The sequence below is a fragment of the Lactuca sativa genome, chromosome 9 (genome assembly GCF_002870075.4).
Source record: "Lactuca sativa cultivar Salinas chromosome 9, Lsat_Salinas_v11, whole genome shotgun sequence".
NCBI classification, from domain to species: domain Eukaryota; kingdom Viridiplantae; phylum Streptophyta; class Magnoliopsida; order Asterales; family Asteraceae; genus Lactuca; species Lactuca sativa.
The window spans coordinates 104,685,397-104,757,485 of NC_056631.2; the positions used below are offsets into that span (position 1 = coordinate 104,685,397).

General features: G+C 35.2%; 2 protein-coding genes and 2 long non-coding RNA genes across 4 annotated transcripts; 2 read left to right on the plus strand and 2 right to left on the minus strand.

Annotated features, from left to right (window-relative positions):
• Positions 1-36,660: 36,660 nt before the first annotated feature.
• LOC111905576 (cyclin-dependent protein kinase inhibitor SMR1) lies at positions 36,661-37,638 on the minus strand. Its single transcript, XM_023901268.3, has one exon. The coding sequence runs from the start codon at positions 37,544-37,546 to the stop codon at positions 37,172-37,174; it is 375 nt and encodes a 124-aa protein (XP_023757036.1). The 5' UTR covers positions 37,547-37,638; the 3' UTR covers positions 36,661-37,171.
• A 1,031-nt stretch (positions 37,639-38,669) lies between these two features.
• On the plus strand, positions 38,670-39,563 carry LOC111905603 (probable aquaporin PIP1-4). Its single transcript, XM_023901299.2, has 2 exons — positions 38,670-39,324; positions 39,426-39,563. The coding sequence occupies exons 1-2, from the start codon at positions 38,752-38,754 to the stop codon at positions 39,561-39,563; spliced, it is 711 nt and encodes a 236-aa protein (XP_023757067.1). The 5' UTR covers positions 38,670-38,751.
• Positions 39,564-65,219: 25,656 nt separating this feature from the next.
• On the minus strand, positions 65,220-67,046 carry LOC122196207 (uncharacterized). The gene is made up of 2 exons (XR_006187555.2): positions 66,915-67,046; positions 65,220-66,649 (listed from the first exon to the last, which is right to left on the minus strand). It is a non-coding gene; the product is annotated as an uncharacterized LOC122196207 (long non-coding RNA).
• LOC111905575 (uncharacterized) lies at positions 66,553-67,938 on the plus strand. The gene is made up of 3 exons (XR_002854944.3): positions 66,553-66,692; positions 66,905-67,150; positions 67,381-67,938. It is a non-coding gene; the product is annotated as an uncharacterized LOC111905575 (long non-coding RNA).
• Positions 67,939-72,089: the final 4,151 nt, after the last annotated feature.

Consider the following 72,089-nt stretch of genomic DNA (forward strand, 5'->3'; position numbering starts at 1 on the left):
ATCCATAAAGTTGATGACTTTAAGCCTTTGCATGGCTGAACAAGTCACCAACTCCCACAATGATCCAACCTTTAACTCTAGAAGGCTTAATACACATGCATGACTTCAAACTAACATCCAAGATGGAAAACTTTATGGCTCTAAATCACCAATACCACTGAAAATGGACAGATCTCGGACCATGGAGCACTTTACACTCATAAAGTCTCCACCTTTGGGGTTTTTAGCCCTAAAAAGGGCACATATAACAACAACAACCAAAAGAAGAGGAAAGTTTTGAACTTTATACCTCCAAGTGTAGCCCTTTTCTCTGTATATATCTCAGATCCAAAATGGCACCTCAAGCTTTAGCTTCTAAGAACTCCCTTCCTTCTTCTTCACTAAGTCACTAAAGCACCAAAAAGCTCAAATCAACACTCTCACACACTAAGGACGATGGGGCTCTCTTTTCGGGTTTCACTCACTGATATGGAGGCTGAGAAATGAGCCATAACACCCTTTAAATAGTGCACAAGATGGATTAGGGTTTTTTTGCACTTGGGCCGGGTACGCCCAGCGTAACTCTAGGAACGCCCAACGTACCTTGGCGACTCCGCATCCAAATTAAGCGCATGAGTACGTGCAGCGTACCCCTCTGGTACGCCCAACGTACTCACTTGCTACAATCCCACCACTCAAGGACTAAACATGACCAATCAACAAAGAACAAGGATGAAACAAATGTACCTGAATCTCGGGGTGTTACAAGTTAGCTGACATTAGTAGGAGTTCTTCAGCAGCTGATGGCAAGGGGAGGTCGGAACCTACAAGAGCCTAAGAAGTGTTTTAGCGGGTTTGATTGCCTTGTTTAGTGAGTACATGACTCTTGAGGAAAGTATGGATATATGTGGAAGGTAGTATTGGGCCCGTACTATTGAAAGCATAGGATCCATACTCGAATCGAGGGGATTCACGAAGAATCTAGGAAGCCTATGGATGAGGATTTTTGGGTATGTTTTGATTATTGTATGGTCACTTTTCAAAATGGTGATGAGCACACGTGGAGAAGGTTCAAGTTCTGGTTCAGGATTAGGTTCAAGTACTGAGTCGATTGATGAGTAGATGCGGGAGTTCATCTCTTTGGAGATCACCCATGGTATTTTGGAGCAGACTCCTATGATCTTTGGAACGACCAATGAGGGTATTATGGAGATTTTGGTTGAGCGTCTGGGCGCATTCCACACTGCGATTATGGCTATTATGAGAGCTTGCACTATTTCCTTCCACGAGTTTCGGGCTTGTGGAGCTCCTGAGTTCTTTGGGGAGAACGATCCCATTTATAGTAAGAGGTGGTTAGCGGATATGGTGAGTGCTTTCCGGATGAGTTTCTGCCCAAAGGGTCGAAGTTTAGATTTGCTTTCTGTCTTTTGAAAGATAGAGCTCGAGATTGGTAGGAGGAGGTAGATTTCGCTTTGGGAGGTGAAGCCATTGAAACGATAACTTGGGATGAGTTTGTGACCCGGTTTAGGGTGGAGTTTAAACCAACTATTGAGGTGTAGCAGTTTGCGAGGGAGTTTAGGAGAAGGCTCTTTTGGTCCCACAATATGTTGTAGACGAGGAGATGAAGAAGACAAGGTACCATGATATGCTGCAAGATGATACCCGAGAGTTTGTTAGCTTTTCAGCTTGTCGGACTTTAGTGGACATGATAGCTAGAGTCCGAGAGCAAGAGATTGATTTGGAGCACATCATGAAGAGGAATCCAAAGCAGATTCAGATCGTAGTGGGCCAAGCGAAGAGGCCCAAAACTCAGGATTCACATTTGGGAGGCCATCAGGGTTGGGGCCATTATGCCAAGTATGGGAGGACCCATGAGGGTAGTTGTTGGGAGAAAGGAATGGGGTGTTTCAGTTGTGGTCTGATGGGTCATTTTAGTAGGGATTACCACCGTAGATCAGTTTCGATGTGTTTTCATTGCAACTACGTGGGCCACAAGAAGGCTGATTGTTTGAGGTTGATGGGATGGTGCAGTGAGTCCACCTGCTCCAGTTACTTTGAGGATCACTAATAGTCATGTGGGCAGGACGAAAGCCCTAGCAGCGATGAGTCGAACATTGCAGCTTTGGTAGGGGAGGCTTGAGTTTTATTAGTCGCTATCACGGGTATGTTATCTTTTGTTCTCTTCAATTTATATTCTTTTGAATCATGTGATTGAATGCGTGAGGCATTATCTTTGGACTACTTCTCTGTTATTTCCTGGTTGATATTATCAAGGATTCTTATATGCCATTTTTGCATGACAAGAGTTATGAGTGGGATACGTCTTGTTGAGCTAGATTTAAATGGTCAGGTAGTTTGTTGTGGGCCATTGGTGGAAAAATCAGGGGTATCATTTGGAAGATCAGTATTCGGATTAGCATGATTATTTCAACAATGAAGTCAGAGTTCAGAAGTGTTGCGTCTCTCAGTGGGGATGACGATTGTTTATGGAAGGACTTTTGGGTCTGCTTGCTACCGTTACTAGGGAAGGAGCGGTAGCAAGAGGAAGATGATGGCGGTCGCATGATTTTGTTCAGGCATTGGAACTGTCAAAGAGATTTCGAAATTGTATCAGTTGAAGACGGTTAAGATTACATAGATTTGGTAAGTGTGATGTTGGTTTGGTGATCAATCAGTTCCGGCAAGGGAAGTTATTATTCACTGTTTTTAGTAAGTTTGGCAAGGTGTAGTTTTATCCAAGTGTGGGAAAACCATTTGGATTTCCGGGAATAAAATCAGGTGCGGAAGCAAAGAGAGTTCCACATCCTAGTCGAGAAGGAAACTAGTTCAAGTGGGAGGTCGCACAAGGTTAAGGATTAGAAACTTTCAACGATAGGTGGGCACATTCGTAGTAACTCACGGAATACATGTGATTGGATCCAAGTTAAGGGTTGTGTTAGAGCCTCTATTGTAACGCCCGCAGATCCGGACAAGTCAATTTAGAGATAATAGGGGTCGAAAACGACTTTTCGACAAAAGATTATTTTGAATAAATAATCTTAACCAAGTTGTAGAATATGTCTCAAGGGTTCCATACATATAAAGAACGCCAAAATCTGAGTTATAACGAAGAAGTTATGACCCGTCGAAGTTTCGAGACAAAACCGGCACGACACCGGGAAACGTTAATAGTGAATTTACGATAGAGCGATATTCAACCTTAGCGATCTAAACTAAAGTCGTAGAATACGTTAAACCAAGAGCGTCCATAAAAAGAAATCTCAAATCTGACTTCGTATGAGGAAGTTATGATTTTTTGAAGTTTTGGATTAACATTGTACAACCTGGAATTCGAATATTACATCGAGCGGTTTTCAGCTGACACAACCTAAACGAAAACCGAAGATCTCGTTAATAGTAGCGTAACGATAAAAAGACAGACGAAAACGGACGTCGGATGAAGAAGTTATGAGATTTTAACGGACCAATCCTGTCCCGGCCTATTAAATAATATAACTTTTAAAATAGATTCAAAATTAGCCAACGTATTCTAAACGAAAGTTGTAGAGTACGTTCCCGCCTACGCGTGGAAATAACGAACGTCGAAAACGGAGCTTGTATGAGGAAGATACGAATTTTTGAATTTTGGACTCGGATTTGCAAAGCCTGATGCGATGATGATGACGTGGCCGATTTCCAGCCGTTCGATGCTGATGACAGAACTCGCTTTGGATGGAGACACGTAGCCCTCGCTACGCCCAACGTCCGAACTCGGAACACACCGCATATGAGAAGCTCTTCTCCGGCCCAGCTTCTCCCACGTTGCACCTCCGAGACCTTGCCACGTGTCTTGCCAGCTGCTGATCTTATCCAACGAATGCCCCGCGTAGCGAGGCCTCTCGGCGTATAAAAGGGAACCGAGGGCAGCCTCATTCTTCACCCATTTTCACTTCTATCTCTGAATACTTTCTCTCTGTAAGTGCCCTAACCCCCCCCCCCCCCTAAACCCTAGGGAATCCCCCTAGCACTCAAAGGAAGCCCCGAGATTCCCAGAGTCCCGAAAAAAAAAGGTCTTTCGGTTCGGAAACGCTGCTCCAAACGAAGCCCGGTTTTCTGTAAAACCTGTTGTAAGTGAGCTACGCCTACGCTATTTTTAATATAGCTTTTATTTAATTATAGTAACATTATTAGGACCTTAAAATAATTATTTGGGCTATTATTATGAGTTATATAGTGTTATTTAATGCTTATATAAAAATAATAATAGCTAGACTATTAAATTAGTCTCGGTGAATATTGAACTAAACCCTAGTGGTAATGATACTAGGTTTTGTCGAGGGAAATTGTTTTAAGAGTAACGAATTGCTGTCCGAGTGCCGAGTCACCACCTTAACAAGTGAGTGCATAGTTACTTTCATCTTACACATAGATATGAAGTATTTTATATAAATTACATGCTATGTGTGCATATTATCTAAGTACTTGCTGTCTATGCTGGATGAACGATTTTATACATGTTTTAAATGATTTAAACTATATATGTATTTTATATCTATGATAATGTTGGGGTAAAATGGGTAGATGTAATAGATGGAATATGAGTTGTGAGGTGTTATAGACCACGAGGTGAGGGTGAGAGGTGGACGATGTAAGAAGCCTTTCCCCAAATGATGGCCCCGTCATTCAGTAGAGTATGGATGACAACTCCAGACTATTCTAGACAGTCCAGTGGAACACTAGCAGACTCGCAACCTGTAGGTGTGGTGAACGATGTGTTCACCCAGTGTACTCTAAACCCTGGTGATCATGCAAACTTGATGCCTAAACCTTGGGGATCATGCAAACTTGATGCCTAAACCTTGGGGATCATGCAGACTTGATGCCTAAACCCTAGCGACTATGCAGACTTAGTGCCCGTTGTGTAAACCGTGGCAACGATGCACTTCGTGCCGATTCCTTAGGATGATCCTTAGGAATGAATGAACAAGAAATAGCTGATTCTTAGGGTAGATCCTTAAGAATAAAGAAGATAATGGGGATGGGTAATTGGCTTGATTGCTTGATTGTTTAAACATAATAATTATATTATTATGGGTTGAAAACCCTATGTACTCACCAGGTTTCCCAACCTGACCCACTCAGTTTATTTATATCACGGGTGTTGATATGAAGTCACATTACACTGAGAGATTAAGGAGATATAAATCAGTAGTGATAATAAATGTAAGTTCTGTTTATGCTTATGTTTCTGTATTGACGATGACATCCCAATGTTTTAAAAAGAATAAAATACATTTCTTCGGAAATGCTTTGATAACGTATTTATCGTATTTTTCTGGGAACAAATTCCGCAACATTTTTATTAAAAGAGGTACTCTGATTTTCAAACAAGCATAAACAAAAATTGGTCTTTTCTGGCCATGAAAATGGGGATGTCACATCTATGCCTATTCTTGTCTGATGAAGGGTTTAGTGTTTGAACTATGACCCGAACACCTGATTGGGGTATAGTCGGATGCGGGTTTAACTCATGATGGTCATGGTTTGATCGGTAGTTAGACAGTAAAACCATGGGGTGGGTCCATGGCACCATGGAAGTGTTGTAAGACTACGGGAAGGATATATCATTTACAAGGTTGATAGGAAATTGTGGGAGTGTTGTAATACTATAGGTTAGCCGTAGCATTCACATGGAGGATAGGCTATTGGGAAGTATTGTAAGTCTGCAATGTAGTCATAACATTCACTAGAATGAGGTAGGCCATTGTAGGAGTGACCGTTAAACTGAAAGAGGATCAACACATGCCTGGGTAGAGGCAGATAATATTGTTGGGGGATTAGTCTTTAATTAGGATGCGGATCATTGGATCCAAGGCGAGGCAAGGACTGTACAAAACTCGATTGGGTGAGACCCATAGACGAGGCCAGTTTGATAGTGCAGGCTGGGTGCGACCCGTGGGCGAGGCCCGTTTGGTTATGATAGATTAGGTGAGACCCAATGGAAATCGGCTTGAGTAAGGTTTTGGATCATGTTTAGAGTGGGAAGACTCTATGGTCAATGGTTAGTCCCCATGTGATAGTTAGGCTAGGGTAGCCCTTATTAATTAGACTTCTAATCAAAGCCTTGTGGTGGGACTAGGTGTGAGACTGTCAGTCTCCGCAATTGATTGTGGAGTTTTCATCTTAGTTTAGTGGAAGGTCACCATGGGTACAGGAGGTTTCGGATAGATCAAATTTGCGAAATTTTGTCGGTTATCAGGATATGATCTTTTAGATATGTCTGGAATTTAGGCATGAGCTTTGCGTTGGAGTCCCCTCTTGATCTCAATTGAAGGATTCAACAGTGATGAATGGTTGATTATGTTATTCTTAGTTGGACCTAATCAAACAACAACAAGTGGTTATTGATGACAGAGAAACGATGGCAACAATGAGGAAGCCTCCCTTAAGGTGGAGATCGATGACAGGAGATAGATGATCCCGTCACAAGTCCGACAACCAATTTTTTAAAAACTGGTTTGAACTGGTCGGTCGAACCGGTTCGACCGGAAACTAGGGAAGGGACCGGTTCAACTAGCATAGATTTTTACATCAATTTATAAACCGGAACGAGCCGGCCGGTTTTTACAAAAAACCGGTTGAACCGGTTAAACTAAATAAAAATACATGAAAATGAAGCATTTTACATAATAAACTTTGGTGATCTTTTTCACGTTTTTTTATATTTCTCTGAATAAAAATACATGGTGAATTTTATGAAGTTTTTTAATGTGTTTGTATTCATTTAAAACTATGTTTTGTTTCAGTATTATACTTTTTTTAATGTATGTGAATTTATATAAAATTTATGGTTATTTGTTTTTTAATGTATTCAAATTGATCTATAACTTCTTTTTATGTGTTTTTAATGTTTGACTTGTGGACATCAAATTCTTGATTTATATATGTGTGTGTGTGTGTGTGTGTGTGTGTGTGTGTGTGTGTGTGTGTGTATATATATATATATATATATATATATATATATATATATATATATATATATATATATATAGGAAAATCTGAAAAATGATTGAAAATTTTTGAAACTAGTTACCCGAACCAGTTGAACCGCAAATCGGTTACCATACCGGTTCAACTAAAATCGTTTTTAAAACATTGCCGACAGTAGCAGGTAGTCAACTAAGATAGAAGGCGACGATTGGAATGGAACGTAAAAAAAACGATGCTAGATGGTTGGGGAAAAAATACGATTGGGAAAAAAAGATATTCTAGCTCGATACCATGTTGAATTATGAAAGTACATATTATGGTTTGCAAGGTCGGATCTTTCATAGGGCTAGAGGGGCCTCTGGCCCCCCCTGATTTTTTTGGCATAAATAGTCTTTATGCTTTAACTTTATACATATTTAGCCCAAAAATATAAAATTTTGGTTATGACCCTCCTGTTCACCAATGTTTATACAAATTATATTTTCGGCACTCCAAATGAAATATTGAAGCTCCGCCACTGATGGTTTGACATGTATTTTATTGTTTTAAATAGTACAAAAATATAATGTATTTACATAAAGAATCCTATACTATAAACTGTATATATAAAAGCCTACAATATACAAAAATATAATTTACAATTTTATATATATTAAATTACATATCAATTATTATATCTAGTTATATAAGAATGCATATCTCAGATTGTAATAACGAATATGTGAAAAATAAATTTTGACATTTTCTACATTTTTACATGCACAAAAATAATATAAAAAAAAATTGTAGTAAAAGATATATTATTAAAAACAAAATAAATAAAATAAAATAAAAAAACTCTTTAAAAACAAATATATAAAGGAAGATGTTAAATAAAGAAAAACATTAATAAAAACCAAAGCGTAAAACAAGCAGTAAAAATGTAATTTTGAAAAAAAAATCATAAAGCGCATGATTATAAAAAGATGTAAAAATATTTCTAAAAAGACTAAGTTTTAAATAACATAAATACAAGACAAATTTGCAAAAATGGTCTTTGTAGTTCTCAAAAATCTGGAACTTTGGTCCAAAAAAATTTGGTGGTGCATTAGTGGTCTAATTTTGGATACTTTGTGTGCTTTTGGTCTCTATGGTTGTATTTTTTGTGGTTTAGTCCATATCCTACTTTAAATGACGAAAATACCCTCAAATATATATTTTTTAAATATCTTTTATTTAGTTTATTATTATTTAATTAAAAAACCAAAAAAACCACTTACCCACCCCACCCCTCCTAATTTCTTTTTAATACTTGGAACCACTATCCGGTCACCACCACCGTCGAACCGCCGACCTCTTCACTGGAACACCGTCATTCTCCTTCAACATCTATTATATCACCTTCATTGGAACCTCCATAAACCACCACAAACAACCACCGACATCACATCAAGATCCAAAAATCAAAAATGGTTCTATAAATCAAATTATCCGTCGAAATTGAAGGAAGGGATAAATAGGGAGGGAATAGAGGTGGGTTAATCGGTGTTTGGATGAACATGATTGGTTCCAGTGGTAGGTTTATTTCGAATGGAGAACCGAATGAGCGGTGGTGGTTTTTCATAGCAATGGTGGTGGTGGTGGTTGATGAGATTCGTCGCCCCTAAAATCCACATCACATTAACCCTAAAATCCACGATTGCACCACCATCATCAACCTTGCTCCACCATTTGATCAGTCGAGATCCAACACCAACATGATTATCCACCATCTTCACACATCATCATCATCTCCTTCAGATAACAACACAACTGGCAATGAAGGGTAGATCGATTTCCTCATAAACTGGAACCTAAGGCTTGGGCAGAAGAGTACTCGAAAATTGTGGACTGAAATTCGAGTTTGGAGGCGCTGATGATGGTCACAAGGTACTCTAACTTGACCACCAGTTCTGCGGTTTAGGGTTTGCAAACCCTAGCTCCATCGACAACAAAATCTATGGCAAATGTGATCGGGGCGAAGCACATGAGAGATAGAATAAGGTGAAAGATCAAATAGCGATGATGGCAATTGTTTCTTGATGAGATATGCGGCTGTCGGCTGTTGTTCCAGACAGAGGGTTCGCCGGAGGGTGGAGATTGATGAATGGCTTCTCTGTTCCTGATAAAAATGAAAACGGGAAGGGGGAAGTGGCTTCTCTGTTCCTCATCATATATAATTAAAAATGATTTAAACCACCACCGTTAACCACCACACATCACCACCAGGAACCACCACCTGTCACTCTTATTTCTCTCCCACTACCACACACCATCCACCTCTAGCCACAAGCCACCTCCAGTACCTCTACCTATCACCACTAATACCTCATGAACAATCGTCAACCGACTACCACCAGAAACGACCATCTACTGCCACTTAACCAAACCAAACCAAACCTTAAACCCTAGGCGACGATGTTAAAGAACCCTCAGATAAGAACCTAGAGACGGTGAAGGTGGCGACGTTTCAACCCTGAGACGATGAAGGTTCGAGGAAACTCACCTCCAAGACAAAAATGGTGCAAATCGTCCTCCAAATCTGTGAACTTTTACGAACTACCACCTTCGTTTCTCGATTTGCGAGTCCATTGAGCCACCCCCTTCGAGATCTACAAGCTTCAACGAACAGATGGTGATGAAGATGAAGGCTTTCAGGCGAACAATGTGACAACCCGATATTTCGAATCAATGTAATGACCTAAAAAGTCAAGAATTGTAATCTCTTTTGATATAATGAAATTAGCGTAAAAAGTAAAATGTTCAAAAGTCCCTATTGGGTTGCCTAAAATGATAGTTATCATGTCAAGGTTTTCAGAAATATAAAGAACACTAAAATCCGAGTTATAACGAAGAAGTTATGACCAACCTAAGATTCACAACAAAACCGTCAATATGATTAAACGTAAAACGCGAAGTTTTAATAAAATACTTTTTAACCTTGAGTATCTAAATGAAAGTCTTAGATATCATTAAACCATAAACATACATAAAAAGAAGCCCAAATCTGACTTCGTATGAGGAAGTTACGATTTTTCGAAGTTTCGGATATAGCAGTAGACAGCTAAAAACTCGAAATAGAGATCGAGGGATTTTTGACCAAAACAATTTTAATGAGAATCGAAGATCTCAACAATAGTAGCGCAACGGTAAAAAGTCTGACGAAAATGGACGTCGGATGAAGAAGTTATGGCTTTATGACGGAGTTTTCATGTCCCGGCCTGTTAAAAATAATTAATTAAAAATAAAGTCAAAATTAGCTGACGAAATCTAAACGAGAGTTGTAGAGCATATTCTCACCTACGCGTGCATATATAGAACGTCGAAAACGGAGCTCGTACGCGGAAGTTACAGACTTTACAAGTTCGAGACACAAAATCCGAGGCTGTCAGGGTGGCCATGACATGACACAGATGGCCACGACGTGGGGCCCTAATTGATGGGTTTCAGGCTTGGCAGCAGATGTCTCATCCATGGAAGTGGATAGGATTGACTCCACGACGTTGTCAACCCTTTTGCCACGACGTGGAACCCAAAAATTGGGCTATAAATAGAGCTCAAGGGGTTCCGGGTTTCATTGCTCAATTCTCTTCTTTCTCGTGTCGAAGCTCTGCGTTTTAACCCCCTAAGCCATCCCGAAGCCCCAGTCTTCGCATCCAAGTTCCGAAGGAAGGTCTTACACTCTCCAAAATTCCCGAGAATCCTAAGAAATCCGCTTTCTCCTGTCGAAGTTCTACTCGGTTTTCATCTCACCATCTTCACTCTATCAAGTGAGTTCATACCCCTGTAATTACGTTTTCAAATGCTTTGTAAATGCTTTTATACACTTCTAAGGGGGGGGGATACAAGTAAACACACGATTATTCTCGTGTGATTAACATCAACCTTTTGTTATAATCAATCATATGTGATTATAACTATCATACGAAAACGTTCTCATACAACATATCATGATAACACTTTGTCTTTTTGGAGTGAAACATGTTGTTATATAGATATCAAACACCTTATTTATATTTTGAGTATCAATGTTCAATAATGTTATACTTTACATACAAAGTCGACACTACACTAGGGTTACCATACAAATGAAACACACTTTTGGAAAAACTATAATAGGTATAGTTTACTAGATATTCATGAGATTTTACATACTAAGTACTATATCAAGGAAATACTTTCATGTACAAGAACTAATGGACTTTTCATACGTAAATCTATTTGATACTAAGTTTTGTGAGACATTCAACTTCACGTACTTTCAAGTATACAGTTAAAGTCCTGTATTATATACCATAATCTCTTGTAGATCTATACGGGATTGACAATCCCGCACCTAAACTGTTAACTACAATTAGACCGGCAAGTATGGGGTGACAATCGTCATAACAATTCTAACGTCTGAAGAACGTTGTTATAGGCGGTCTGGGTCAATAGCATGGTTATAAAACTCACATGGAGTATTAAAAAAAACGTTGATTTACGGGTTATCAAATGACTTAGTGATTTTATACATACATAAATCTACTATTCTAGACATGAAAACACTTTTGCATTTCAGTTTTGGAACTTTTAAACTACCACACATTTATGGAAAAACATTGGATTTCTAGAAGCAAACATTCAAAACAGTCGGGTCTTGGTAGAAGACTACTTTTATACTAGTAGGAAATATGAGATTTTCTAGGAGTTTTCAAACATCTACAAACAATTTCATTTAGATTTATACAAACATTAACATTAAATACTTATGAACTCACCATCTTAAATGCTGATCTACTCTTTCAAATCTACTTGTATTTCTCAGGGATTCGGTAATACCGGTAAACTTCAGCTTTTGGAGAAGTGCCGCTAAGGCGTCAGTTTCAAACTCATTTTGTCATCATATTGTAATTTGTTTTGAAACAAGTATCATTCAACATTGTAACTTTTAAATTATATATAAGATGGTTGTTTTACTTTCTTTACTATGTATTCAACTGTTACGATACTACCTGAAGTCATCCGCCCTCGAACGATTCCGCCATTCTGGTTTGGGGGTGTGACAAACAAGTAGTGACGAAGAATGTGTAGATCTGAGATGGTGTAAATCTGAGACAAATAAGGCTTTCAGTAAAGAGAGAGTCACGGAGATGAAGGCGATGGCGACGAAGATGACGATGGTGTAGATCTGATGAAGAGGTCACCTTCTCCGGCGAAGCGGCAATCACGACAACGTGACAGTTCCAAAGAAGGTGAGGCGTTTGTGAACAATTAAGCTGTTGATGGTGGTGGAGACAGAGATTCAGGTGGTTTGTTAGACTTCTAGACAAGGATGTGAGATGGTGGTAAGTGACGGCAACACACCAGAGATGGAGATTCTGGTGGTGGTTCAGATATACGACGGTGGTGGTGAATATTTCCGGTGTTGGTATCTAGAGAGAGAGTGATAAAAAAAATATCAAATTAAGATTTCTAAAAAGGTGGGGTAGGTGGGGCCATTTTCATTTTTTTTAAAGAATAATAATAAAATAATAATGAATTAATTGGAAAAGAAATAGACAAAGGGCATTATAGTCATTTTAGATCTTTCATGGACTACATTCGCAACAAAAACACATATCAGGGACAAATAGTGCAAGTTTTAAGCAAACGAGGGCGGTCCGAGTTAATTTTGAAAATAGGGACTAAACGTGCGTTTTGGAACATGCATGAGGGACTATAGGTGTAATTTACCCCTTTTTTGTCAATCGAAAAAAAGTTTTACATAGGCACCACATAAGTTTTTATAAATTTTGTCACACTATACCTATGAAAAGGATGAGATGGTTTTTTTCTACCAATGGTGTATATATATATATATATATATATATATATATATATATATATATATATATATATATATATATATGTGTATATATATATATATATATATATATATATATATATATAGTGGTATTTATGTTGAAAATAAAAAAGAAAAAAAGAAAAGAAAATTGCAACTACCAATCAGGAAATAAGAAAATGTTTACCATTTAAATTTGTCAACGATAGCAGCTTACTTTTGTGATTTAGCAGTAGCAAAAAAAAACAAAAAAAAAACAAAACAAAAAAGGTTAGAATATTGTGTTCACCACCGATAAAAGTGTCACGTAGGCTTTTTACCATAGGTAAAAGCCTCCCACACCGTATAGCATTATGCATGACAAAGTTATTCTCAGACATAAGGTAATCCGTAATACTCATCAATACCTATTATAATGATGGGTGTCACCTCACTACCACACACATCACTAAAAGGTTATTATACCAACCATTATATCCCTTTTATTTTCTAATTTTTAATATATATATATATATATATATATATATATATATATATATATATATATATATATATATATAGAAGGGTTATACAGAAAACAAAAAAAAAAACAATAAAAAAAACTCAAAAAATCATAAAAATGCATAAAAAAAATTGTAACATCCGGATTTTCAGGTACATTATTTTTGTGTTTCAATTTTGAGGTTTAAGGAGAGACTCGCCGAGTCGAAGGTCTGACTCGTCGATTCGTGTTGAGTTGCCACATGGATTTAAATGAGTGAACTCGACGAGTCAGAGGACTGACTCGACGAGTAGGTCTTAGGTAGAGAAAACCCTAAGTTCCGGGGTTGGGGCCTATTTAAGGGAACTTATAACCTAAGAGGCGCCTCACCAGCTGCCCATACCTCCTGTGAGAAACCCTAGATCGCCATTGGAGCAATGAGAGAGTTTTTGTGATGAAATCAAGTATTTAGTGGGTCTTTTGGAAGGAGAAGAGTATGATTCAAGCAAGAAACGAGATGGGGGTTGTGGATCTGGCACTTCTTCACGTGGGGTTGTTGTAGAAGGTATAAGCTTGCATCATTTTTATCTATTTTGTTTAGATCTCATGATTTTGGGAGTTTTTAGGGTTTCACTCCCTTTCTTTTGTACCTATGAGCTATTTGAGACATGATCTGAGGTAGGAAACCTCAGGTCTGGACCTTGTGAGGTCCTTGAAGACTAGAGACCCCAACTTTAATTGTCCAAATGAGGGTTGATTAGCTAAATCCTTCATGAAGGGCATGTAATGGCGTTTTGGAGCAATAGAATCATCCATGAATGTAAAGATCGAAGCTTTACGTGATTATTGAGCCTTGAGATGATAGATCTATAGTTTAGAGTGGTAGATCTGGTTGAAATCTTCTGAATGAGAATGAGTCTGGATAGACTCGCCGAGTCAATGAGCCGACTCCACGAGTCGGTTAGGGTTTTCCCGATCAAGCTGAATCGCGTGCTAACTCGACGAGTTGAGCTGAATCTTCGCGAAACTTCGAAGAAAGTGGGTGGACTCGACGAGTCACAAGGGTGCACTCGCCGAGTCGGGTCAAATCTGGACTATGGACTCGAGTTGACTTCGGTTGACTTTAGGGTTGGGTCAACCATGTGTAATGGAGACCATGGAGGGGTAAAATGATCTTTTATCCACTTCAAGAGTTAAGCAGTGAGAGAGAGTGGCCCTAGGAGTATTTGAGTATGATTAAAGTATTATTTAGGAATGTGTAACCTATGTGTTAGGAGAAGGCTAGTTCGAGATGTCCTGGTACGAGATTTTTACTGGCAAGCTTATGAGGTGAGTCTTCTCACTATACTTTACCTGGAATGGTAACGTGATCGGAAGGTCGTATGTATTTGTATGAGTTATGTAACTTATGTGATATGTTTATGCTGCATGAATTGGGCCGGAAGGCAAACAGATTTGGGGCGGAAGGCAAGTCATGGTAGGGTCGGAAGCTCTACCAGAGCTATGGGACCGGAAGGTGCCACTGAGACACATTGACCGGAAGGTCATACAATGCTATAGCCTCGAGAGGCTAATATATGTATGTGGTATTTTGGGGAACTCACTAAGCTGCGTGCTTACCGTGTTATGTGATATGTGTTTTAGGTTTTCTCAGGATCGCGGGAAGGAACCGGCTTGATTGTACACACCAGTGAAAGAGTTATGTTTGAGGATCCTGGATTTGAATCAAATAATTGCGGAGTTGCGATTTATAAATTTAATAAATGAGATTTTCCTAAAATGTGTTATGGGAATTGTGCAATTTTAAATGAAAATTTTATTTGAAAATTTATGGTGTTACAAGTTAGTATCAGAGCCTTGCTTTGAGGGATTCGGATGCGCCTTAGGGTAAATTTGGACTCAAACTGAGGATTTGAGAAAAAATTTCAAAGAAATGATTTTTATAAAGCGAACAAGAGTTTCTAAGAGAAAACGAGAAGGAGAAGTGTGTACAATCAGCCAGAGCCCGAACGGTGATTTGCCAAAATACCATTTATTTTATGTTATGAGATGTCTATGAGATATCATGCATGCTAGAGATAGGCTAGATATCCCATATTTTAGGACTAGAGTGACCTGATTTGTGATGCCTTAGCCTAGGAGTTGATGCTATCTATGATGTGCTTTCGAGTATGTGCTGAGTAAGAGTATCCAACAGGAATATTTTAGACATAGAGCTTCGAGTAGAGGAGTAGTCTAGGAGAGATACCTAGATAATCCTTGAAGGATGCCTACTGAGAGAGTAGTTATATGCCCGTGTGGGGTAGAGTGCTTGAGTTCGGTGACACCTGTTGTGTGTGAATAGAGCAAGTGGAGTTGTAACCTAGAGTGATTTGCGTATTAGTGGAGATTATTCGATGCCCAAATGTTGCTTGCTTTATGCTTTGTGGAACTCTCGATGATGGGAGTCAGCTACTAAGTGAATATGACGATATTCAGGAGGTAGATGGTTGGCATCATTAGGAGTTCTTCAGCAGCTGATGGCAAAGAAGTGTGAGCACCTAGGAAGAGCCTAGTGGGTAACCGTGGTCAGATGAGTGCGCGGATAGGGTAGAGCATTTCGCTGGGAGTGAACACGTGTAACAGGATGGACGAATGAGAAGGTTGCGCAACTACTTAGGAAATTTGGGATGGTCCGTGTGGAAAGTATGGGTAGATGTGGCAGGTAGTATGGGCCCGTACTAATGAAAACAGAGGACCCATACTTGATGCAGGGAGTATTCTGGAGATTCTAAGTAATAGATTGATTGGTGATGTCGTGGTTCGAGTACCATGCTTTGTAGCGGACTGAGAAGAGAGAACATGGTTCGAGTAGCATGGTCCGTAGCAGATTAAGAGGAGATAATATGGATCGAGTACCATGGTTTATAGCAAATCTAGAGGTGGCCACATGGTTTGAGTACCATGACCCGTGGCGGTTAGTGTACTGGTTCTACCAGTTATTCCGTAGTAATTGGTTAGACCGAGATCGAATGCGGGAACAAGTTCCAGCGGCATCCCTTGTGAGGGAAGTCGAGATGATTCCAAGGTACTTTTGGTGAGATGTCAGGTGAAGTCGCAAGACTCAACGATGAGTAGAGATGGAGTTTATGGAGGATTGTGGCCTGAGTTGAGCAATCAACCGATAGTGGAGATGTCATCTTCTGTGACCTGAGTGGTGCTATTTCTGTTTCTTATGAGAAAACATAAGAGGTGTTGAGATTTCGGTTTCTGAGCTTGAGGGTAAACCCTGAGGGATAGCATTGATGGTGATCTTCCACCAAAGTATTTGGGCAGTATGTCTGCCGCGAGGTAACGATATAGCGTGAGCAGGTTGTTAGTGGGGACTGAGATAGTCAAGAGCAAGGATGCACTCTATTGAGTTTAGTAGGGCATGCATTATCTGCAGCGTTAGACGATCAAGAGGACTATATCAGGGCGGTGGATCTTATTGTGTAACACCCGAAAAATTCAATCCAATTTAAACTTTTAAAAACATTTCAAATCCATTAACTATTACAAACTTGTTTTCAAAATGTATCATATCAGAGTATCCCAGAAACAAAGTCATAAAAAGTGAGGAGTTGTACGATCACGCCTTTGCCTTGTCACGATCCCCTGAAGTACCTGAAACAATAAACTGAAACTGTAAGCCTGAAAGCTTAGTGAGTTACCCCTAAAATACCGATACACATACAGTCCACATAACGATATCAACAATATCATAACATTACAAACTAAACAGAACAACACGTAACGGGTTCACATCTTTACAGACTGGAATACCCCTGGGCCCACAGTGTGAGTCTGGAATGCCTACCGAGCCCTCAGCTCACATCTAGATTGCCACCGAGCCCTCAATACGAGTCTGGAATGCCTACTAGGCCCTCAGCTCGTATTTGGATTGCCACCGAGCCCTCAGTACGAGTCTGGAATGCCTACTAGGCCCTCAGCTCGTATTTGGATTGCCACCGAGCCCTCAGTACGAGTCTGGAATGCCTATCGGGCCCTCAGCTCGTATCTGGATTGCTCCTGAGTCCTCAGTATGAGTCTGGAATGCCTATCGGGCCCTCAGCTTTTATCTGGAATACTCTAGGGTTTGTTGGCTACCGCACAGAGCAGTACAACCTCAACCCATCCCACATAACATATAACATAACTACTAAGCATGCAATAATCATATAACATCACAGGTAGTCCTACAGGTCTACCTAACTGGCATAACTACTAGCATGCAACACTAACTCATACTCAACATTTAACACTACTAGGATAACATATCCAATGGGCTGGCCTTGGTGCCTTAGACCCCTTAGTATAGTGAGGATAACTCACCTGGCATTGCTGAAGTCCCGCAGATAAAACTCCAGCTGCTGGTTGATAGGTTCCCGAACTGTCAGCATCAAACAGTACCCAATTAATAATTGGGTTCTAAGCCTAAGGTCCAACTCACACTATAAAAGCCTAAAAGTCAATAATGGGCCAAAGCCCAACTTTCCAAATTAGGCCCAGACCTCTATATGGTCTTTCCTTAAGGCCCATCCAATTATTCCAATCCAATTTCCATGGCCCAATATCACATAATCATAAGGGCCCAATTATGGCCCAATTTTCCAAATTGGGCCCAAGTCCTCACATGGGCCTTATCCTAAAGCCCATATAATTACTTTGGTCCATTAACTTGTTCTTGGATGGCCCACCAATAGTCCAATCGTCAAAGCCCAATAGGAAGGCCCAATTCAAGGCCTGAGTGAGATTAGGGCTTTCACATGAAATGATGATTAGAGTTAAGTGTTTCTTACTTAACCCATTAAGGACTTAATTCATTAAGTCCATTATTGCCTTAAAAAAATTACCAATGATTATTATTTAATATTTCAAGTTTATTAAATAATTCCCGCTTGTGTGTCCCGACCAATTTCCCTCAAAATAAGGGTTTTATGCCATTAGGGTTTTCCAAACCCAAATTAGGGTTTCCTACCCAATACTAGCCCATTAGTCAACCAGTTGGGCTTTTAGGTCACTTTAGGCCCCATTGGGCTCATTAAGATTTTATTAAGTCAATTAGGGCTTTATTGGGCCCCAATAAGCCCACTAGAGTTTCATTAAGCCCATTACGGTTTCAAGCATCCCAACGAATCAATACCATAACGCAAAGCACACCGCCACCCGACACGGCGGCCGGTGGTGGCAGCCACCACCCTATGGTGGTGGTTTTGACTTTCTTTCCATTATCCCATTTGTTACAATTACAATACCATCCAAAAACACACACACATACTAATAACACACACACACCTAAAATACACAAAAACACACGCAACCACCTTAAGGTGGCCGGCGGTGGCAGATGGTGGCAGCCACCACCCTACAGTGGTGGTTGTGGTGGTTTCTTCGGATCTCCAGCGGCCTCATCCTATCACAGTACACGGACACCCATATCATACCCGGAAAGTAATCTAACACCCACTGAGGTGGGTGGCAAAGGCAGCAGCACAAGAAAGCTAGCAGCGGTGCTTAAAGGCGACGCTGAAACTGTGAGGGTGGAGAGAAGTCGGGATCCCACGCAAGCAACATAAATCTTCTCCGACTGCATCAACGACGACATGCGGCGGACCACAACGAAATAGAGGAAGAAGAGTGGGCGGCTCTCACCAAAACAACAACAACGGCGGAAAAAGGCGTCGTTTGGTCCCATTGACAGCATCCGACAGCGAGGTTGGACGCGAGATGGTCGTCTGGCGGCGATGTAACAGTGGAGGAGATAGCGATGACGAAGGGAGAGCAGTCAACTAGCGAGCAACCGGCGGAAACACAAGCACTCGCTTCTTGGTGGTCCTCGTCGCCGGTAGCAGGAGCTCCAACGGTGGTTTACGACTTGGTGTTGGTAGGTAACAGCGGCGGTAACGTACTCGACGGAGGGGGATAGAGAGGATGAGATGATGATGGCCAGAGGGGAAAAGAGAGTGGGGTTTCGGCTGATACCTTCACTAGGGTTAGGGTTTCAGAACTCTATATAACCGCTACTTCCAAAGTTGAATCCATAATGACACTCTTAGTCCCTCCTTGTCACATTTCTTCAAAGTAGATCCATATTTTACCCTTTACACCCTTCCTCTGAAAATCCTTCACAATTAAGTCCCTGAATTAACCAATCAGCCCCTAAGCCTTCAAATCTTTTCAATTTAAGCCCAACTTTTACCAAACAACCCCTGTCTTCAAAATGCTTTGCAAAATAAATCCTAAAATTACACTTTAACCTCCTAGAGATTCAAATCTTATCATTTGGCTTCCCGAAACCTACTCCCAGCTAATTATTATTTCATTTCAGGCTATAATAACACATAATAATAATAATACCAATTGCTAGCTCCTCGGGTTCTAAGTTTATTATTTAATTATCATGTTTAAAATTGGATGTTACATATTGTCTATGATGAGTATCGAGAGTGGTAATGAGGTTTCCACTCTTATTACAATCCACGTGATGGAATGTTGGTTGAGGAGTCGAGAATGAGGAGTATGATAGTTCATTATTTTCATATTAAGAGTCAGAGTTACTACTGGACAGTTGAGGTGTCCGGTAATGGGATGGTATGAGATTTTGTATGATTAGAGGCAATCATGATGAGAAGTTCCTGAGGATTTTATCTGAGATTCGAGATATTTGGAGTTGTGGGGCTTCTATCGGGGAGACCATCGAGCATTGCGTAGTACCTTCCAAGAGTAAGTGTGATGTTCCTGGTGGAAACAGTCTGTGGAATAGATTATTGGTGCGCCAATTGGTGATGGTTCGAACCCTGAGCGGGGGAGAACCGGGTATTTATTGAGAGGATCAGAGATTTGTTCTAGAGCAGTTAGGGAGCTGGATAGGGACATGCAGCATGAGACCAGGGTTATTGGTGGTGAAGGTGAGTTGCCGAGGGAGGTAATCTATGTTGTACGCGTTCACAAAGGGATGAGTGTCTGCACGACAGGTGGCCGTTAGTCAGAGGCCTTGTGGTAGATGAGAATTTTTCGAGGTGGTTGGTTCGTAAGGATACTTCGGCAGTTGGAAAATTTCGGTTCGATGAATGGATTATTCTATGCTCTTTGGAAAGGGTAAGAGACGATCGGACAGCCAATTTCCGGGGCGGCATGCGTAATCTCGCTTGGTTTTGAGCAATAGAGGAAAGAGTTTCGGAGGGTCATCTTCGTGTTCTGATTCATTGGCGATTTCTCTGTGTTTCAAATTGGGAGATGGAGTATTCCAGGGGTACAAGTAGCACGAGAGGAAGATCGCTTGCGAGATTCTGAGGAAGCAATGCAATACTTGAGTATCATGCCATTAGTAAGAGATCAATGGTGGAGTCAAGACACTGTGAGGCGATGTGATAGTGTATCGGGGTATCCGAGTTTAATGTCCTAAATCTCGGATTATTTTGAGTTTTGAGTTTGAGATGGAAAGTGGTGTATCAAGTATCTACGGTTCCAGTAGGAGCCCTTCGGCCAATTGAAATCAAGCAATCTTATTCGAGAATGTGGATTGCAGCAGGGAAGGGTGTTTTGTTATGGTGGATGTCGTCAGAAATAGTAGTGCATGATTTGGGTAAGTGTGTATACCTACCCATGGTTGGTACGCATGGCATGAGTTAATGATCGCAGTGTGGCGTCGACCTGAGGATGAGATTTTGAAGTGGTAAAAGCAAGGGTTGTAGGACTGCGGGGAGCTGTAGTACTCACTATTCAGTGAGAGGTTGCAGTGATGCTACGGGGAGCCATAGTACTCACTATTCAGTGAGAGGTTACAGTGATGCTACGGGGAGCCGTAGTACTCACTATTCAGTAAGAGGTTGCAATGATGCTACGGGGAGTCGCAGAACTCACTAATCAGTGGCAAGTTGTTGTGATGTTGCGGGGAGCCGTAGTACTCGTTAGTCAGTGAGAGGTTGATGTGATACTGCGGGGAGCCGTAGTACTCACTAGTCAGCAAGAGTGAAACGACCCAAAATACGACCCAAAAATTTTGTTTAATCATTACTAAAATCTTTAGATCAATACCATAAAATAAAAACCCATACGTCAATATCTCAAAACCATATCAAGGTATCACAAGAAAACTGTATCAAGAATGTATCAAATCATATCTATGAAAAGCTAAATCAACTCCCAGGACAAAAACTGAAGTTGTGGTATGTGCGATGCCATCATCCAGAGGTCTTCCCTTTACTTGCGGAAGTACCTGAAACCAAAACTGAAACTGTAAGCATGAAGCTTAGTGAGCTCCCCCAAACTACCACATACCATAAAATAACATATAAACAAATACTGGGCCTTGCCCACTGCATTGGACCGAAGTCTGAAACTAACCAGGGCCTTGCCCTTTGCATCGGACCAAACTCCGGAAACTGCATCAAACCGAAGTCCGGAACTGACTGGGACCTTGTCCCCTGCATCGGACCGTAGTCCAAAACTAATTGCATCGGACCGAAGTCCGGAACTGACTAGGACCTTGTCCCCTGCATCGGACCGAAGTCCGGAACTGACTGAACATAGCATAGCATAAACTCATATCAACTAGCATAAACACATATACTGCATACTGCATCGGACTGAAGTCCGGAACACATAACACATACACATGCTTGAATCACAAAGACGTCAAGCACCCTGAACTACTGCATCGGACCGAAGTCCGGAACCGACTGCTAACTAAACGAGCCAGCATTGTGGCCGTAGACCCGTTCCTACTGGAAGGAAACTCACCTCGTGATGCTAACGGCTGAACTCCTGAATGAGAAATCCCTGACTGCTGCTTCGGCTGCTTCCCGGCTATCAAGGGTAATAAAATACTAAATTAGAATAGGGATTCTCCTATGGGTAAAATGACCATTTTATCCCTGCTATGGCATGGGTCACAACATGGCCCAAACCCTCAATTCCTTCCAAGTCCATCCATGACCCTACTATAGGCCCACTAATGGCCCAATTTTCTAAATTAGGTCTATGTCCTCGTATGGGCCCTACCAGCCCACAATAATCTTGGCCCATAATCTAACTTCTAGAGATCCAACAACAAGATAGGCTTTCCAAGCTTACTATTGGCCCATTAATGGCCCAACTTGCTATATTGGGCCCAAAGCCCTTTATTGGGCCTTACTCAAGTCCAATACTAAATCCTTGGTCCTTAGCAACTGAATTCTGATGGACCATTAAGGCCCAAGGACCCTAAGTCTGAAACTCAGCCCACACCGAGGCCCAAATCACTCGAAGCCCAAACTGGCAGCGTACGCGGGGCATACGCCAAGGTACACTGAGTGTACTGGCTGTTGGCTTGTATGCGGCGCATACCTCCTTGTACGCCCAGCGTACAGCCCTGTTAAGCCAAAATCTCATTAAGTGCTTAATAGTCCGATCCAGAAGCTACAAATCCAGATCCTAAGCTTGTTCCACGTCTGAAGCCATAAAGTTGCTTACTTGATGGCTTACAATTCTCATAAAGGCTCAAGCTTCCATAAATAACATTCTACTTCCATGGAGCTAACTAGATCTCATGCATGGTTCCATATAAGCCACAAAGATTGCAACTTTATTGCTAGGAAGATGTTTCTGAGCCTTAAGGATGGCAATCCAAACTCCAAAACCGACTTACAAGATCAAGACTCAACCTTTGGACTTAAAAAGGTGCAAACTTCCATAACCTAGATCTAGAAGGAAATAGGAAGAAAGTTCAGAACTTTATACCTTCCTTTGCTGACCAAGAGGGTGCTAAGTCCAGAACCCTGAGCTCAAGCTTCTTCTCCAACTTCTTCCCTTCCTCTACACTACTTCCTTTCCTTGAAACACTCACAAAAGCTTCTTCACACACAAAGAGAGGATAAGAACGAATTAGGGTTTTCTTAAGAGTGAGGAGGCTGATGGGAAAACAGGGAAGGAGGCTATAATGGGGTTTATATAGCCTTAAACCCCTAAAATTAGGGTTTTTCCTATGGCCGCGTACGCTGGGCATACCATATGGTACGCTGCGCGTACGCTTCTCCTCCCTGCATTTCATTTAATCGCTACGCCCAGCGTACAACGGGTTTACGCCCCGCGTACGGCTTATGGGCAGACTATGGCTCGGCCCAAAACAAAGAGGCCCAATCCCATATACAATTCTATTATAGCCCAACATAAAACTTGAGAATCTAAATAAATTTATACCTTGGAAGACGATCGTTACAAACAGAATGTTGCGATGAAGTACTCTCTGATCAGAGCATGAAGTAGAAGGGTTTTAGGCTTGGGCAACCCTTATATTTGAGTTTGTGGGAGCCTGGTGGTCGAACCAGAGGCGAGACTGGGGTCTCCATATTTTTCGGGAGTCGATATATTCTGAATTGAGTGGTGGTTGTCCCAACTAAAGGGAAGTGTATAAGTGAGGTACGCATGGTTTGCGGGTCATGAGTCAGGAGTTGAGTGGTTCATTAGGACAAGTGGTTCCAACTCTGGGTTAGACCAAACTCTCGAGTTTGAGTTTGGCTCTGGTAGTGCGTCGGGTAGACGAGATGAGATTCCAGATTCAGTGATGAGTTCCATGATGAGGGGTGTTCTTTGTCATCTGTTGTCTTATACCTGTGTAGGTCACTACTCGGGTACGGGAGGTACCGCGAGATGCATGGAACTATGGGCAGTAAACGACAGAGGTCGGGGTTGAGTCGATTTTCAGTTATGATTGTAGTATTCGTTTGGGGTAAAGATAACTTCATGACTTGTGTGTCATATTGGACCGAGATAGTTGTTGTGAGAAGAAAGGCGGCGAGACGTGTTGGGGCATGTAGTGGGTGACCTTTGGAGGTCTAACTGTGGGGTCGAGAGTAGACCAGGTGCTAAATGTTAAAAAGAGATATTTGGGGGAAAGTGAAGGATTACGATTTTTAGGTGTTTGAAGACTTCTAAGCGAGCATGATTATTTTTGTTCTTGTGTCGGAGAACAGAGTGTTGAAAGTTTATTGTTCGGATGGGTTCTGATAGTAGTTCAGTGGATGAGCCTTGGTGGGAGGTGAACCCTTTCGTTCCTTGGGGCGTGATTTAGATCGTTTTGTACGTTTGGTATGAGTAATCGGTAGCTGGTTTTCGGACTTTATTTTATGAGAACCAGGGGAGCAGTGAGTTTTGGGGTTGTTATTAGAGGAGTGAATAACATGGCTATATATTGAAAGGGGCAGTTTGGTAGTGTGACAGACCACCAGAGTCTCCAGATTCAGGAAGCCAGAAGAAGTATCGTAGCGGCAGTCGAGTCTGTCCTTTTCGGGGTTGAGAGCTTGGGACCAGGTACCATTGAAGGATGATATATGTGTGGTATGAAGTCATTTTGGGTAGTGCTTCCCGGACTTTTGGATTTTAAGTTGTGTGATGTCTAGAGCGATTTCAAGGGCGAAATCAAATTAAGTGGGGGAGATTTGTAACATCCGGATTTTTAGGTACATTATTTTTGTGTTTCAATTTTGTTGTTTAAGGAGAGACTCGTCGAGTCGAAGGTTTGACTCGCCGAGTCATGTCGAGTTGCCACGTGGATTTAAATGAGTGAACTCGACGAGTCAGAGGACTGACTCGCCGAGTAGGTCCTGGGCAGAGAAAACCCTAAGTTCCGGGGTTGGGGCCTATTTAAGGGAACTTATTACCTAAGAGGCGCCTCACCAGCTGCCCATACCTCCTGTGAGAAACCCTAGATCTCCATTGGAGCAATGAGAGAGTTCTTGTGATGAAATCAAGTATTTAGTGGGTCTTTTGGATGGAGAAGAGTATGATTCACGCAAGAAACAAGATGAGGGCTATGGATCTGGCACTTCTTCACATGGGGTTGGTGTAGAAGGTATAAGCTTGCATCCTTTTTTATCTATTTTGTTTAGATCTCATGATTTTGGGAGTTTTTAGGGTTTAACTCCCCTTCTTTTGTACCTATGAGCTAGTTGAGACATGATATGAGGTGGGAAACCTCAGATCTGGACCTTGTGGGGTCCTTGAAGACTAGATACCCCAACTTTAGTTGTCCAAATGAGGGTTGATGAGCTAAATCCTTCATGAAGGGCATGTAATGGCGTTTTGGAGCAATAGCATCATGCATGAACGTAAAGATCGAAGCTTTACGTGATTATTGAGCCTTGAGATGATAGATCTATAGATTAGAGTGGTAGATCTGGTTGACACCGTCTGAATGAGAATGAGTCCGGATAGACTCGTCAAGTCAATGAGCCGACTCGACGAGTCGGTTAGGGTTTTCCCGATCGAGCTGAATCGCATGCTAACTCGGCGAGTTGTGGGGCCAACTCGACGAGTTGAGCTGACATCTAAGTATTTTTTTATGTATTTTTATGATTTTTAGGGTTTTTTGTTTTCCATAGAACCTAAACACACACACACACACACACACACACACACACACACATATATATATATATATATATATATATATATATATATATATATATTAGTTAGAGTTAGAGTTAGAGAGAGAGAGAGAAAAGCTTATCGGGTGTTGTCTTTCTTGTTCTACACCACTATATACCACGACCACTAGCCACCACTAAATACCTGGATGGTGTTCACTATAATGGTTTATGGTCACCTAGACCATGAAAGGCTTCATGTTATGTAGTATAGAAGGACTAAGGGTGGACGTTGTGGGCGTAAAAATTGGATGGGGTACCTTCAAGATAACGGGCCAGCCAACGAGCAGGTTAAGAAAGGTAGGGTAAGAAAGGTGAACATATGAGTTTACTAAGCCGCTCAAACATTTCTAACTCAAACATTGGTTGGTTGTAAAGAAAAAACTTGTACTAAAATATATTTATATGTTTTTTATTAGTTTGTGAATTGGTTTTATGCGTTTTTGTTACTTTATAAATTATTTTTGTATGTTTATAATTAGTTTGTATTTATTTTTTATTTTTATTAATTGAGTAAGTTTGAAGACATATGAAAGATATAAAAGAAAGAGGAAAAAAAGAAAAAAAAAATCATGTAACATGGAAGATATGTATAAAAAAATTGATAAGACATATGAAAGATGAATATGCATGTGTTGTTACATTTAAATCTCCTATATGATATTTTGAAATGAGTTATTATTTATTATTTCACATCATTTTTTTCTGTAATTTTATAACTTATTTAAGATATGTTTGACAAAATTAGTTGTAGTTTTTATTTGTTAAATTTAAAGTTTTTTATTTAAATTAAATGTTATACATTCGTATTCTCACATGGAACTTTTTGTTTAAATTGGACTTTTTATTAAAAGCTAAAATATAAAAACCCGCTACGAAACACATTATATAATGTTAAAATTAAAAGTTATATTATTTTTTCAAAACAGTTATAAAGATTCGATCTGTGTTATCGAAAAGAGTAATAGTTAAAGCATACTTGCATTTTGCCACCAAATAAACGTGGTTCTCACCAAAACAACACCTACCTTCAAAGACACTCTAATCTCAAAAGTCATAATTTTAATAAACTACAAATGAAATCCGATTATCTAATTTACCAAATGTTTATATAAGATAAACCTTCCATGAATATTAATCATTTATATATAAACACAATTATAAGTGTCATTATCTTTGATCTAATAAAATATAAAAGAAAACAGAAAGCTAAAAAAGTACCCAAAATTTCATATTTATAAGTTAATTATTCAGACAATTTAAAGATGTTATAACCAGTGGAATTTCAACAAATAAGTATTTATAAAAAAAAAATATTTCATTTCTTAGAAAATTAGCCACAAAAAGTAGGGGTGAGCGCGGTGCGGTTCAGTGCGGTTATTAGCTAAAACCTCACCACTAACCGCAAATGCGGTTAATCCATTTTCAAAACCGCATGGTGCGGTTATTTTTGCGGTGCGGTTATGCGGTTATTTTTGCGGTGCGGTTTTGTTTTTTTTGTGTTGCGGTTATTAACCGCATTAATTTTGTGTGGTTTTTAACCACAATTTAGAGCTTAAACGGTTTTAAGAGTTTAAACATATTACTTGTAGTAATATAAAAAACCTTAAGGTATAAGAAAATTAACTTAAATCACAAACAACTAATATCTTAAAAACATCAAATCAATAGTAAGTAACAATAAATATCTTAGAATTGTCTAATTTCACCATTTTTTAAAGTTAAACATAAAATACTTTTGTCTTCTAGTATTTATCCATCTTTCATCCATGAAACTTGTCTTATTTTTAATATTTAATATGTTAATAATTAATAAAAAAATTGTATATAATATATACGGTGCGGTGCGTTTTTTTTTTGCGGTTTTTGAAAACCAATAACCGCACCGCACCGCAAGTTTGCGGTTTTTGGAAAAAAGAAAACCTCACCATCGGTTTTTATTGCGGTTGCGGTTTATACGGTTTTTACGGTTAATTTTTGTTGCGGTGCGTTTTTTACTTACCCCTAACAAAAAGTATACATGTTTGGATTGGTTGTAGGCCCTTAGTATACTGCAGTTTTGGATGTTCTTTGGTTGTAGATTCTTCTTCTGTTATCTTATGTTTTGCCTTGTGTTCTTCACATCATCATGGACCCATTTGAATGTTGGTATCTCTTTCTTTTACAAATTTCTATTGTCCTCTATTGTTTTGGTTGGAGCTAGTATAATAACACTATCATGTTTTGGTGCTCTTTTACGTGTTTCTTTCATCTTTGGATGTTTTGGTTTTTGGTTTTTGGTTTTTCCTTATTATACTCTTTAGTTGTTACTTGTTGGCTTTTCTTTTCTATCCTAATAAATAGAAATGATTTTGTCAAATGTTTTTCTTTCATTCAATTTGCCACATGTCATTTTATTATAATTTTGAGTTATATATTTATTTTTCACTTGTTATTTATTTTACTAGTTTATAACCCGTGGAAACCACGGTTAAAAAATTAATTAAATATTCATAGTAAAAAAATTAAAATTATTAATTAATTATTTTGTATAAAATTTTAAATACATTATTAATTAAGAGATTTTTTTATTAGTTATGTAAAATTATAGTTATTGATTCAAATAAATATGTGGAATTAATTTATCATATATATTAGACTCTTTTTATTTGTGAACTAATGAAAACAATAATATAAAATTTAAAATTTAAAATAAAGAATAAATATATTGACAAATAACATCATATTAGTTAGGAGGTTTAATGAATTTAAAATAGAGAATTAATAGAATGACAAGTGACATCATATTAATTAGGAGTTCTAATATTATGACACTTGGCAAAAGGACTACTCTTTTATTAGTATAGATTTTTCATTTTCAATATATCATTAATTTAGTTTCTATAAATTAAACCTACCATAATTACTATTAATTTCAAATCTGAAATTTGAAATTTCAATTTCAAATAAATTTACAATTTAAACCTTTATATTTAACATATTGTTATAATTAACCCGTTTAGTATACGAGTCTGACAGCTAAGTACATAATTTTAATTTATTTATTTTTCACGGGTTTTTTTTATCATAATTTTCACTTATTTTAGATTTTAAATTTAAATAAACTTTCGGTGCAATTGTTTCTATTTAACATTTTGTTTTAATCAACATGTATAATATACGGATCTTACAACTAGTATGAAATATTGTTGTCTTTCTAAAATATTGTACTTAAATAATTACTCAGTAAATATAAACTTTAAACGTATATTAAAATATAAATTTTAAGCATATAAGTCATAACACACTACACATGAGCCGATCGTAAATCAGTTACTCAATTAATAATATAAAATAATTTATTTTTTAATTAACCATCAAATAAATGTAGATCAACAAGCGGTTGTACCCTATATGATGCTACGGGAATTTTGTCGTATGCACAATAGACAAGTGATAATTTACAGTAGAGTCGGATATTTAAGGCAAAAAAGAAATAATGCAAAATGAATCAATTAATTGAAAAATTCATATGTTGCCAATTGCCAAATACATCACTAATTGGAAAATACATCTAAGTGTTGTTTGTTTTTTGTCTGGAAATCTTTTTGGTCTTTTTCTGTCTGTACAGTACAGACCACGTGCAGACATTAGACTTTACAGACTGTTTGTTTTTCTGAAGACTGCAGACCTAAAAAGGTTTGCGCGTCCTTTTTTTGACGCATATATAGACCAGAGTCTTCAAATATCTTCAGACATCTTCTAGCTTAAAAAACACATATATCTTAGTTTTTATTTATTTATTTAAACTTAGAGTTATTCTAACTTTATCTATGATAAACAATTTGAAAAAAAAAAGTTACAATATTTAAAGAAAATAGATTTGACGACATAATCAACTTTTGTTACAAATTTACAAATAAAAATTTAATTACAATAATGACCGTTAGAGCTATTTATATAGATATGAAAAGAAAATTCGTAATATTGTTTTATATTTTTTGTGCCGAATTTTATAAAACATTATTTAATGAAATATCATTCATTTCTTGCGATAAATATTTATGACCAGTTTTTAATTGATTTAATTGAAAAGGTAAAATGAAAATTTTGAAAATTTCAATTAAAATCAAAGTTTATTTTCATCTATTTTACGTGTTAAATTCTTTTATCCTTAATTAGAATGTTTAGGTATATTTTTGCGACCAAAGTTTGTTAGTTGTTATCAAACATATATATTAATTTGTATCATTTTATTTTCATTTTTTATTCAATAATTCATAAAAGTCGAACTACATCTATTAATTATCTATAATAAAGTTATAAAGTTATTGAAAAACTCTTTTAAGTTTAAGAAAATCGGTTTAATTAGATTTTAGTTTATTCTAGCAGTTTGTAGATATTAAAAAACAAATAATCTTCTTCTTTTAGACCGCAGACGTTTGGTCCATTTCTTCTACTACAGATGTTTGTGAATATGGTCCACAGACTGCAGACATTTTTGTCTCTGAAAAAACAAACATCACCTTAGATAAAACACCGTATACGATAGTGTAGAAAAATTGTGTGGGTAATATCGAGAATACATAATGATATATAAAGAATGAATATGTGGATTGTGTTAACAAATATACATAAAAAAAACAAATTTTGACATGTTTCTAAAATATTGTACAAAAACAAATATGCAAAAAAAATAAACTAAATTTGTAGTAAAAAAACATATTTGTAGAAAAGAAAAAAGTATCTGTAAAAACACGCATACAAACAAAGATTTAAAAAAACACGGACAAAATGAAAAGAAAATGTAATTTTGAAAAATGAATTCATAAAATATAAAGTTATAAAAAAAGATTTAAAAAGTTCCAAAATTTTCTAAAAAGAATAATTTTTAATAAAAGAAAACCATAAATATAATCTTACATGTACGAAAACTAATATGTAAAAAAGCTGAATTAGTAGAAAAATATTTTTATAAACGACAAAAAAAATCTTAAAAAACATACCTAGAAACGAAGATGTAAAAGAAAAATATTCATGCATAAAAACGAAAGTGTAAAATAAGTTGTAAAAGGTAATACTAAAAAAAAAGATATAAAAATAAGAGGGTTCTAATGACACTTATAAGAAATAGAATATTAATATTAACACCTAATCTTTGCCGTTAAAAAAAATAAAAAATTATATCAAATTCAAAAAACAAACTGATATTTTAGTCAAATTGAAAATTTTCAAAAACAAAAACAAAAAAAGTGAAAATTGAAAAAAAAAATCAAAATTTTGAAAACAATTTGAAATCTGAGCAAAATTTAAAAATAAAATCCGAAGGTGGACATGTCCACATGGATTAGAATCGGGGCAAAAGATTTAGCCCCTCACCATGGGCGTAACTATGTTGCTCTAAGGAAGGTCTTACTACCCAACTATTTTTCTTATTAATAATATAAACTAATAATAATATATTTTAATAATAATATAAATTCAGAGAAAATTATATATATAGTCAAAACCATTAATTACTTTGTAGAATATAAAAAAAAAAAAACCAATTACAAAAATAGCCTGCAAAATCACAAATGGATTAAACCCATCTGCAATTTGACAAAACAATCTGCGAACGTATAAGTCGTTAAAACACATCCATACTTTAACGACTTGTACGTTCGCAGATTAACTAGTACATGTGCTATTTCACATCCCATCTGCGATTTCACCTTATTTGCAGGTATAAAAACATAACTTTTTTTGTTTTATTTTTCACACTTTTCGTTTGAAAACTCTCTCTCTCTCATTAAGCACTATGGACGATTTGAAGAAGCAAATATTCATTTATTCTATTAGAAAAATTTTAAACAAAATTTTCATAGAAATAACAACAAAAGTAATAATTTTTTGCAAAACTCGATACATAATATGATTGTTTCATAGTCAAACCTATCAATTTCATAGCCAAATTAAAAAAATAAATAAAAAAAAAAAACGAAATCGCAGATGAACTGAAAAGAAATCGCAGATAAACTTATTTCATGTGCGATTTCAGTCACATTTACCCCCTATTTATACCATAATATATATATATATATATATATATATATATATATATATATATATATATATATATATATATCATCTGTGAACGTATAAGTTGCTAAAATACGAATGTGCTTTAACGATTTGTACGTTCAAAGACGGCTTGCTAAAATCGCAGATGAGCTTAATCCATCTGTGATTTTGATAACTATTTTTGTAATTTAGGTTTTTTTTTGCTATTTTCTAAAAAGTAATTAATGGTTTTGGCTATATTTGTAATTTTTTTTTTATAAATTAATAATAATATAAGATATATGTGGAAAACAATATGACATGCCTTGTTATTTTAAATATAATCTTGAGTAAATTATAAAAATGGCTGGTTGTGATTTAATCGAATTTACAGTTTTCTCCTTTAAGTTTAACATTTAATATATTATATTCATGTGATTTGTGAATGTTACACTGCAGGTCCTTGATCCATATAAAAAAGCTAAATTAGTTTTTTTTTCTTTTAACAATTTATTATATATATATATATATATATATATATATATATATATATATATATATATATATATATATATATATATATATATTATCGCTTTTTAACTTGATCCATATAAAAAAGCTAAATTAGTTTTTTTTCTTTTAACAATTTATTTTATATATATATATATATATATATATATATATATATATATATATATATATATATATATATATATATATTATCGCTTTTTAACTTTATTATAATAGAATTAATACATATTACTTATAAAATTAGTTTTATTAATTTAAATCAATTATCAAAATTATATAAAATCATATTATTATTTTATTATTTATTTTTTCTTTATTAATTTATCTTTTTTTTACGATTTAAAATCTTTTAATATTTTTGACGTTTTATTTGAATATATTATTTAATGTTTTTTTAACGTTTTATTCATATAAGTATTTATTGGAGACTGATACTTATCCAAGTCATTGTTTTAATTTGTTTATTCGAAAAAAAACTAAAAAAAAAATCATTATATAATTTAAACGAACAAAACATAAAAAAAACAACATTAAATAATATATGCAAATAAAACGTCAAAAATATTAAAAGATTTTTAAACCACAAAAACAAAGAAAAATAAATAAAGCAATAAATAATAATAACAATAATAATAATAATAATAATACGTTTTTATATAGTTTAGATAATTGATTTTAAAAAAATAAAAATAATTTTATAAATAATATATTATATATATTAAAATAAAGATAAAAAAGAAATAATTTGTTAAAAGATAAAAAAAAAGCAATATAATAATAATAATAATAATAATAATAATAATAATAATAATAATAATTTGTTAAAAGAAAAAAGTAAAAAGAAAGAAATTGTAATTTTGTCTTTTTATATAGAGCAAAGAGCTGCAATGGAATATTCACAAATATGGGAATGTAACCTATCAAATCTTAAACTTAAGGACTAAAATTGTAAATTCGATCAATCCATAAGGACCATTTCTATAATTTACTCTATAATCTTTGGCAAAATAAATATATCAAAATCATATGAAACTCATATTTTATAGACTAAACTGCACAAATGCTCCCTGTGGTATGTCGAAAATTGCCACTTTGATCCAAAAAGGTTTGGACTAGCACCTGAGGTCCAAAGTTTTCATTTTGTTGCGAGTTTGGTCTAATCTGTTTTAAACTTTTTCATAATGACGATTTTGCCCTTATTTTTTTTCTTTTTCCTTTTTTTCTATTTCATTAAATACTTTTCTAATTAAAAAAATAATTTGTTATAATTTTTTTATAATAGAAAAAAATACTCTCTCTCTCTCTCTCTCTCTCTCTCTCTCCACATCCCAAGAACACATACCATCATCATCTTCTTCAATCTCGGATCTTGAGGTCACACCCTTTCTTGCCTGCTCCTTTTTATTCTCTCTAAAAACTTAATGCAACTAATTTCTCCCAGGATCTCTCGTGCTCATCCCTTCTGTTTGCGATCGACACATTGATGTATGTGTGTGTCACTGCTTTCCGGTCGAACAAACCCACACACATGAGGGTTTTTGTTCGCCATTGATTAAATCACAGATACATGTTGTTGTTCGAAGTCGATATACAGGTGAGAGGAAAGGGCGAAGTCGATTTAGCACTCGATCTGTCGTCCAAAAACCACCGAATTCGTCATCCTCTTTCTCCGGTCGTCCTTCTTGTTTTGAGCTTACAAACCCCCGTTTCAGATCTGGAACAACATCGTCTTCGTCCATGGCTCATTCTTCCCCCATAGTTGATGTTCCCAAAAACAAAAACGAACCAGTAAACTCAGATCCGAAGCTCCGGATGGGGGTGATGATGGAGAGCCTTGCGGAGGCAATGGAGGTGAGATAGTCGGGGACCACGAATTCTAGTAACAAGAGCAGAAATAAGGCTTTCTTGTTTACCAAACCCGCCTCCAGATCTGAACCATTTGCGTTTGAGATCCAAACCGCAACAAGAAATCATATAATTTTTGTTGTTGTTTTCTGAAGATAACAAACCATCTAAAACCCTAAATCCATACACCTAGGGGCTAAGGAAAAGAATTCAGATTATTTCAAGTTGCAGAGAGGGACATTAGGGTTTACAGGAATATATGCAAGCTTGATGAACATTTTAATGGGAAGTGCTTGTGTGTTTGTTGGGTGTTTATGAAGGGATAATCTAACCTGCAAGTTTCCTTGAGAGAGAGAGAGAGAGAGATTTTATTTTTGTTGTGAGAGAGATTTTATTTTTAATTGTTTTATACAATGTTGTAATAAAAGAAAATTAAAAAATAAAATAATAAAGGGCAAATCCGTCATTATAGAAAGTTTTAAAATTTTTGGACCGAACTCGCAACAAAATGAAAACTTTGGACCTCTGGTGCTAGTCCAAACCTTTTTGGACCAAAGTGGCAATTTTCGACATACCACAGGGACCATTTGTGTAGTTTAGTCTATTTTATATAGGTTTCACAATTAGGTTGGGTTTTAGTTTGCGGGTTAAAATACATTGACCTAACACAACCCATATAATATATAGGTTAGTGAGTTGGTGGGTCGGAAAAATCAACCCAAGCCGACCAACATAACCCATTTAAGTACATGGGTTATACACGTTTCTAAATTAATTAATAATCGGTATTTTACATTGACTAGAATGAAATGAACAACCAAATACACGCCTCTCATGTTTAAAAAACTTTGGATCGAGAATTAGATTTGGGGTTAGGAATGTTAAGACTTAATCACTTAAGGCAGGCCTATATTCCATTAATCCATAAAACAATTTTTTTTTTAAATAGAATATATATAGTCGTGTTGATGGGTTGACCAGCGAACCCAAACAAATAACCCAATCCAACCCATGGAAAAAACGGGTTGACGGGTTAGAAATATCAACATAAACTTATTTATTTTCATGTAAAACAGGTTAAATTGAGAATTATCACCCTTAATTTTATATATTCCAGTCCACTTGTAATAGCCCACTGCTTCAATCTACTTAAAATTTATTTAATATGCAATAGCACAATCTATTGAAAACTAAACAAAAAATAAGACAAAAGTCTCTCTGAAACGTAGCCCGAAGACTATCAGGGAACTTATCAAAAAGATGGTCGCATAAAAGAAGCTTATTATATAATAAGTTTTCTCTTCTTTTGAAACTTGTAACAACAGAAAACTAAACAAAAAATAAGACAAAAGTCTCTCTGAAACGTAGCCCGAAGACTATCAGGGAACTTATCAAAAAGATGGTCGCATAAAAAAAGCTTATTATATAATAAGTTTTCTCTTCTTTTGAAACTTGTAACAACAGAAAACTAAACAAAAAATAAGACAAAAGTCTCTTGAAACATAGCCCGAAGACTATCAGGAAACTTATCAAAAAGATGGTCGCATAAAAAAAGCTTATTATATAATAAGTTTTCTCTTCTTTTGAAACTTGCACTGTTGTTGCCTATTACAACATTAAGGGTTGAATACATATTTTTCACCAATGAAATTGATAAAGGAGTCATTACCTATTGGAACATTAAGGGTTGAACACATATTTTCGCCAATTGAAGTTATATTTAAATATTTTAATTTCTTTTTCATTTACCTAAGAAACGACTAGATCTCATCATTAACAAAGCAACTCTCGAACAATAAAGCTAAATGCAATTTACATTCAAATCTCCTACAAAATATTTTTAAATGAGTTATACTATTCATGTGTCACATTTTGGTAATTTTATAGCGTAGTTATATAATGTGAAAATAAAAAGTAGAACTTTTTTTTTTTTTTTATAAAAACAATAAAGATTCTATCCGGTTATCAAAAAGAGTAATAATTAAAGCACACTTGTATTTTGCCACCAAATAAACGTGCTTCTCACCAAAACAACACCTACCTTCAAAGACACTCCAATCACATAAGTCGAATTTTTAATAAACTACAAATGAAATCTGATTACCTAATTCACCAAATATTTGTATAAGATAAACCTTATTTTATAATTAATCATTTTTATATAAACACAATTATAATTGTCATTATCTTTGATCTAATAAAATACAAAACAAAACAGAAAGCTAAAAAGTACCTTAAATTTCATATTTATAAGTTAATTATTCTGACTTTTATGACATATAGACAATTTAAAGATGTTATAACTTATAGTTGTAAACCAATGGAATTCAACAAATAAATAAAGTAGATTTTTTTTTATACATTTTGAGATTAATAAAGAGTTTTTTGGGTAATTTATTAAGTACCTTTAAAATCAATTGTTTGAGTTGCAAGCTAAAGATGTTATTAAATCAATTTAATTCCCTTTTTCTGCAAAGATGTTATTTTCTCCTCCATACATTTCTTACAAAAACTCGATCCAAATGGAAAGAAGATAAAAGGAGGTGGAAATGATTTGGAAGAAAATCCAAAATAGAAGCTCTGAAATTCAATTATTTGTCAAAGAATAACAGAAGTATAATTGTACCTTACAACATACAACAAATCAAGCAGACATTCAGATTTGTTTGGATTGAATTAATTAAAAACAAGGAGAGATAATGAGATATGTACATCAATAATTTGCAGACAAATAAGGCAAATTGATGAACATGATCAAAAAAAGAATTCCGAAAGCAATTTTAATAGTATTTTCTAGACAAATTCAAACACCAGTGTAAACCTATAATTCAGATCTGAATTGTCTGATTTGCGATTCAGATTTCAATATGATCAAACCAGATTAAACCGATGATTTAATCGGCAGATCACGAAAAACAGAGATGTATAAGAAAAGAAAAAAAAAAAAAAAAAAAAAAAAAAAAAAAAAAAAAAAAAAACTTACGTACATATTTATATATATAAGAATGAGTTCGATCGTGATTCATGAATTCTTCCTCCCCTCGAATTCGAATCAAGTATCGTGAATCGTGATAATCTTTACAGACGACTACACCTTCTCTTCTTCGTGCTCGATTGTTGATTGATGATTTCGTAGCTTGACCTAAAAAACGATTCAATCTCGTCTCTCGCAACGCTCTCGAAGAAATCAAACTCCGATAATCTTCGCCTACACGACGGAGCAGACGGCCTCTGTTTTTTAGGCGGCGGAGGACAGGTGTTGAGTTGAGGAATTCTATGCTGTATCGTCGTCGGCGTTCGACATTCCTCCACCTCTTGATCCTCTAATTGAATCGCGCATGATTCCTCGGATGTTGAATCCATCAGCGGTGGAGATGCCGGAAGCTTGATTTTCAACGATGCCGGAAGCTTGATTGCAGGGAGATCTTGGCGTAACTGCAGATCTGTAGACATGATGTGGTGGTGGTCACGGTGGTTGTAGGTGATAACTCGGTGGGTGGATGTGGAATTTTGCTTGAGAAGGAAGAGAAACAGATGTGGAGATACCTGCGTTGTGCTCTCTTTATATGTAAGTTTCTAGAGATAGAGAGAGAAAATCTACCTTTTCAGAGGTGAAACTGTTAAAACCAGATACACAGTGCTTTAGAAGCTTGTACTTTGTGTTTTAATGTTTGTACGTTAATTCATTGAAAAAAGAATGATTAATTTAATGCAGAAAACAGGTAGTTTCGTGGTTTGGACAAGAATATAATAAAGGAGTAGACTTCTTGTGACATAAGCCCCCTCTATTTATTTATGTTTTTTACTTTAAGCCCCTCAATAAATTAATGATAATATCTTTTTGTGGAAAAGATTTTCATTATTAAAATAAAAATAGTATTGTTTAATTTTACCCACTTTTATATTAACAAATAGTACCGAATTTTAATTAATTCTGGATTTCTGGGTTAAATCAAGCATGTCAATTAATATTACGAATAGTTTACTCCAATTTAATACAATACCTTAATTTAAATATATTTTGCTAATTACATCTCCATAATGAGGTTACTATATAATTGAATATGTATCTTTATTACATGCTCAATTATGTGAAATAGACACATTAGGGTGTATAAAAAGCTAAGCGAGCTAAAGCCTAAAAAACTTTAACTGAAATTTGAAAAGCCGACGGTCATATATATATATATATATATATATATATATATATATATATATATATATATATATATATATATATATATATATATATATAGAGAGAGAGAGAGAGAGAGAGAGAGAGAGAGTTAAGTTCAAATGTTTTAGCAACTATTGTGTGCATAAATACACCAATAGGAATTTAGGAATAATAAAATTATTAAAAAATAATATAAGGGTAAATTTGTAACTTTACATCACCTTCATTTATTAAACCAAAAATAATTCTTTTACATAGATAGAAAACTCCTTAATTAATGGAACAGTTACCATAAAAGACCCTAAACTAACCCTAGTCGTCCAAGTCCATTGTGTGAGGACATGTTGCGTTGGTTCCCTTTTTTATATCGACCGAGAAAGAGAAATCTGGAGGGGAGGGGTTGTGCGATCGGAAGAGAAGAGGATGAAGACTACAAGGAGCCACCACCGGCGCCGTTTTTCGAGCCAGGCGAGTTGTCGTCATGGTCGTTTTACAGAGCCCGTATCGCAGAGTTCATCGCCACCTTCTTGTTCCTCTACATCTCGGTGTTGACTGTAATGGGGGTGGTCAAATCTCCGACGAAATGTGGCACGGTGGGTATTCAAGGAATCGTGTGGGCTTTCGGTGGTATGATCTTCGCTCTTGTCTACCGCACCGCCGGTATCTCAGGTATGTTTCCACTCTCCACCGGAACCCTAATTTTATCTTCTTTCTTCTTCAAATCGTCTACAAACTACGTTTCATCTTCAACACAGGAGGGCATATTAACCCAGCTGTCACATTCGGTTTGCTATTAGCAAGAAAACTGCCGTTGACCAGGGCAGTGTTCTACATGGTGATGCAGTGTCTTGGAGCGATCTGTGGTGCCGGAGTTGTGAAAGGGTTTCAGGGTGATGCGCAGTACACGACGTTAGGCGGTGGTGCTAATGTCGTCGCCCATGGTTACACCAAGGGTGATGGTCTTGGTGCTGAGATTGTTGCCATTTCCATGCTTGTTTACACCGTGTTCTCTACAACTGATGCTAAAAGAAGCGCCAGAGACTCCCATGTCCCTGTATGCAACTCACTCCATTGACTATTGAATTATATACATATATTCACTTTAGAAAAGGTGAGATTTTTATCTTGAATTAAATTTGAATGTGTTTATTGTAGATTTTGGCTCCTCTTCCAATTGGGTTTGCGGTGTTCTTAGTTCATTTGGCCACCATCCCCATCACCGAAACTGGATGTTGCTTCTTTGGTGATTCATTGACTGTCAATCAAAAGGAAACACATGTTGAAACAGAATAAAAGTTAATTTAAAACTCAATCAGGTATCTTATTTTCTTTATTGATTACAATATTCTATTATCTAAGATTTGATCAGGTAATATCTGAATACATTAAATTCCAACAGAATATCTAAATCGATTCCAATTTTCAACCACGCTTTAGTTGTTTTGTTTTTCTAAACCATTTGAATTGAGTAAAATTATATAAAAAAACTAAAAACTTCTGAGTTTTGTAGATAATAAGAAGAAAACAAAAGCTAAAAGTTGGTGTGTATTTTTTGTGGTGATGTAAGCAGGAACATGTGTTTCTTTCAAATATTCATGATTCAGATATTCTGTTGGAATTTAATGTATGTTAGGATGATGCAGGAATGATGAGGTAACTTATGAAGAAAAGATATGTGATACTTCATTCTCAAAGAATGAAGAAAAACAACAATATTCTTTCAAAATTTCAGGATTCAACATTCAAAAACAACAATATTCTTTCAGAATTTAAGAAGAAAACATGGAGAACAAGAGTATTCTAGCAGAATGTTGTTATTTTTTAAGAATGTTATTCATTTTTGTTGATATTCTTTTAGAATATTTTATAACTATATTTAAAATGTATAAAACTTTTAGTCTGTAAGAATATGTATGAATTTGTATTTAAGTTCGGATGTATAAGAGTATATCAGAATGTTTGTTATTTTTCAACATCTTATTCAAGAATTTTGTTTTTATTCAATAATATTCTATTAGAATAAAATTCTGAAAGAGTATCATTCTAACAAAAAATATTCTGATAGAATAAAATCGGTAAAAATTGAAATTGAATTAATTAAAAGATTCGGATTTTTTTTAAATTAGGAGAATTAATCATCCCTAAAATTTCGAAAATTTCCTTTTATAAATGTAGTTAATTGTCCATAATACCCTTTTGCTAAAAATTGTGTGATTATATGGTACATGTTACCCCATTATAATATCATACACTCTCAAATCATGTCCATTGATTAATTTCATCCGTTGGTCCAGATCTATGCATTTTGGCACACAATACTTAGTAAAAACAAAATAACCTAACCCTACATATATATATATATATATATATATATATATATATATATATATATAGAGAGAGAGAGAGAGAGAGAGGGAAATTAAATATCCTTCTACTTTTTGTTCCTGTATATCCTCCTACCCAATGAAATTGTGACATGTGTAACATTTAATGTTCATTTAATGAAATTTTAGGATACTAATATGACACATGTCATCATTTAAATGGGTAGGAGGATATGTATGATCAAAGGTAGGAAGATATTTAATTTCTCATGTGTGTGTGTGTGTGTGTATATATATATATATATATATATATATATATATATTGGTTCCTTTGAGATAAATAAAAAATTAGAGATTATGAGATAGATGGATAAGTCGTTGATATTATGTTTTCTGTTTCTAAAATGTGGCGGTGGCAGAATTATAAATACATTGGTAACTTATTAAATTAATGTCGTTAATAACGATGGTAGGGCTATTGTTGTAATTTTACAAAGATTCATTTCAGTTTTGCAGGCTACGATACTGTAACTGCCTATACCATTCCCTTCTTTCTCGATCAAAATCTCAACTGAAACTCTCACGAAAACCCTCTTTTTCTTTATTTGTCGCATTTTGCCATAGTTTTCGTTTATTAGCTGTTCAAATTAAGTTTGGAAAATCGGTAAATGTCTTCAGGAGAAAATATAAACGAAGTCGCATCTTCATTAAATGAAAGGTTAGAATGCGAGTGATTTTTCATTTTATTGATAATGCATGTTTGTATTAATTAGTTAACTGTAGTTTTATGTTGATAATGATGTTTTTTGTTTTGATTCAGTAGTTGTAACATCCGGATTTTCAGAGGTATTATGGTGTAGGTTAATCTTGTGATTAAAGGAGAGACTCGACGAGTTAAGGTTCCAACTCGCCGAGTCGAGTCGGGTTCTCCCGTGGATTTAATAGTGGACTCGACGAGTCCGAGGAGGGACTCGCCGAGTAGGTACTGGGCAGAGAAACCCTAATCTTCGGGGTTTGGGACCTATTTAAAGGCACTTATAGCCTCCTTGGCCCCTTCCCAAGAGTGTCTTCGTCCCTTGAGAGAAACCCTAGAGTTATTTTTGAGCTAGAGAGGAAAGAGGCCTCTTGGAGGTCATTTCTTTGAGAAGAAGATCAAGGGAGTTGCAAGGATCTTAGAGGAGGGTTGGTGGATCAGCCTCATCTTCATTTTAAGCTTTAGATCTGGTACAACTCTTGCCTCCCTTGTGTTTGAGTAGATTTCCTTGGTTGTAAAGTTGGGCTTGTATCCATATTGATGGGGTTTTGGGTGCATCCAAACCCTTTTTTTTGAGTCAATTGTAGATCTGGACCTTGTAAGGTCTAGAGATCCAGAAAGTAGGCAGCCATGAGTGAGTAACCTTGGAGCTTTGAAGCTATGAAGTTTCAATGGAGTCAAAATGGTGTATAGAGCAAAATACACCATGCATGAGCCTCAAGTTCAGACCTTTGTGTGACTTTTGGGTAGTAGGAGGTTAGAACTATGAGTTTGGGTTGCAGATCTGACCTCAAATGGTTGAATGAGAAATCTGTGGGAGCCAACTCGCCGAGTCCATGGGTGACTCGATGAGTCGTAGCGGGTTTGACCGAGTAATCTTAACCTAGTGTTGGCTCGCCGAGTTGGGAGTCAACTCGACGAGCTGAGTGAGTCCTAGGTATAGTTCAGTTGATGTGAGGGGACTCGACGAGTCTCATGGGTGCACTCGACGAGTATGGTCAAATGTGGACTGTTGACTTGAGCTTGACTTCTATTGACTTTGGGGTTTTGGTCAACATAAGTAATAGAGGCCTTGGAAGGGTAAAATGGTCTTTTACCCACTTTAGAGAGTTAGAAAGAGAAGGAACCGCCTTCGATTATCTGAGTCGTGAAAAGAGTTATTATAAGAGATATTCATCCTGTGTGTTAGGTGGTGGCAAGTTCGAGATTCAAGTGTGAGGATAGCTGCTTCCTGCTTGCCAGGTGAGTCTTCTCACTATACTTTACCTAGAGTGGTAATTAGAGTTATGTGACAGAGTATTTTGTATGCTATTTATGTAATGTGATGCACTGCATTATTTCTATGTAATTTATGTTGTGTGTGTGTTCCAGTCTTCCAGAGTATACAGAGTTAGGACCAGAGGGTCCACAGAGTTAGGACCAGAGGGTCCACAAAGTTAGGACCAGAGGGTCCATAGAGTTATAGCCTCGAGTGGCTAATATGTGTTTTATGTGGTATCTTGGAGAACTCACTAAGCTTCGTGCTTACCGTGTTATGTGTTATGTGTTTCAGGTTCTCAGGATCGCGGGACGGCACCGGTTGATTGTACACACCAGAGAAAAAGTTATGAGGATCCTGGATTATTAATTATTAAAACATGGAGTTATGTTTTGTGAATTGAACAAATAAAATTCTAATAAAACGTGTCATGAGGATTTATATGATTTTAAATCAAAAATTTCTTTTGAAAATTTACGTTGTTACAGTAGTTTTTCGTCATTTTTACTTTATTTTGATGATTTTCTCGTTTAGAGTTGATCTGTTTTTTTTTTGTTTTTTTTATGATTTATGTTTGTGTTGGTTTTGATGTAAGTTGTTTATATTTTCACACATAAGGATTTCAAAAGAAACTATGTTCGAAAAAAGTTCAAAAATCAAAAAAATATCGAAGGCGGTAGAAGTGTTGTTATATCTGAAGGTACGGTTCAAAAAATCGATGTTAAAAAACGTATAAAATCATCTATGATTAGAACTAGAAATAAACATATAACTTAATGTTAAAGGTTTCTGTTGTAATCATAATTGATTTTGTTATTTTTTTTTCAGTGGATTGAACATAACATTTGGTTATACGTTTATTTCTAGTTCTGATCATAAATGATTTTATACGTTTGTTTATAATCATTAGTAAATAGTAATGATAAATGTATGTGTTTATAATCATTAGTGATTTAGTGATTTAAAACCATAGTTTAGTTTTTTATTCATAATTGATTATCATATTTTGTGTTTATGTATTTCTATGTATCAAACGTGAATATGAAGATCTTTCTGGAGAAATTAAAGAGAAATTTTCGAAGAAAAGAAATTTTAAAGGTATTTTTTGTAATCATAACTAATTTTGTGATTTTTTCAGTTGATTGAACATAACATTTAGTTGTATGTTTATTTTTAGTTCTAATCATAAATGATTTTATACGTTTTGTTTATAATAATTAGTAAATAGTAATGATAAATGTATGTTTTTATAATCATTAGTGATCGTGTGATTTGAAATCATAGTTTATTAGTCATATGCATTTTTGTTTTGTACTAATTACTAATTATGTTAATTTTTTTTTTGTAGTAAATGCTTATGTTGATGATGAGAAGGAAATTGAAGATATTTCAGAGAAAAATTCAAAGGTTAAAAATGATAAGTGTATTCTTTTTTTTTTGCAATCATAAGTGATTATGTTTCTTGATTTGCAATTGATTATATGTATTATGTTTTATTTTTTACTAGCATTGTGTTTCTAATGAAAATTTTAGGTAAAAAATATACTTTAGAGAGCTCAAGGAAGACACGATCATCTTCCAAAAAAGAAAAGGCCAAGGAGGTCTTGCAAACACGATCAAAGAAATCTAAAAAAAAACAGTTATTGAACAACCAAAAGTGAACCTGGGGGTTAATGTGACATCCCCAAAATCACGGTCAGAAAAAAACGATTTTGTTTATGCTTTGTTTAAAAATAAGAGTAACATTTTAAATAAAGTGTTGCGGAATTTGTCCCAAAACAAAATATGATAAAGATTTATCAAAAGCATTTCTAAAGAAATGTATTTCATTAAAAGACTTGGGATGTCATGTTCGATACAGATCAAAAGCATAAACCATACAATATAAGCCTTACTACATTATTTCATATCTACAGGCCTATATCCGTAATCCCTCATCCAAACATCACATCTATGCTCATGCGCCACTACCTGTAATACAAGAAACTGAGTGGGTCAGGCTTGGGAGCCTGGTGAGCACATAGGGTTTTCAACCCACAATAAATAAGTTTATTAATTTCATCAATCAACAATAACCCGATTACCCGTTCCCGTTATCCTCACTTTACGTCCCTAAACACCTATCATAAGGGACCTAGCCTAAGGATCATCATCGGGATGGACACTACTGCTAAGAGGATTCCTTAGCAATAAATGTCCTAAAGGCAACCATGTGGGGGATGGAGTACACCGGTGAACACATCGTTCACAAACACTTACAGGTTGCGAGCCTGCTAGTGTTCCACTAGACTATATAGAAGAATTCGTGGTCGTCATCCATACTCCGCTAGATGACAGAATCAACAACATCAACATCGAGGTCTCTCATCATTTTATCACACATCACCTATTACATCTATCCATGTTTTACCCCAACATTTTCGTAGATATAAAATACATATACAGTTTAAATCATTGAAAACGTGTATAAAAACGTTCATCCAGCATAGATAGCAAGTATTCAAATAATATGCACACATAGCACGTAATTTATATAAAATACTTCATATCTATGTGTAAGCTAAAAGTTACTATGCACTCACCTGGGAGGTGGTGACTCAGCACTCGGACAGCGCTTCGATACTCTCAAAACAATTTTCCTTCGATAAAACCTAGTACCAATACGATTAGGGTTTAGTCTAACGATAACCGCGACAAATTAATAGTCTGGCTATTATTATTATTATTATATAAGCGTTAAATAACACTCAATATAACTCATAATAATAGCCCAAATAATTATTTTAAGGACCTAATAACATTACTATAATTATTTGAAAGCTATATTAAAAATTGCATAAGCGTAGCTCACTTACAGCAGATTTTAAAGAAAACAGGAACTTTATTTGGAGCAGCGTTTCGAAACCGAAAGACACTTTTTCTCGGGACTCCGGGAGCCTCGGGGCTTCCCTCGGGAGCTAATGGGGTTTACCAAGGGTTTTGGGAGGCTTAGGGCACTTAGAGAGAGAAAGATTGTAGAGAGAGAAGTGAAAAATGGGTGAAGAATGAGGCTGCCCTCGGCCCCCTTTTATAGCTGTGAGGCCTCGGACGTACGCTTGGCGTTGTCCTCGGCTACGCGGGGCGTAGTCATCGGATAAGGTTTCCAGCGAGCCTCCAACTGTCTTACACTCGGAGAAGATAAGAGCGAGGGTACGCAGGGCCTACCGGCTTCGGACGCTGGGCGTAATGCAAGGACAGGTGTCAAGATCCGAAGCGAGGACCGTGGGGAGCAAGGTACGGCTGGGATCGCGCCACGTCATCAATCTCGCACCAGGTTTCGCATTTTCGAGTCCCAACTTCAAAAATTCGTATCTTCCACATACGAGCTCTGTTTTTGATGTTATTTATATCCACGAGAAGGCGGGAACGTGCTCTACAACTTTTGTTTAGACTCCGTCGGCTAATTTTGACTTTATTTTAAAATTTATATTATTAACAGGCCGGGACAGGATTGGTCTGTTAAATTCTCATAACTTCTTCATCCGACGTCCGTTTTCACCCATCTTTTTCTCGTTACGCTACTCTTAACGAGATCTTCGATTCTTGTTTAGTTCGTTTCGGGTAAAAACCGCTCGATCTAATATTCGAATTTCGGGTTGTACACTGCTAATCCGAAACTTTGAAAAATCATAACTTCTTCATACGAAGTCAGGTTTGGGCGTTCTTTTTATGGACACTCTCGGTATAACGCATTCTATGACTTTTGTTTAAATCGCTTAGGCTAAATCTCGCTCTATCATAAATTCACTATTTACGCTTCCTGGTATCGTGCCGGTTCTGTCGCGAAACTTCGACGGGTCATAACTTCTTCGTTATAACTCGGATTTCGGCGTTCTTTATATCCCTGAAATCCTTGTTTTGACCACTACAACTTTATATAAAGATATCGGGCTTATCTCACACTTTAATTTTGATGCTTATTTTTATTCTTTATTAATTATACATTTATAATTAAATAATAAGCATGTAGATACACATAATTCACATAATACTCAAATATTTCATCTTTATTACTTCAAAAAGAGTTACAATAGTTGACCTAGACTATTACATTGTCAAAAATGCTTAGCCCTGAAACCCGGGCGTTACTATTCTCTCCCCCTTAGGATGATTCCGTCCCGGAATCATGCATTAGCAAACAGATGTAGATAGCGACTCATCATGTCATCCTCCGTTTCCCAAGTGAGATTCGGCCCATTCGAATGTTTCCATTGAACTAGCACTAAGTCGACCATCTTGCGTCGTAACTTCTTAGTCTTACGGTCAGCAATTGCCTCAGGCTCTTCGATCAACCTTTTATTCTCATCCATCCTTAACTCTGAGATTGGAATTATGTCGGGAACTTCTCCTGTGAACTTCCTCAAATAACACACATGGAAGGTGTTATGAATACCATCGAGTTCTTTGGGCAATTCCAGCTTGTAAGCTTGGTTCCCAATCTTCTGAAGAACTTTGAATGGTCCAATGAACCTTGGACTCAGCTTTCGTCGTTTCCCAAATCGTATAAGTCCCTTCCACGGTGAGACTTTTAGCAAAACCGAATCCCCAACTTAGAAGGTTATCGGTCGTCTTTTCTTGTTAGCATAGCTCTTCTGACGATCCTAGGCTGCTAACATTCTTTCCCTAATCACCTTCAACTTCTCAGCAATCTCATGGACTATCTCGGGGCCCATAAACTGCTTCTCTCCGGATTCAAGCCAACAAGACGGCGTACGACACTTCTGTCTATACAAGGCTTGATAAGGTGCCATCTTGATGCTCGAGTGAAAACTATTGTTGTAGGAAAATTCTACCAGAGGTAAGTGCTCGTCCCAGTTCCCTTGGTGTTGGATAAGGTGTCTAAGTCCATAACTATTTCTGGTATGTACTTGACCTGACCCGACATGGTCCATTTGGGTTGCATGGCATCATGCAATTGAATAAACTAAATGAGAGAAATAACACTTATGGTTTATTAATATATTATAAGTTCTACTTAATAATATTATTTAATTAGTTTTGAAAAAATAATTTAGAATTAATTAAGTGATCAAAAGATAACTAATTTGATATATAGGTAGATTATGTAAATCTTCCATATCTTATATAGTGGGATAAGAGGCTCCACGGATTGTCAAGTTGGGTTCCACCCATAGGATGCTCCATGGAGTTAACCCATGGATCAAGAAATGAAGAGTCATGTTACATTAGGGTTTACCTAATGCAACACACTATATAAGCAATCTGTTTCTCCCCAAAATTGGCGACACAACTAGAAGAAGAGGGCTTGGCCGATTTTGCAAGTGTTAGAGTGTTCTCTCAAGTTTGTTCATTGCATTTGGTGTTGTGTGAAGCATTTGAGGCATCACACTTGAGGTGCTAGGCTCACAAGGTTTTAAGGAACACTTTCAACAACAAGGTATGTAGTTCTATCCTTCATTCAATGAAAAATTGTTCCCCATGTATGCTAGATAGGAACATAACCTTGGAAATCAACTTTGCATGATAATTAGACAAACATAGATCCAAGGTTATTAGGGTTTCATGTACACTTAGGAAGTGTTAGAATGCTCAAAACCCATCAGTGGTATCAGAGCCTAGGTTTGTTTGTTGATTATTTGTGCAAACTGCTTAAAAAATTCAATTTTCTGCTTTCTGCTTATATGAACTCGCCGAGTCCATGGGGGGACTCAATGAGTCCATGACCAAATGCAAGCTACTCGTCGATTTTGTTCTTGCACTCGACGAGTAGAGGCTGCAGTTTTCAGAATTTCGACTTTTGTTGCTGGAAATGGACTAGAAACATTACCCTAAATTGTTTTCGTACTTCAAAAACATGTTTTAGATGGTGTAATGTTTATGCTAATCCATTCACAATGACAATTATCAAAATTACAAGTTTTTAAGTGTAATTTTTGATTCTTGAAAGTGTTCATATTCATGTTCTTGTTCTTATGATGTTTAGATGATCATAGGAATTGTTTGTAACCTATGTGGTAGATTAATTCATGATCATTATGTGTTTTAATGGAGTCCATAATTTGTCCTCAAGTTATGGAAAAACCAAAAGTCACTTTGTTAAAAGCCATTAAAAGAACACATGAGTTATAAAAAATGAAGAGTCTTCATTTTTAATACTCTATTAACTCATAAGTTACAAGAAATGAAAAGTTTTGAAAGTTTACAAAACTTGCCCTCAAGTTTTGGAACAAGTAAAGTCTTGATTAAAACTTTAGTTCCAACCCTTAGAATTTTAAAAGTTAAAATTCAACCCTTATACTTTATAATATTATAAGTTAATAATATATATATATATATATATATATATATATATATATATATATATATATATATATATATAAGATCAAGTCGTCTTACCGCTAGTACGCCTCATTCACGAAGCCGGTCTATAAGGGGGGTATAAGGTTGTTGCATATAAAATGGCAACTTAATGGGTGTCCACTCTCACCCACCGCTTCCTTGATCGGTGGAGGGTCGTTAGCCGAACGGTTAGGACAAGGACTTATAAATTCTCATTAAAAGTATGATGAATATATTAAAGTAACTAAATGCTTTTATTAAATTCCCAATCTTAGTTACTTTAGGAAAAATGTGAATAAGTTGCTAATCCATGAAATTACACTTTACACTTTGTTTAAGTCGTTAGTGGAGTGTGTGTGGTTAACCGACACACTAACTTGAACTTAACAAGGTAGGTGACTTAATGTTTATCATAGTATCGATGGAGCGTGTGTGGTTAACCGGCACATCGATTGAGGGGTAATAATTTAAGGGTACCAAGTGATTTGCATGGTTACTTCACACCTCATTTTGTGATCCTCGGCATCCCAGTCACAAAACTTGGAGGGCACACTCGAGATTGAAACATGCCATTGAAAAGTTCAATGAATCTCAAAGAATCTAGGAATTTCTAAGAACCAATTAAAAAACCTAATATCAATATTTCGTTTTTCATGGTGGAAATTGGTGAATCGTCATTCACCTACCTTTCAAATATGTTATTACTTAGATTATGACATACCTCTTCTAAGTATAATATATTGTGATTGAATCCTAGCCTTAATATTACATTTGGGTGTTTTATTAAGGACTATCTCAATATCTAAACTAAACTTTTCTTCTTTTTCAGATGTCTGCAAACACTGTTGCTTCTGGCTCTAATCCTAATGGCTCCTTTTCTCTAATGAACTTGTGTGGGAAAGTCACAGTTGATGGGTCCAATTTTAATGAATGGATCAGAAACATCCGAATGATTACCCGCTACGAGGATAAAGAATATGTTCTCGATAAGGAGCTTAAGGAGATTGATGAGACAGTTGCAACTCCTCAAGAGATCGCCGACTTTAGGGCACATGAAAGGGATGCCACCAAGGTGGCATGCATCATGATGGCTACTATGACAGCCGATCTCCAAAAGTCCTATGAGGACTTCTACCCTTTTGAAATGCACCAAGATTTGATGGAAAGATACCATCAAAGTACAAGACAAGAGAGGTATGAAATCATCTCCTCCATGATAACAACCCGAATGAAGGATGGTGAACCCATCACGGGCCACATGCAGAAAATGCAAAGATTTGTGGACCGGTTGCTGAAGCTCAATGTGAACTTCCCCGAGGAGCTTGCAATAGATATCATTTTGCACTCCTTACCATCGTGCTATGATCAATTCCACATGACATACCACATGAACAAGGAAGAGGTCACTCTCAACAAACTTCAAGGACTCTTAAAGACCACGGAAAGTGGTCTTAAGGGTAAGACGGTTGTTACTACTCCTACTCCTACCAACTCCGCCCCTGTCTTGGCAATCAGGAAAGGACGAGGGAAGAAGAGAAAGAGTTCTTCGAAGGGTACCAAGGCTAAGACCCTTGATGGCTCTTCTTCAAGTGGAACCAAGAAAGGTTTCGTCACTCCTTCTTCTAACCCAAAAGAGGCTGAATGCTTCTATTGCCATGAAAAGGCACATTGGAAGCGGAACTGCCCAAAGTACTAACAAGATGTGAAGGATGGGAAAGTTAAACCCAACCATGCAGGTATTTACACTATCTTATCTAATAACTCACCCCATTCTAACTCATGGGTCCTTGATACCGGTTGTGGTATTCATATCTGTTATGATTTTCAGGGACTAAGAATAAGTGAGAATATGGAGCAAGGAAGAATATACTTGATCATGGGAAACAGGAAAGCTTCACCTATCACCAAGATTGGAGTTTATACTTTATCGCTAAGTAGTGCGTTTAGTTTAGATTTGAATAAATGTTGTTATTCGCCATAAATGGCAAGAAACATTATTTCCTTTCATGCATTGTATAAATAAGGTTTCACCTTTTCATTTGAAAATGAAGTTGGTTCGATTAATGCTTTCTTTAATAATGTTATTTATTTTAAAGCATTACCTTGTGATGGCGTGTATGAAACTGTATCTGTGGTTGATAACTTAGGAAATATTGTATTGTGTATTGATTCTGTTAATAATAATAACTTGGATAAAGCATCAATATGGCATTGTCGTCTTGGACATATAAGCAAGAAACGCATAGGCCAACTCCAAAAGGATGGAGTCTTGGAGTCATTTGACCTAAAGTTAGATGATAGTTGCGAATCATGCTTACTTGGAAAAATGAAAAGTCACCCTTCACAGGTTCTTGTGAGAGGGGTGAAGGTTTGTTGGATCTTGTACACACGGATGTGTGTGGGCCCTTCAAACATGCCACAAGGGATGCTAATCATTATTATTTGACTTTTACTGATGATTACAGTAGATATGGATATGTCTACTTAATCAAGCACAAGTCAGAGACTTTCGAAAAGTTTAAGGAATTTAAACAGGAAGTCAAGAATCAATTGGGCAGGAACATTAAGATGCTACGATCCGATCGAGGTGGTGAGTATCTTAGTTCAGAGTTCCTCGACTATCTTAGGGAATGTGGGATTGTCTCATAATTGACACCTCCCAGAACACCGCAGTTGAATGGTGTGGTTGAGAGGCGCAATCGAACCTTGCTGGATATGATTCGTTCCATGATGAGTCGAGCTTCGCTACCAATCTCATTCTGGGGGTATGCCTTAGAGACTGCCGTCCATATCCTTAATCTAGTTCCTACAAAGAAAGTTGCCAAAACTCCTCACGAGATGTGGACTGGTAAAGTACCCAAACTAGACCACATCAAGATTTGGGGTTGTGAGGCTTTCATGAGACGTGAGACTCATGATAAGCTTGAACCCCGAAGCAAGAGGTGTATTTTCATCGGCTACCCACAGAAATCCTTTGGTTACCTCTTCTACAGACCCAGTGATAATGTGGTCTTAGTAGCAAGAAGAGGAGTCTTTCGTGAGAGAGAATTTATAATCCAAGGAGATAGTGGGAGGCAAATTGACCTTGAAGAACTTCAAGAGTCAAGTGGTGAAGGAACTTCAAACCCTAGCCCTCAAATTGAGGAGGAAACTCCTGTAGAACCAATTGACGAGTCTGTACCTCTGAGGCGATCCACGAGAGTTAGGAATACACATGAGCATTACTATGGGTTCCATATTACTGCGGAAGGTGATACACTTATTAGTAATGAGAAACTAGTAGGTCTGGATGAACCTAACAGTTACGCGGAAGCCATGGTAGACCCCGAGTCTGCTAAATGGAAAGAGGCAATGGATAGCGAGATACAATCCATGTATGAGAATCAAGTTTGGAACTTGGTTGAGAATGTACCAGGTCGTAAGACTGTAGGCTGCAAATGGATCTTCAAGAAGAAGACCGACATGGATGGTAATGTACACACTTATAAGGCACGACTAGTTGCAAAGGGCTTCTCTCAAACTCCAGGATTGGATTATGATGAGACCTTTTCTCCGGTAGCCAAGATTAAGTCTATTAGGGTTATGTTAGCCATAGTTGCATTTCATGACTATGAAATATGGCAAATGGATGTCAAAACCGCTTTCCTTAATGGAAAGTTGACTGAAGATGTTTACATGAGTCAACAAGAAGGTTTTATCAGCAACGAGTACCCTAATAGAGTGTGTAAGCTTGAGAAATCCATTTATGGATTAAAGCAAGCACCTCGCAGATGGAATCTTTGCTTTGATGAGAAAGTCAAGGAATTTGGCTTTTCTAGGAGTGAAGATGAATCTTGTATGTATGTCAAGGTTAGTAGGAGTATAGTTAGCTTTTTGGTATTATATGTGGATGACATACTACTCATAGGAAATGGTATCCCAACTCTACAGGAAGTTAAGTCTTGGCTTGGGAAGTGTTTCTCTATGAAGGACCTAGGAGAAGCTGCCTATATTATTGGGATAAGGATTTTGAGAAACCGAAGTGAAAGACTAATTGGACTTAGTCAAAGTACCTACTTGGACAAGGTGCTGAAGAGATTCAGCATGCAGAACTCCAAGAAAGGAGAGTTACCCATCCAGAGTAACACCAGATTGAGTAAGACACAAAGCCCAAGTACTGAGGTTGAGTTAGCAGAAATGAGTCGAGTACCTTATGCTTCGGCTGTAGGATCGATCATGTATGCTATGACGTGTACTCAACCTGATGTAGCTTTTTCTTTAAGCATGGTTAGTAAGTATCAGGGGAACCCTAGTAAGACACACTGGACTGCGGTAAAGAGTATCCTCAAGTACCTACGGAGGACTAAGGACTGGGTCCTTACCCTCGGCGGGAGTGATGACTTGAGAGTTGTAGGGTATAGTTATGCTGGCTTCCAAACTGATAGGGATAATTTCCACTCTCAGTCGGGCTGGGTCTTTACCCTAAACGGAGGAGCAATCACTTGGAAGAGTTCCAAGCAGGAGACAGTGGCTGATTCCACTTGTGAATCAGAGTATATAGTAGTGAGCGAAGCAGCAAAGGAGGCAATATGGCTAAAGAACTTCATTGGAGACCTTGGAGTTGTACCGGCTATAAAGGAGTCAATGGAAATTTTCTATGATAGTGAAAGTGTTGTTGCCTTAGCTAAGGAGCTAAGGGATCACGGGAGATCTAGACACATCGACAGAAAATATCATTTTATCAGACATCGCATAGAAGAAGGAATCCTCGTTGCAAAGAGGGTATCATCAGATGAGAACCCAGCAGATCCCCTCACGAAGGGACTGAGTAGGGCTAAGCATCTTCAGCATGCTTGGAGCATAGGGCTAAAGGATGATATAAGTTTTAGTAGTTAGATAAATTATGAAATTTGTAAAGTGTAATTGACATTTGATGATACATAATAGTTGGTTGTTTATTTATGAGTAAAGTGTTATTATCTTTTGTTAATAATTTACTATAATTTCTTTTGCATGTTTTGACTTCCAGAATATTATGTTGTGTTTCTACATATTATCTAAATCTCCACAGTTAGTCATATGTTGGAAGTAGATATGAATTAAGACTGTCATGAAGTTGGTTGTAGGTGTCAAGGTTAAGGACAACACTTCATGAGTACTCATAAGTTCTGAGTACTGGAATCAACCCACGCTCACTGGAATCACTTCATGGAATTTATCTCGAGTGATCATGAGACGGTAATATCACATAAGTCTTCAAACCTAGAGATATGATTTGTTACTTATGAGTTGGTTATGCATTGATTGTACATAAACGCATTGGTAACTCGATGTTATAAAACGTGCTTTTGTGTATAATTCAATGAGTAGTAGAGCAAACATATGAGTCGAAGTTTATTTGTTCCTTCTTGGATTAGAAGCTGATATCTGGGCCCCTCAATGATTTTGTTTTAACCTATGTACCGGGCCCGGTCTGAACTAAATTGATGTGTTCAATTTAGTTCTTTGTTAAACAAATCAGAAATCGGAAAACAAACTGCTGGACAATAAGTAAGACATTGTTCCATGTATTTGTCCGGCTGATATCTAAAACAGAGGATTATGTGATCACCTATCTTAAATGGCGTATCAATATTTTCTCAGTTCCGAGAAACCTTGAAAGAGCTACGATTACTGATCGGTTCCTAAAGTATTACAGTTATAGTTATTAGACTTATCAAAGTGGGAGACTGTTGGATAAGGTGTCTAAGTCCATAACTATTTCTGGTATGTACTTGGCCCGACCCGGCATGGTCCATTTGGGTTGCATGGCATCATGCAATTGAATAAACTAAATGAGAGAAATAACACTTATGGTTTATTAATATATTATAAGTTCTAATATAATAATAATATTATTTAATTAGTTTTGATCAAGAATTAATTTAGAATTAATTAAGTGATCAAAAGATAACTAATTAGATATATGGGTAGATTATGTAAATCTTCCATATCTTATATAGTGGGCTAAGAGGCTCCATGGATTGTCAAGTTGGGTTCCACCCAAAGGATGCTCCATGGAGTTAACCCATGGATCAAGAAATGAAGAGTCATGTTACATTAGGGTTTACCTAATGCAACACACTATATAAGCAATGTGTTTCTCCCCAAAATCGGCGACACAACTAGATGAAGAGGGTTTGGCCGATTTTGCAAGTGTTAGAGTGTTCTCTCAAGTTTGTTCATAGCATTTGGTGTTGTGTGAAGCATTTGAGGCATCACACTTGAGGTGCTAGGCTCACAAGGTTTTAAGGAACACTTTCAACAACAAGGTATGTAGTTCTATCCTTCATTCAATGAAAAATTGTTCCCCATGTATGCTAGATAGGAACATAACCTTGGAAATCAACTTTGCATGATAATTAGACAAACATAGATCCAAGGTTATTAGGGTTGCATGTACACTTAGGAAGTGTTAGAATGCTCAAAACCCATCACTTGGAACTCGAGGGTACATGCTCTCAGCATATCCTCCAGTGTTTGAATCGTTCTTTCGCTCTGACCATCAGTTTGCGGATGGTAAGCAGTACTCAAGCACAACTTCGTACCCAGCTCCTCTTGTAGACTCCTCCAAAACAATGACGTGAAACGACTATCAAGATCTAATATGATTGTAAGAGGAACACCATGAAGTCTTACAATTTCCTTCACGTAAGCATTTGCAAGCTTATCCATAGACCACTTCTCGTTGGCTGCTATGAAGTGTGCACTCTTGGTGAAACGATCCACGACTACCCAAATCATGTCGTGTCCGTTCTTCGTCCTGGGCAGTTTAGTCACAAAATCCATGGTGATGTCTTCCCATTTACCCATGGGTACAGGTAAAGGTTCTAAACTCCCATACGGTTTCTGATGTTGTGCCTTAACTCTCGCACATGTCACACACTCGGCCACGTACTTCGCAACATCGAGCTTCATCGTCGGCCACCAGTAGTAGGGTTTTAGGTCCCTATACATTTTAGTTCTACCGGGATGAATCGAGTACATGGTCTTGTGTGCTTCTTCCATCAGAAGGTCTCTTATTCCTCCCGTCTTAGGTACCCAAATTCGATCTTGGAATAGTTCAGTCCTCGACTGTTTGTACCGAACACTAACGTCTTGCCCAAACGTTCTTCCTTTCGGTCATTCTTCTCTAAAGCTTATTCTTGAGCTTTCCTGATACTTTCCACAATTGTCGAGATGACTTCGATTCTCAACGCTCTTGGCCTTTTCCTTTCAAGGTTGACTTTCTGACTGAGAGCATCAGCAACAACATTTGCTTTACCGGGGTGGTAAAGTATCTCACAGTCGTAGTCCTTGAGTAGCTCTATTGGTGTTGTGCCTGGTAACAAGTCTATTCGAAACTCCACTTGTCTATCAGGTGGTAATCCGGGAAGGTCTTCGGGAAAGACTTCGGGATAATCACATACGACTAGTATATTTTGCACCTATTTCTTTTCCTTCTTAGCATCGATTACGAATGCCAAGTATGATGCACATCCTTTGGACAAACATTTCCTAGCTTTCATCAGGGAGATGATTCCAGAATTTACTCTGCATTTGTCCCCGTACACCATAAATGATTCCTTTCCGGGTGGGTTTACCCTTACTATCTTCTTTCGGCATAATATCTCGGCATCGTTGGTGCTAAGCCAATCCATACCCAAAACAATGTCGAAACCGTTTAATTCTATGGGTAATAGCTCCTCATGGAATTCGTTTCCGTTTAGGTCGATGACTACGTTCTTAATACGATTACTAACAGGTACGAATTTGCCACTGGCAACTTCTATAATCTGGGCATTATCAAGTTTTTCTACAGGCAATGCTAATTTCCTAACAAATTTATGCGACACAAAGGAGTAGTTGGCTCCGGAATCAAATAGTATATTTGCAGGCAAACCATTTACAAGAAAGGTACCTGAAGTGACGTCTGCTGCCTCCTTCGCAGCCTCGAGCGTCATTCGGTTCACTGCTGGGTGTTATTCAAGGTTTAAGCAGAGAACATAAGCATTGTGTTAGGATTATGGGATTTGGGAGTTTATTACAGATGAAGATTATTGATGTACCTTTGAAGATTGTTTATTATGTTCTTAATCATTTTAATTTTGAAACTTTGAAGGTGGAGTTTGAAAATTGTGAAGTTAGTGTTGATAGTAAGTATGTTCATGTGATGTTAGGATTACCATCTGGTGGCTCATTACTTTCAAACATGGATTACATTTCCGAGAATAATGAAGAGAGCTGTATGTTTGAATGGAAGAAACAGTATGAAAATATTGATAAATTGAGATTGAAACAGTTAAAGAATGAACTTGTTCGAACTAGTGCAACGGATGATAACTTTAGAATCATTTTTTTGGTTCTTTTTATTAATAGATTTTGTGAGTCTACAAGCATGGGAAAATGTAAATTGAATCCATTGTATTTAATAAGAAGAGATATTTATTTAAGTAACATTGATTGGTGCGATTTCAATTTCAATTGTTTGGTAAGGACGAAGAAGGTTTACAATCCAGAGAAAGAATCTTCTTTCTTTTATGGACCAGCAACATACCTTATGATAACTAAGCTAATTTTTATATGAAATATTCTTTTAGTTGTAAAAATATTTTTGTTTTTATTTTTAAGTGTATATGATTTTATAATCATATATGATTTATTATATATCAAACAACATAATCATATATATATATATATATATATATATATATATATATATATATTATAACTAATGATATATTTTATTTGTATAAATCATATATGATTATATATTCTAACTTTTGTTTAATTATATATTACAGATCATAATCATATATGATTATTCATATATATTATGATTAATGATATATTAAACTGTATAAGTAAATCTTTTTAGAAAGTTAACTTATTTGTTATATATGTTTTTTGTAGTTGTTGTATATGGATAGTTTCAAGTTTGATCATTTGCAAGTCACACGTAAACGTCTAACTATTTTTTATTGGACGTCACAAAAGATAAGGTTTCTTGAGGATATTTTACAAGAGAATGGAGGATTTGGACGGGAGATGTTAATGAACCATATGTTGAAGAAGAATGTCAAGAATCTGAGTATAATGAGGAAGAATTTGGTGTTGATGAGGATGAAGAAGATTTTGATGTTAATAAAGTTAGTGTCGTGGAGGTAATTTTATAATTTTATTCATTTATTATTTTATTAGTGTATTCATTTATGACTTTTTATGTTTAAGTATTTTATTTGTAAGTATATTTTTTTATGTAGGTGTATGAAAATAAAATTTCATATATGTATCAGAAGATGGAGGATTTGAAAAATGATCTTGTTGTAAAGATAGATGAGGGAGTGTTGAAATTTCCTCAAAGTCAAAATTTGAAAAATCAGAAATTAGTATTTCTTGTTGAAGATTTAAGCACAGAAAGTTTTGATTTCCATTATATTTCACAACAAAGTAAAGAACCGATATTGACACCTTCTTTTGTTCAAGTTAATGATGAAGATTATGGGACTGATTTTCTAAATGATGATGAAAATGTTGAAGATGATGATCAAGGGAAATGTTCTGGTGGTAAGGGGGATGGAAGTGGTCCACATGAGGGCAATGTTGGTAAAAATCATGTTGAAGGTAAAGGTTATGTTAATGATCATGTATACGAGGATGATATTGGTAAAAATAATGATTTGTTGAATGAGAAAGATGATGAACAAGGAAATGGAAGTGGATTCAATAAAGAAGAGGCCATGAATTTAAATTTGGTTGTTGAAAATGTTATTAAGAGTGTGGATCTAATTGATAGTCAGGAAGGTGTATCTTTTAGTCAATTCATTTGTGATCCAGTTGTTGAAAGTTTTCTTAAAACTTTGGATCAATGTAAGCATATTTTATTATTATATATAGTTTAATCATATATGATTTTAATTTTTTATATTTGAATTTTATAGGTACTGAAAACTTGGTTTATGGTTATATAAATCAGAAACGAGTTGAAGATGATGTGAATGAGAATTTAACTAGTTTTGAGAAAAATGAATTTGATGATAGTAAGTATTTCTTTATGTATTTTTTATACATAAAATATATATATGAATATGTTATATAGATGATTCACTTATGATTTTAATAATTTAGGGATTGTAAATTTGGGTGACGATGATAAAGTTATTGTAGCAAAGAAGGATGGAGAAGGTGAAGATGTTGAAGTTGATTTGGATTTAGGGAAAGCAATAGAAGATTGTTCAAATAAAAATAAAGATGGAGGTAATTAGTTTATAATTATTGTTTATTCATATATGACTGTGTTTATAATTCTTGTTTATTCATATATGATTTTTATAATTTTATTGGATAGAAACTGTTGAAGATGGTTTAGAAATTATACAATTGAAAGATTCAAAGGAGACTCAATCACTGAAAAATGACAAAGTGGAAGGGAAAGTTGAGAAATTTTTTGTTCCAAGTTTTAGACTTGGATTTAGTCAAGATTCAGAAGGTTCCAAGAAATCATCTCACAATCAAAGTTCTTATGAACGGATGACAAAGAAAAAGATTAAGGATAGAGTTAATTTAAAGAAACCAAGTGTTGGTCCAGAGTGTGTTATTCCAAATATTGATGTTATTGATGCTAGTCCTGTTTCTTTTGCACCCCTTTTGGGTACATTAGAAGGACCATCAAAACCAATTTCTATGAAACCTAAAGATATAAATGAAGAAGGAACATCAATAGTAGATGTAAAAGGAAAGAGAGAAATGAAATTTTCTTATGTTTATAAGTCACCTTTTAAGGAAAGGTTAATTGATTTTAAACCAAGTTTGACACAAGTAGAAAATGTTGTTTATGAATGACTTTTCAGCCTCCAAGGAAATCCACGGTAATTTTTTCAAATATAATTTTTTATTTGTATAATATAATTTTTTATTTTTAATGACATTTAAATAAATATATACAGGGATATTGTCTTGCTTATGGAAACAGATGTTATGGGTTTTAGAGCTAATTATAAAAGTCTTTATAAAAAAACCTATTTGCATGTAAGTGTTCTTGATTCATAGTCTCATATACTAAATCATGAAGAGAAATTCAGATATATTGTTAATTCTCCACTCAGATTGTTCATGAATGTTGACACTGTAAGTTTTTATTTTATTCTTTTCTTTTTATATTTTTATAATCATTTCTGATTTTTTTTATATTACAGACTTTTTCATTTGAATATAATCATTTGAATGAAACTGGAAAATATAAAGTTTTCAAGGAGAACTTCTCTCGCAGTGTTTATGGTGATAGAGACTTGAAGGTTTTGAAGGATGTTGATATGGTATATTTAGTTTTTTTATACGTATATATATATATATATATGTATATATATATATATATATATATATATATATATATATATATATGTATGTATGTATGTACATATAAATGTTTTTTTTCCTAATATTATACATGTTGATGTTAAATATTTTTCTCTGTTTTGAAGCAAAAGCACATATATATTATTGTTATCAATATGAAGAAACGTACTTTTGAAGTTATTGATAATGGTGCAGATGATGCTGATTTTAATGATAAATATGTTGCAGTTTTTAAACCTGTTGTAAGTTTAAAATCCTATTTATAATTTAGATTTGAAATCATGTATGATATGTTTTATAATTATTATACTTATATTTTTCTGATGTGAAATCATATGTGATTTTCAAAAAAAGTTTTTTTTTGAAGTATTTAAAAGAAATCAATCATGTTAAAGCAAATGAAATGGCTGATAAAAATCTTACACCAATAAGATTGATAATGCCATGGAAGACACTTTATAACAAAGTGTGATAATGCCATGGAAGACGGTTTATAACAAAATGGATTGTGGTATTTTGCTACGAAACATATGGTGAGTTATTTTGGAGAAAAAATTTCTAAATGGAAATGTGGTTTTCCAAAAAAAAAAAAAAAAAAAAAGTAGGTTCTCAAGAAAAATTCTACCTTTTCAAGGTAAAACTGTTAAAACCACATACACAACGCTGTAGAAGCTTATACTTTGTGTTTTAATGTTTGTAGGTTAATTCGTTGAAAAAAGAATGATTAATTGAATGCAGAAAACAGGTAGTTTCCTAGTTTGGAGAAGAATATAATAAAGGAGCAGACTTCTTGTGACATAAGCCCCCCTATCTATTTATGATTTTTACTTTAAGCCCCTCAATAAATTAATGGTAATATCCTTTTTGTGGAAAAGATTTTCATTATTAAAATAAAAATTAGTAATGTTTAATTTTACCCCTTTTATATTAACAAACTAGTTTATAACTTGTGAGAACAACACTTACAAAATTAATTAAACTTTTATATTAAAAATTCAAAGTTATTAAGCAATTATTTTAAATAAACTATTAATTAAGAGATTTTTTTAGTTATATAAAATTATATCATTAATCTTCCTATTCTAATAAAAGAATAAGTTTAATCTCCTATTGACAAGTGTCATACAATTAAAACATCTCATTAATGTTATATATTCATTATCATGCCACTTGTCAACCTATTAATTATTTATTTCAAATTTCAAATTTAAAATTTTTTCACTCTAATTACATTAAACTAATAATTGATTTTTTTATTTAAATTTCAAATTTTAAATTTTTCCACTCTAATTATATTAAATTAATAACATTAGATTGAAAAATAAAATAAATTTAATACATATTATAAGATAATATAGATTCATGTATTTATTTAAATCAACGATTATAATTTTATATAACTAAAAAAAATTATCTTAAATAACAATTTATTTAAAATAATTAATTAATAATTTTGACTTTTTATATGAAAGTTTGATTAATTTTATAACCGTGGTTCTCACGGGTTATAAACTAGTTTAAATAAATATGTGAAACTATATCACTTTATAATTTGTATTAAATTTAATTTTAATGCTATTAATTTAATATAGATAGAGTGGAAAATTTAAAATTTAAAATTTAAAATTAATAATCAACAAGTTAACATGTAGCAAGTATTAATTATGAGACATAATATGGTGGCACATAACAAAAAAAGAATAAAATATGCATTAATTAAGAGGTATAATAATATGACACATGTCAAAAGTAAAATAAAACTATTTTTTTATTAGATTAACTAGTTGTGACACCCGTATATTATACGGGTTGATTAAAACAAAATGTTAAGTACGAACGATTAAATAAAAATTTTATTTGAGTTTGAAATTGAAATAAGTGAAAATTATCAGAAAAAAAACATGCAAAAAATAAATAAATAAAAATTATGTGTTTAGTGTACTAAACAGGTTAATTATAACAAAATGTTAAACATAAAGATTTAAACTGTAAATTTATTTGAAATTGAATTTGAAATTTAAAATTTGAAATTAATAGTTATTATGGTAGGTTTAATTTATGGAAACTAAATTAATGATATATTGAAAAATGAAAATTAAAAAAATGACAAGTAAAAAATAAATATATCTCAAATTATGATAAAATGACATGTAGCTAATTTTATGAGAGAACGACATGTGACAAAGTCATTTTCATTTATTAGCGTAAAAGAGAAGAGATAGTACCGAATTATAATTAATTTTGGATTTCTTGCTTAAATCAAGCATGTCAATTAATATTACGAATAGTTTACTTTAATTTAAACAATACCTTAATTTAAATATATTTTGCTAATTACATCTCCATAATGAGGTTACTATATAATTCAATATGTATCTTTATTACATGATAAATTATGTGAAGTAGACACATTAGGGTGTATAAAAAGTTAAGCGAGCTAAAGCCTAAAAAACTTTAACTGAAATCAAATTATTTTGAAAAGCCGACGGTCACACACACACACACACACATATATATATATATATATATATATATATATATATATATATATATATATATATATATATATATATATATATATATATATATATATATATATACACTAGTTTATAACCTGTGGAAACCACGGTTACAAAATTAATTAAATTTTAATAGTAAAAAATTTCAAAATTATTAATCACTTATTTTAAATAAATTATTATATAAGAGATTTTTTTAGTTATATAAAGTTATAATAATTGATTTAAATAAATCTGTAAAATTATATCACTTTATAATTTGTATTAATTTTATTTTAATTTTTATCCTAGTGTTGTTAATTTAATGTAATTAGAGTGAGAAATTTAAAATTTGAAATTTGAAATTGATAATCAATAGGTTGACAAGTGGCATTTATTATTTAGGAGATATAATAAGGTGACAAATGGTAAAAAAAAATTAAAATATGCATTAATTATGAGCCTTAATATGTGACACATGTTAAAAGGAGAATAAAATTTTTCTTTTATTAGAATAGGGATATATATATATATATATATATATATATATATATATATATATATATATATATATATATATACTAGTTGTGAGACTCGTATGATATCCGGGTTGGATAAAACAAAAACTAAGTATAAAGGTTTAAATAAAAATTTATTTAAATTTGAAATTTAAAATTTGAATTTAAAAGGAAACATATTAAATTCTATATGAGTTGTAGTATTGTAATTTATTGGTCATTTTCAATTAAAACAATTATTAATTGAGGTGTAAATATGATGTGTTAATTAAGAAAAACAAATAAGAAAATGACAAATGTAAAATACATTTATTTAAAAATATCAAAAAAATGACATGTGTCCAAGTTAATAAGAGAGTGACATGTGGCAAAATTATTTTTATTTATTAGGGAGACGACCTAATTTTGTGAGACCGTGAGACGCAATCCTAGCCACTCATTTAGTAGATAAAAAAATATATTTTTAAAATGCAAATAACTGAAAATTTTCAAAAAAAAAAATTCAAATATTATTTTTGGAATTTATATTTCCAAAAAAAAAAATTAAAACAATACCAAAAAAAAAAATTTTTTTTACATACTCTGGAAGAATATTAAAATATTCTACATATCTGACAAATCTAGTAGAATATTCTAACATTATATAAATCACATTAAAATATTACAGTGTAATATTTTATTAGAATATTTCACGTACGTTTAAAAAAACGGTAATTGTCTTATTTATTATTTTTTTTAGTAATTAAAGTTTCGAAAATAATAATTAATTTTTTTTTTGAAGTTTTCCTTTTATTTTACATTTTAAAATTATTTTTAGATTTGGTCTCACGGTCTTACAAAATTAGTATGGTCTTAAATGAACTTGAACATATATATATATATATATATATATATATATATATATATATATATATATATATATATATATATATATATATATATATATATATATATATATATATATATATATGGTTAGGTTAATGTGAGACGACCTAATTTTGTGATACCGTGAGACGAAATCGTAGCCATTTATTTTGTAGATAAAAAAACATTTTTTAAAATGAAAAATATTTGAAAATTTTCGAACAAAAAAATTCAAATATTATTTTAGTCATTTTTATTTTCCATAAAAATACCAAAAAAAAATTCTTTTTTTTTTAAATATTCTAATAGAATATTAGAATATTTTACATATCTAATAAATCTAGTAGAATATTTTAACATTCTAAAAATCACATTAGAATATTTACAATGTAATATTCTATTAGAATATTTCACGTATTTTTCAAGAAAACGTTAATTTTATTTATTTATTTATTATTTTTTTTGGTAACTAAAGTGACGAAAATAATAATTAAAAAAAAAAAGAATTTTGGATTTTTTCTTTTATTTTACATTTTAAAATTATTTTTAGATTTGGTCTCACGATCTCACAAAATTAACATGGTTTCAAATGAACATGAACATATATATATATATATATATATATATATATATATATATATATATATATATATATATATATATATATATATATATATATATATATATATATATATATATATATATATATATATATATATATATATATATATATGTGACCGCGCTTAGGAACATTGAAATTCATAATTTTTGGTCAATAATGGTCATTTGTTTATGTTGGTTTGTTATCTTATGGATTTGTTGCTAAACAATTTTGTTTTGGGCAGTTTATGCATTTTGTCAATTCTTTGATGACACGTGTTTCTCACATATTTTCTTTACCGTTTTTCCACCCAATCAGTTTTCGATTGTTGTCATTGTTTTCCAATCTTAATTTTCACCGACATTCCTTCCTTTTATCTCCCCACCGCTTCTTCATCTCGATGCTTTCTTTAGAAGCGATTCAACACCACCATCATCACCGTTTTCTTCAGTTCATTACATTTTCCTCTTCCATGCTTTCTTATCTGGTCACAACCGCCTTCCCATCCTAATTACCTTACACCACTTAAAAAGTGGCTGCTTACAACAACCCTGATGGAGCTGTCGGTTGACTGTTTTTTTTGTGATGATTTCGACAAGGAAGCAAGAGGAAGCAACAACAAAGTGCTTTTGTTGGTGATGGTGCGACGACGTTGGCTGCTGTGGTGGCTGAAGTTAATCGTCAACCATTATCTCCTCAACAACCAACCGCCCACCAATATTGACACTTATGTCGATGCTTCCCACTCTCAAAAAACATCTATATCTCTCTAAACTCATCGACATACTGAAGCTTCACATTCGCTCCTCTAAACCCCTCTCAAAACATGAATCCCCGTCCGTAATTTTTTTTCTATCGACACCACCACCGGGGCACCGTCGAAGCAACGCTGGATTGGGCAGGAACAATGGTGGGAGGTTGAAAACAGTCCATGTTTGATTTTTGTTTCATTCTTAGTTGGATTTGGCCATCAAGTTTGAAAAGGCTGACCTTTGAAGCCCTAATTCATACATAGGAACAACGCCAATGTCAAGTTCCTTTTTTGTTTATTTCCCTCGTTTGTACATGCAGTTTTCCCCGAGTTCAACCTGGTTGGACTTTGGAACTACAATCTTTGCATCAAACGATGGCCACACCAAACACCGATAAGTCTATGTAATGTTTTGAGTTTGATTTCAGACCCAATGCTTCTATTTTTGCACATGCAATCGATTTCCATCATCAAGTGGACCTTCGCCAGCTTCCATTGATATATGGCCTCTGTGTGACTATACATCTGTGCGTATGTTCTCTTTGGTTTAGCAAACGATGTGGTTCGATTGTGCCCTAAATACAACCTCCGCCTAATGCCCACCATCAGCGTCCACATCCAACACCATTTCTGAATCTGTATATCAAAAATAAGTTTTTGATTTTCACGCCAATACATACTCACTTCAACCTACAGTTCGATCGACACCTCCGCCGAACACACATACTTTCTATATATACAAACCTGATAAATTGTGCTTTATTTGCATATTATAATCTCTTTTTTCCCCACCCAGTCATTTGAAGCAAGTATGTTTTCAGATGGTTGTAACTAGAAGTTCACCCTTTTTGATGATTATAACTCCCCACCATGGCTCAATCGACAATCCTCAACCATCGATTCTACATCACCATGACCACCATGAGGTGTAACAATTACCAATGTCGGAATTCCACTTCTTTCACGATGACGATGGAGATGGCTCCATCAACCATACCCATCGATTTTGCGCTTCAACAAAAATATCATTTTGTCATCATTTTAGGAACACAGTATATGGTCGACTGGAAAGAGTCCTTGGAGGCCGCTCATGTGCTTCATGTCATTCTACAACACCCCCCTTCACCCAACACAGTACAATCACGAAATGGTAAAAATATAAGGTAAAGAGTTTCGTCTCTATTCATGCTTCCAGGTAATCAATATTCAGTATTTAGTGATTTTGATTTTGATTTAAGATTTCTCCCAAAACCCAAATTTAAATCAAAACTCAATAGCTTAATATAACATGTTTGATTTACAATTCCGGAAATCTGTAGATCTTACGAGTTTCATTTTACACATAAAAAATATTAATTTTGTGATTTTTTTCCAGATATACATACCTGCTTATGTTGATATTGGAGACACCCACTACCCGATGAAATGTTTCACCCAAGTTTCTAAATTTTCATTCTCAACCATCTTTTCATGCCGGAACTAACTAATTTGTTGGTGGAAATGGTGGTGGAGGTAGTGGTTCATCAATGAAAGAAAGCAATGGAAGCTCAAGGGGTGTAGATGGAGGTGGAGGTGGAGGTGGAGGTGTGTAAGATATGATTGATGCTCTTGCCAGGTTCTTGTAAGCATTATGAATTTTTTCTATGCTTTATACATATATATATATATATATATATATATATATATATATATATATATATATATATATATATATATATATATATATATATATATATATATATATATATATATATTACTTGGCATGTTATAGACGTTTTTGTATAATGATAGCAGAAAGTAGGATCTCATTGAACCAAATCTAAAATTTTTTTATTTCTATCAAACTTGTAGGACCCATATCCTACGACATATGGCTTCTGAGCAGAGATAATTTGGTAAAAGAAGAGTATACCTATCCTGATATGAGGATGATTAACCAATAATAGGTAGACACTCTTAAATAACAATATTAACATAAAAGTTTGGAATTTGGATATAATGCAATAGAAGAAATGTTAGAACCTGAAAGTGAAGCTCTAGCAATCCTAAATCCTTTTGCCAATGCCAAAGTCAAGCTCTAGTTCCGAAATGGTGTCTGCTCCGGAACTCATTGTGTCCGGACCCGAAGTCTAGATGGTGAAGAGAATATTAAGAGTGAAGGCATTCTGGAACAGATTTTGTGTCCGGAATGTTTGTTGTTCCGGAATCAATATTTTGTCTTTATGCATTTAATTTAATTTGTCTTTTGTTTGATTTAATTAGACATAGGAATTAATCTTTTGTCAACTTGGATATTCAGAGTGTCAGATGTAACTCTTTTTTCCAGTCCGATGAGTGTAATCGGTTAGTACCATGTACTTCTTTCTCCTATTTATAGGAGCATTCAATGTTAAATCAATAGATAGATTGTTCAAACCTTTTAGCAATATTTCATTCACTTTCTTTACAACATTTTCTTCGTTCTTCATTTATTAACCCTTGATCTGTATTCTCATTCTTCATTTATGGCTTGATTATTTGTTGAATGCATTAACTCAGACTTGACTGGTCTATCCAGACTTGACTGAAACATTTATTAGCAAGCATACATTGATCTTAAAGTATTAACTAAAGGTTTGAGTTTTCAAACCTGGATATTCAGTGTGTTAGATGTAACTCTTTTGTCCAGTCCTATGAGTGTAACCGGTTAGTATCATGTACTTCTTTCTCCTATTTATAGGAGCATTCAATGTTAAATCAATAGACGGATTGTTCAAAACTGTTAGCAATATTTCATTCACTTTCTTTACAAAATTCTCTTTGTTCTTCATTTATTAACTTTACCTTGATCTCTATTCTCATTCTTCATTTATGGATTGATCATTTGTTGAATACATTAAGTCAGACTTGACTGGTCTATCCAGACTTGACTGGAACATTTATTAGCAAGCAGATGTTGATCTTAAAGTATTAACTCAAGGTTTGAGTTTTTAAACCTTATCCCTGCGCATTAGATCTATTTGTACTCTCAATTGGTATCAGAGCTTGAGTGGTTGTCCTTTGAATCCATAAGATCAGACTATAGTTGGTTTGAAATTACCATGGTGATTCAACCATTTTTGTGTTAAGGATAAAAGTTCTTCTATATACCACTTTTGCTTGAAGATATCTTAACTTCAATGGCTACTTCTAATCCTCAACAAATGATTTCAATGCAAATCACAAATAGCGTGGGTGACCCTACACATGCCCCATTGCTAGTTGTGGAAGAATATGATCACTGGAAAGTTAGAATGGAAAGATTTTTATTAGCTAAAGAGAAAGGTGAAGCTATTTGGAGATCCGTCAAAGAAGGCCCTCATGTTTATATAAGAACAGTTGTAAGAGATGTCGTTGCCCAGATTATGGGTCAAGATGAGACACGTCCAGCCCCTCTGATAGTTGATGATATTGAGAAGTTGCATGCCGATCAAGTTGCCTTCTTTGAAATGTTGTTTGGTGTTCCTCCTTCACTCTTCGAACACATTAAGTTGTGTAAATAAGCAAAAGAAATTTGGGACACTCTCCAAGATTTGATAGAAGGTTCGAAAACATGAAAGACAAGCGTCTAACTTCAGTTGTCAAGGACTTTGACACCTTCACTACCACTCCTGGTGAGTCAGTGACCTCAGCCTCTAACCGTTACCGAATCGTAGTCAACAACATGACTGCGCATGGGATTGTCCGAACTCCCTTGGAATACAATCTCAAGTTCTTTAACAGCCTTGGTAAAGCTTTATCAACTTTTTGATGAACTTCAAGGACACGAATCTAATGTTGCTCCGACCATAAGGGAACTCTCCGGAGGTCCTCTTGCTCTTGTCAGTTCCTATGAACCAACCATTCCAAACCCTTCCACCTCGGATCCTTTCAAACCAATTATTCCATCTGTTCAATCGTCCTTACCTGTCTTACCCACACAAAACTATCCTGTTGATGATTCCGAAGCTATAGACTCTATACTCCGTTTCCAATAGGAATTTGCTCTACTCTCCATGAAATACAAACGTCCTTTCAATCCATCTTACAAACCATACCAAAATCGATTCCATGATCCTCACCAAAATAATCCTCAACCATACTCTCCTCCGAAATCTCAAACAACTTCGGAAAATCCTCCCTCATACAAACCGAACATCTCAAAACCAAACTCTACTTCAGAACCACCGCAGAATCCAAAATCCGACAAGCCAAAAATTGTGTGCCACAAGTGTGGACATGCAAAACACTTAGCAAAAGATTTCTTGGCTGAAGCTCTGCAAGAACCAAAGATAAAGGACTCTGCATACTATGCCCAAAGAGCTCAAGAGATGGCAGAAAGTGAAAAAGCTTTTCTAACAACTGTATCAAGAGATGCAGAAGGATATTGGTCATCTGGAGATGACGATGACATGGTAACTAGAAGAAAAATGTGCTTGATGAACCACACTACTGCTACATGGCCACTAACGATCCACCTGGTCGAAACATCGTTCAGCAGGTAAAATCTATGATTACTGATAATAATTTTGATTTGTCTCTTTGTGAACCTTACCTAACCCAGATCCAAATAGATATGAGCACCATTTATAAAGCCTATGAGTCTGCCATAAAAGCCAGTGAGAAGAAGGAGTGTAAATTAAATCGTCTTAAGTTACGTTTTGAGGATATGAAGTTAAAAATCGAATCTTTAGAGCATAAGCTTGTAATGTCAAAAGATGAATGTATCATTTTAAAAGACAAATATAAAATCATCTATTTTGAAAGAAACATGTTAATTTCTAATAACAAACGTCTCAATACAAAAATAAATGTCTTGCATAATGCCATCGACATACTTGAAGCAAATCAACGAATGACTCATAACTTTTTTCATCCGTGGTCAAAAGCACCTGGTCTCAGAAGCAAGTCTCTGAAACCAATTGCTCGTCCCTAGAAGGAATTGCAAAATTTGACATTCATGGGAGAGGTTCCGAAGATCAAATATTCGGACACCGCTGTTTCTCCCTTGTCACATCTTCTTGAGATCACATACCACTTTACATCCTTAATTCCTGAGTTTCAACCCATAGTTGTTAAGAATCTCGATTCCACGCAATTTCCGCCTCTGATAAACCTGGACCTGAATTGGACCTCTAGTACTCAAAATTCTGGTGTTCAAAATCTGAACCTTAGCCCTCCTAACAACTGTGTTGTTGAGGAAATCTTTCCGGAATCAACTTCTTCTAAACCATTAGAGTGTGTTTAGGCATCCGTAGATAGTGAAGTCAATGAGACAATCTCATGTGATTCTGAACCACATGTAATTTCAAAAACAAATATGGTTCCCATTAAGCCTGTGTTCAACAATCCTTCTGTAGGCCAAACTTCAAAACCCTTGTCTCAATCCAAAAGAAAGCCAATGTTAAATATGAAGGATATTGTAGATCCCAAAGTGGAAGCTCGAAATGCTCACAAAAAGGAAGTTAAGACTAGACAAAATTCAAGACTCCTTGAGAACTTCAAAAAGAGTGTATCTCGGAATTCTCATTCATCAACCCATAGTCAAAACTCCTTCACACCCACTAAGGTCTTCAAAAGGCCTTCTAACTCTCTCAGTCATGTAGAACCAAAGAAAGTGGCCAGTATCAATCAGCCCAAATCTTGTGTGAATACCATGTCCGTCCAAAACACCTCTCCTCAGATTGTTTCATCCGCGTTCATTGCTAAATCTGATGGCATAATTTTTAAACCCAAATTTTCAAAAACCAATGTGTCATTAAGCAAATCAAAAATTGTTGAGAAAACAAAATTTTCAAAATCTTCAAAGCAACATCTTGTATGGAAAGTCAAATCTCACATTGATACAACACCAGTTCCAATGGTCACAATTGTTCCCACCACTTTGGAAACTTAAAGTTTGAAGAACACTATTTCTAACCCTCAAGTCACTGAATATGACTACTAGATAGATGAAAAGACATTAAACTTTTGTCTGTTTCCTAACAACTCGAGAAACATTCCCAGGAAACTCAAAGTTGTTTCTAAGTCATAATCAAAGTCCAAAGCCCGTGCCTATGTCCCTAAACCTAACTCGGAGCCTAAAAGCTCCACCACTCAGTAATTTTGCAGGCACTTTGTGCTTTGGAGCAAGAAACAATATGGCATATTTATAGTGCTTGCTCCATGCACAAGATGAGGCAAAAAGCTTTTCTGCGGGATCTCACTCCAAATGCTGGTTACGTGACATATGGAAAAAAATCTAATTCTCAAATTCGTGGTTATGGAATTCTCACCAATGGAAATTTATCTATCTCAAATGTGGCCTATGTAGCTGATCTGAAACATAATTTGATAAGCGTTGTTCAGCTCACTGATTCAAATCGACGTGTTTAATTTTGAAAGAAGCACAACTATGTAATGACTGAAGACCCAAAAGAATGTTTAATTAAGTCAAATCGCAACAAGAACATGTACCCTCTCGACATCAACATGATTATTGGAAACCGCAACTCTGCCTTCTCTCTAAAGCTGTTCTTGACATTAGTTGGTTATGGCACCAAAGGCTCGCTCATCTAAACTTT

Excerpts from the sequence above, each read along its gene's own strand:
- LOC111905576 (XM_023901268.3), bottom strand. The coding sequence starts at position 37,546 with ATGTCTACAGATCTGCAGTTACGCCAAGATCTCCCTGCAATCAAGCTT.
- LOC111905603 (XM_023901299.2), top strand. The coding sequence starts at position 38,752 with ATGGTCGTTTTACAGAGCCCGTATCGCAGAGTTCATCGCCACCTTCTT. Across the intron at positions 39,325-39,425 it reads CCAGAGACTCCCATGTCCCT|ATTTTGGCTCCTCTTCCAAT; the intron begins GTATGCAACTCA and ends TGTTTATTGTAG.